The 72089-nt window shown below is 35.2% G+C and overlaps 3 protein-coding genes and 1 long non-coding RNA gene across 5 annotated transcripts; 2 read left to right on the top strand and 2 right to left on the bottom strand.

Moving 5' to 3' along the window:
* Positions 1 to 14518: 14518 nt before the first annotated feature.
* Positions 14519 to 22147, bottom strand: LOC110785842 (putative hydrolase C777.06c). The gene is made up of 12 exons (XM_021990353.2): positions 21840 to 22147; positions 20630 to 20763; positions 20426 to 20538; positions 17513 to 17554; positions 16612 to 16667; positions 16428 to 16504; positions 15563 to 15682; positions 15405 to 15481; positions 15250 to 15313; positions 15110 to 15160; positions 14970 to 15018; positions 14519 to 14798 (listed from the first exon to the last, which is right to left on the bottom strand). Exons 1-12 carry the CDS (start codon positions 22003 to 22005, stop codon positions 14680 to 14682), a joined length of 1068 nt encoding a protein of 355 aa, XP_021846045.1. The 5' UTR covers positions 22006 to 22147; the 3' UTR covers positions 14519 to 14679.
* Positions 22148 to 38382: 16235 nt separating this feature from the next.
* Positions 38383 to 41635, top strand: LOC130463879 (uncharacterized). Of its 2 annotated transcripts, XR_008924070.1 has the most exons (5): positions 38383 to 38609; positions 38678 to 38829; positions 39984 to 40145; positions 40684 to 40839; positions 41271 to 41635. It is a non-coding gene; the product is annotated as an uncharacterized lncRNA (long non-coding RNA). The 2 variants fall into 2 exon arrangements; XR_008924069.1 differs by lacking the exon at positions 41271 to 41635 and having other exon boundaries at positions 38384 to 38609; positions 40684 to 41181.
* A 13641-nt stretch (positions 41636 to 55276) lies between these two features.
* LOC130463615 (uncharacterized) lies at positions 55277 to 61003 on the top strand. The gene has a single exon (XM_056832801.1). The coding sequence runs from the start codon at positions 55277 to 55279 to the stop codon at positions 61001 to 61003; it is 5727 nt and encodes a 1908-aa protein (XP_056688779.1).
* A 1350-nt stretch (positions 61004 to 62353) lies between these two features.
* On the bottom strand, positions 62354 to 63351 carry LOC130463907 (uncharacterized). The gene is made up of 2 exons (XM_056833190.1): positions 63076 to 63351; positions 62354 to 62970 (listed from the first exon to the last, which is right to left on the bottom strand). Exons 1-2 carry the CDS (start codon positions 63286 to 63288, stop codon positions 62383 to 62385), a joined length of 801 nt encoding a protein of 266 aa, XP_056689168.1. The 5' UTR covers positions 63289 to 63351; the 3' UTR covers positions 62354 to 62382.
* Positions 63352 to 72089: the final 8738 nt, after the last annotated feature.

Below are 72089 nucleotides of genomic sequence, written 5' to 3'. Positions count from 1 at the left end.
AGCTTTAATGTGTTCGAGCTGAGCTTGATCATGATAAGGATTATTAGGGTTCGAGCTAAGTCGAGCTTGAATGAGCTATGAAATAGTATTGTTCGAGCTTAATTGGCTCATTAAGAATACATATGGGTTGTTTGAGCTTGGCTCATTAAAAATATGGGTTGTTTGAGCTTTGTTCACGAACTAGCAATTTCACCCCCTAAGTATATATTCAAAATAATTTCTCTCTCACTTCAATATTAAACATTACCTCTTTTACGTGAAGGATTCAAGGCCAATTTTTTTCCATTATTAACTTAAGCTTCTATTCCGATTCTTCTTGTCCTATAGCTTCATTTTCCTTTCTCAAAGTTTCAGTTTTATGATGCACAAATTCAGCTCCATCGTGTTTTCTTCATTCTAGAGTTGCTCTACATTAACTTCCAACTCAGCCCTTCCTTTCTTCTTGTCCTTGGACAACACCAGGTGACCTTTACCTAACCCCCGTGCATAACCTGGACGATATCCAATAAATTTTCCATAGGCCACATCTACATATATAAACAATGTCAACACCTTTCTCTCCAACGTCTTTCTTATGCAACTCTTTAAACTTGTTGTATTTAATTTCAATTTCGTCATCAAACTTTTCATTTTTGTGCCTATCGGTAATCGAAGTAAGAAGAGGAAAGTATGCAATAACGGAAAGAAAATTTCTTAATATACAAATTATTACCTCTTTGTCTTGTCCCATAGCTTTCTAATACACATGGCCGCCATTAACTTGTGTTGATGTAGTTACATTTGAACTAGATGCATTCAATTCGGTAGCCTCGTTCTCCTCTTCATGCTCATTACTACCTGTCTCTGCTCAAGTACATAGGAAATATATACCATGAACACATGATTATCTTATGAAAAGAGTAATATGACACCAATCATTGTTCATTAATCGTATGGTAAATATGTACTAGGAAGCTCACCAATTCATAAAGTATCCTAGATGTTGATTTGGCACCACATGCCCAAAACTTCTTTGAAAGAGCATTCAACCCGATGCTTTTCACTTCTTTCCTATTATTTACAGCATTGATATATTAGATTACTAAAATGTGATGATAATGCAAATAAATATTAGCATTTAATTTCAAGCATATTCATAATACTTTCCCTATGTTTAGGAAGGATCCAATAGCTATATATAAGTCACCTCCATTGAGCAAGGTTTATTGCTGTTTGTTTCAAATTTCTTCTCTTTAAAAAATAGTATGCCTTCAACCTTTCTCTCCAATGCCCGTAAAGGGTAGAAAATTGAATCCTTAATGCTTTTGCAATGTGTGCACCATCATCTTCGCAGAAGTCATACTTAGCCTACGAGAAAGTGTTTCCAGAGTCAGAGCACAACTTTAAAGACTGGGAGAAGTAACAAATCAGGTGTCTTCTCTTATTTTACAATACGATAAGCATATGTCCACACAATATCTAGGGGATGTTAAATTTCTTGTTGCAAGCTAGTCTTGTAACAAATCTGCAGAAGTTACCTAGACTACTGGGGAAATCAAAGCTACAGATGCTCGAACTACAAGCAGAAACACTGGCTATCATGAAGGCAATCATCTGGGTAAGGCGCAAACAATGGAAGGAATATATGATCCTTTTTTATTTCCAGACAAAAGTCATAGGGATTAATGTCGTACCAAGTACTCCAATAGATTAGATGAAAATCTATACACCGAATGCAAGGAGTCAAATCAGAAAACATGAGCATGCTATAAAATCAAGTAAGCAGCTGAGTCAGTGGGTGTTCACAAGTAACATTAATGAGAGATGTTACTGCAATTTGAGAGATGTCACTGATATATCGATTGGAAAGGGGTTTTTGATAATGATAGATTTTATGCCATGCCGTAATCCTACTACACAATCGATTTATTGCCTCTTCAGGCATGTCATTCCAACTTGTAACATTAAGGCACATTTTCTTTACCCAATCAGCATATTCGGCTACAAATTAAGTTGCACGATCGCCCACAACAACTCCAAACAGTGCTGGAATACGGACTTCGACCTTTCCTGGTTGCACACTTCTCAACTTTTTATATTTAAATGCTTTACTTGGACCTCGAAAGGGACCTGAAAACAAAAGAACAGAAACAAACAAGTAAGGTTGTGTGTAGTATGTATTAGTTATGCCTTGGTGTCTTGACATTTTCTCCCTTGTCTTCTTTTCTTAGGTTGTTGAGTGGTACTCTAAAAGGTGATTGCTATTGTTAGAGTCTAATTTATGATAACGACAATTGAGTCTCTAGATTCATTGTTCTTTCTCCTACAAATTCAGAAAACATTTGTTAGAATATGCCTTAGCTTAAAAATTATGTAAATTATTGTAAAAAATGGTAAACCTATAAAATTTTTGCCCATCTCTCTTGCATTTTCTTTTCACCTTAAAAAAACATAACAGTTGGTTAAGCAACAATCAAAAGAACCTGAACAAAAGAAACTAAGGTCAAACTAACAGTTGAATGTTTCAATAGTTCCCTAGCTTGCTGCGCAATTTCTCACAAGAAAAAATATCCATGTCATATATTGCTAAACAGTCAAACATAAAAATTTAAGGAAATTTAGTAGATAAAGCCCCAAAGGATATCATGTAAGCATTATACATGGACAAATCCAACATGATGGGTAATTAGGTATCACACATACATAAAAAATTACTGAATTTCTAGCATGACTAGATGGTCTCTCTTGTCCCTAGACTGACTACTTACTCTAATTAATACACTACACACAAGTAATCAAGAAACCTGCATAACTAAGAACAATATCTGATTATAATCTAATAAAAGGAGAAAAATAGTAATCAATGTAATTTTTCTTTACATTTCCCTCGAACTTCATCTCCAGACAGCTTATCTCACACTTAAAACATTGAAACAAAGATGCAATAAGATAGAAGAGTAAAATGCTATTTTCAACTTATATCAGTTTCAAAACCTCGGACATCAAACACACTACGAGGCTGAAGCACTAGTGTTGTCATCAATTGGACTTAATTGAAACAATAAACTGAAATATTATAAACAAAACAATCAGGATACTATCAAAGATTATAAACAGAACAACTAGAACAAGTTTGAATCAGAATAAACCCCATGGAATAACCAACAACAACACACCTAGTAGCATATCATATATGTTTGAGAATTTTGACATAAAGAAGAACAAAGAAAACATTAGCTAGCAACAAGTTTGAATCAGGTCATTCGCTGCTTGAGTCCAAGTCTATATAAACCCCCTGTAATACCACTTCTTCATCATCATCTAGCTCAATTTCTTCATCTTGCTAACTGCCTTCTTCTTCCTCATTCCAAATGTTGTCCTCCCTCGCCTCAAATTCAGCTGCATTCACTAACTCCGGAGGAAAATCTCTTCTTTGTTAAGAGCACATCATCATCTCCATCACCTGCCACTGAGTTTGGTATTCCAAAGTCCACATCATAATGCTCATCATCAGAGCCATCTACCCTAACCATTGAAAAGAAATTACGAGGGACTGTCTAAGTAGGAGTTCTCAATCCGACTCATTATGTATCCTAACATAATAAAATTGCGCTACTTGAGATTCCATAGCAAATGGTTCATTGGTCCCTAATTTATTTTGAAACTTAGACTTATGTCACCAAACTTGTCACTTTTTATCCATTGCCCGTCCCTATAAACATCAAACCAAACATATCTAAATAACACCACAATAGGTTCTTTGTCCCCATTGTTTGGAGCATCATATTCAAGTTCTATGACTTCTTTCAAAACCCCAAAGAAGTCTTTCAAAACCCCACTCTCTTCATCTCCTTTGACAACTACTACACTATTTCGTGTCTTTCACCTTATTTGGCGCTTCTCAGTGTGAAAGTGATACCTGTTTACATAGTATCCTTAATAGCTTGTCACACTCTTACTCAGGCCTCGTGACAATGATAATAACTCAGTTGTTACTCTTGGATCCCCTCCATGTGAAGTTTCAATATCTATAAAAATGAATTATTAAAAAAAATAGTAGCTAAAATAAGAAAATATATACATATATATATTTTCAAAATAAACTACAATCGGTTCACTTACATGAGATCGAAACCAATAAAGTAAACTTGGTTTTGGCCCATGTGTAGCCGCGTCCTCTTTAACTTGGAAGGAATTTCACATATTAACAATATTTGTTATATTACAGGTTCTCGAGGGAAGGTACTAATTCATATTGCACACTTGTAAAACTAGATGTTATATATATATATATATTTCAACGGAGAAAATAAAATGTTATCATGTCAAAATAATTATGGTGTAAGTTCAATATTGAAAATGTTTGGCCTTGATTTAAAATTTGTAATGATTAAAAAACAATGGTAGGAATTTTTAAAAATGTCCCAATTTATATATAATTGAAGGGTGATAATCATACAAATTAAATAATTTTAATAATATAATTTTTCATATAATTGGTTGCACCACGTAAATGTTTTGATGAAACTTATTTAGTTTTCCATTTCGTAAATAGTTTCATGTAAATGTCTTAATTCATAAATAAAATTTCACTACATTTTATTTGTAACTCTTTGACACTTATGACCTTAAAAAAATAATTTTATAAAGGTGATTTTGGTATTTACTAAATACACCAGTTTTGTATTTACTACCTTATGAAAATTTCATTTTAAATTACTACCATAAATTTCAATTTTTTTTTTTACTACCAATTTACAGTTTTCTCATTTTAAAATTAAGATATCTATTTCGTAACTTAATCGTTTAAAGTGATTCAAAGTTCATTATTTTACTTTTTCTATAGGATTCCATTGAGAACGACATTTCAAAACAATTCGATTGATAATTCATAAATATTTTACAAATTTTACAAATAATTTTAATTTATTTTACCATTTACAAAACGTTAAAAGCAAGATCCATATGGAAACCTTATACATAAATGAGAAGAATGGGTTTTGAATCACTTAAAATGATTAAAATACGACAGAGATATCTCAATTTCAAAATGAGAAAACCGTAAAGTGGTAATAACTACAAAAAAAATGGAACTTCAAGGTAGTAATTTAAAATAAAATTTTCATAAGGTAGTAAATACAAAAGTGATATATATTTAAGGTAGTAAATACCAAAAAATCATTTAAAAAATTATCACCTTAATTTTTCTTAAACATGAAAAGTTATCATTTGTTAACAATTTAGGTAAACCTTTCAAATTTTTCATTAAACAATAAAATAATATTCATGTTAACAAATTAAGAAGATTGTGAAATTCGCGGCCATGTTTAGAATATTTTCACTAAATAAGATTGTCTGGCGGACTGACAGATCATGTCGTTTATGAGTAACCAACAACACGAAAAAATAGTTATTTATTTGTTGAAACTTTTGTCCCACATTGAAAAATAGGTAATGAATCCAAAGGAGTTGCAAACGGGATAAGTTGAAGAAACAATAGCCGGTCCAGTATGTAGCTGCTATAGTGCTTTTAGAGATGGATATTATTTCCCCTCCCCCAGATGTTGTTTGGATTGAAGATGTTGACGCTATGACAAATCCTAATTGAAAATGAAGCGAAACAATTCGAACAACTTTAAATCCGCCTCAAACAAAAGAGAAAGTTCGATTGAAGATTAATTGCCACTTATAGTTTTTAGCTTAATGGAATAAGGTAGAGCATGCAAGAATAGAACTCGGTTGAAACATACGGAAAAATGATCCACCTCATGAAGGTAGTGGATTACTCTACCTATTCTCTATGTAGGTTTGAGATTAGTAATTTCAAATTGGCCATAAATAAGACAATTATGTCTTCTGCATCTTTTAATTTCTTTTTTATTAAAGCGTATAAGTAAATCTATATCTTTATTTTTTAAGATTTTTTTATCTTTAACTAAAAATAGTTAATTCAGAAATAAAAATGTGCGATGTTCAGTTTCTTTAAAATAAGATCATAGTCAGCATGTTTTAATTAAGCTTTATTAGAGAGGGGAAAGAGGCATAAAGGCTTTGATTTGTGTTTTATTAGTATTATTACTATTTACTTGTATACTCCGCATATTTTCTTTTGTCAATTACTAAAAGTCTTACTTGTATATTAGTATATAGATTCGATGCACGTATTCCCTCAAGGAATGCAAATCGGTTTTCGTCTCAAACAACTCAAAATCAATCTACTAAAAACCACCTAATTAGGACTTAGGAGTTAGATTTATTCATTAAATTAACTTTGACATAGAATATGGAATTACAAAAGTCAACTTAGGCAAGATTAAGTCAATTTAATTAAGAGAAATAATATTCTTGACTAAAAGCTTGTGTTTTTGGAGCAACCGACAATACACTTTTGCACATTGGTTGGTATATTAGTCGTGACAACAGTACTCTATGTCTCTATGTTATAGGCTATAGCTATATTATACTTTGTTTTGTTTTTTGAGGGAAGCTATATTATACTTCGAACGTAGTACGTTGACAAGGCTTGTGGGATTATTGTGCAAAAAATTGACATTGCAAGAATTTAAAACGTAGTACTTCGTACGGAGTATTTCTTTACTAACCTACTACGGAGTATATTGATATGTTATTACGTACTACGGATTACTTGGGAGTGGCTCAAGCGATTACCTGCGAAGTTGGGCTAGTTGACCTGTGCTAGATACTGGTTCAGTTAGGGTCCCTTCTTCTTATCTATTTTTTTTTTTAAAAAAAAAAAAAAAGAAGAATTACGTACTACGGACTTACGGAGTATCTATCTATCTATATATTATACTAAAAGAGAGGAAATCAATGTGGTGATGACAAATGTCACTCATTGATTGGCCTCTCTTATAGATTCAAAAAAATTAAACAATTTTTTTTTTTTTGTTAATTTTCACCTTATAAATTATTTGGTTCTATTTTCCTAAAAAAGGATGTCATTCTATACATGGAGAATATTTTGTAAAATCTTTTCTATATTTTGTTAACAAATATAAGCAATATGATTATCTTTTTATAAAAAAACTAGTCCATTATACGGTGCACGTATTAGGATATTTTTTTGACTTAGCTATGTAAAATATATGGACATATATTTATGCACGTAATCAGAAGCTTAATTAATTATTGCACGAATGTTTCGATTATCTACGCTATTATATATATCACGTAATAAATTATGGAAATTAACTTGCAAAGAAGAAAATGCTAATATGTTACTTGGTTACTTAAGCTGTGAAATTAGAAATTACAATATTGGCGAATAATTTTTTTTTTATTAATGTCGTTTATCATATATAATAAGAAAATATAATGGTCTCCAATATAATTAATATAAGTGATACGAGTGCAGTAATCGAATTATGTCATAGTCATATATACATAATAGATTTTTGGTGTAGTATTCGTATATGGTGAATTATGATCAATGTTAATCATCTACTATTAACCATCTCAACATGCATATTTAATTAGGGCATTTATATGCGTAAATTTGCAATCATGAAATACATTGCCAATAGTATGTGTAATTAAGATATTTTTTTCACATAAGCTAAGTTTATAACTAATATCAAACTATATAAAAAGTAAAATATTTCCTAAAATGATATTTTATATTGCCGTGAATAATCATGATCATCTTAAAGTATTCGCACGACTATTTTCTAAAATTTTCTTAGCTTACCCATATGACTATCTAAAGATATTTGAATTACCAAGTACTACTTAGCTTTGTATGACTATCTACACCATTTACCAATATCACCAAATATTGACCTCTATTCTATAAGGGAAGATGAGATGATTTGGTGTCCATGTAAAAAGATTAAAAAGCTTAATTAATTATTGCACGAATGTTTCGATTATCTACGCTATTATATATATCACGTAATAAATTATGGAAATTAACTTGCAAAGAAGAAAATGCTAATATGTTACTTGGTTACTTAAGCTGTGAAATTAGAAATTACAATATTGGCGAATAATTTTTTTTTATTAATGTCGTTTATCATATATAATAAGAAAATATAATGGTCTCCAATATAATTAATATAAGTGATACGAGTGTAGTAATCGAATTATGTCATAGTCATATATACATAATAGATTTTTGGTGTAGTATTCGTATATGGTGAATTATGATCAATGTTAATCATCTACTATTAACCATCTCAACATGCATATTTAATTAGGGCATTTATATGCGTAAATTTGCAATCATGAAATACATTGCCAATAGTATGTGTAATTAAGATATTTTTTTCACAAAAGCTAAGTTTATAACTAATATCAAACTATATAAAAAGTAAAATATTTCCTAAAATGATAATTTATATTGCCGTGAATAATCATGATCATCTTAAAGTATTCGCACGACTATTTTCTAAAATTTTCTTAGCTTACCCATATGACTATCTAAAGATATTTGAATTACCAAGTACTACTTAGCTTTGTATGACTATCTACACCATTTACCAATATCACCAAATATTGACCTCTATTCTATAAGGGAAGATGAGATGATTTGGTGTCCATGTAAAAAGATTAAAATGCACCCATTAAGTTACTAATTAAACTACATTACCTCTGTTATAAATAAGAAAATGACTTAATCCAAGAAAACAAATAAGCATGTCGACAATATAAAGAGGGAAATAATCGATAAAACTTACAAAAACCCCTTATAACAAAATTAGAGTAATATCAAATGTTGAAATTAAATGATTTGATTGATTTTGTCATTTTGTATATCATACATTAAAGCATAGAAGATGCCATTAAAATCTTAGCTCAAAAAGCAATATACAGTAAAAAATCAACACAAATTCATGAAAATAAGGGCATAAAAATAATTTTTATTTTTTTATTCCTTTCCAATTCTACTTAATTTTTTTATGGATTTAATTTAATTCAAACTTCTTTTATTTCATCTCAATTTGCACTTATTAATTTGTTGACAAAAGTTAATAAAACTAATACATATTACATTTTTTTAATTCAAAAACATGGTAAAACTAAATATTTAAGAGTCAAAATTACAGTGTAAATAATTAAGGGAATAAAGTACTTATTTTATCCCTTAAATTCTGCAATTTAGAACCAACAATAAATTTCAAAGGACATGCAATCTGTCACAAAACCAAAAATGCAAGAACCTAACATGTATGGACTCAAGTAAATTTTGAATTGACTATTAATTGTAATTGAATGTGAATGAAGTTAATTAAGAAAATAGTTGATTATAAATTTTATTCAATAAAATTTTAATTTCAAACAAAATCATATTGTTAAGAAGTAATTATTTATTTAAAGAATAGACTTAAATTAAGCAAAGTAAATAAGTTTAATTGAAAATTTAGAAAAATGATAAATTAAGGAAATGATCAATAAAACAACTTATAATAAAATTTTCTTGAAAAAAATAGATTAAAATTAATGTTGAGATTCCTCTCAAACCAAAACAATTAGTCAAAATTGTGAGGCTCGCAAAAAATGGTGGTAGTATTATAATAAAATTATTATATTATTATTAAGTATGCACAACATAAATATTTTGAATATGTTATGTAAAGGATTGCAATATGTTATGCATGCATCACACTTTATGATCGGGCGAGTTTGGTTTTAGGTTGGGTCGACGACAAAGATAGACATAGATGATTGACTAATATTGACTAATAAATAGAGATTTTGTGTTGATGAGCGGGTTTGAGGATATCATCTACCCACCTTGGAGATGGAGCGAGTTTAAATTTATTGGATTTGAATACACTCACTAAATCCTAACAATGTATGTCACTTTTTAATATCAACACAATCAATTTTAATACCCCGTAATAACCTTATGTCAATATATTCAAAAGTTAGCTGAAAAATAAAGTAAATTATCTACTGCCTCTAAAAAAAAGTAAATTATCTACCGAATATAGGGATGTTAGATTGTTTGCGGGGCGGGTTCTTTTGGAGACCCTCCCGCGGATTCATCTCATGGCCGAGCAGGGATGGAGGAAAGTTTGGTGGATGATGTGGTTAAAAAATGTATGATCCAACGCGGTGATGAAGCGGTGATGGATTTTAGATTGGACCTGCATTCCTTGATTATCCTTCATCTAATTCATTATAAATATATCAACATTTTTTTACACTCCTTTTATTCCAATTTAATCGTCACACTTTCTTTTTTCGACCATCAATTTATTTTTCATACTTCTTTTATTGCATGAACTCACTAATATATTACATCTCTCTTCTCACTATCAAAATTTAAGGTCTCACTTATTCTGTCATTCACTTCAACTACTTTTGTGTTAAAATATAATAGATAAGCCAAAATCTACTTATCATATAAAACTCCGTGAAAACTTAATGTGACGATTAAATTGGGAGGGATAAAATACTATCCTACATATGTAGTATAACGTTTTGTTTATTTACTCAACTACTCTAATTAATCAGATAACCAAATTGTCGAATATAATTCTCTAGAAAAAAAATTTAAAATTCAAAACTCTTACCGAAAAAAACAGGTGAGAGGGGAGGGTTTGAGGTGGATGTGGATACATGGGTGAGTGGTGGAGCAGAGAGGGATTTTTTTTTTTACCCCCTCGAGACGAGGATGGGGAGGGGTGGCTATCGTTCCTATCACTGGTGGTGGCGGGGATGGGGATGTAAATGTTTTGACGGGTACGATGTAAAGGTCGCGCCCCGTTTCAACATCATCTCTAGATAAATAAAGTAAATGGTGGGGTTATGTGTTAAGTGGTCGGATAATGAGGCAGATGAGACGAGTATTAAGGTAGATATAACTATCAAAGGGAATGGTAGATTAAAATAAATTTAATTTTGATAGAGGTGATGAATGATGATGAATATAATTTTGTCTATGTACCATTTTGTTTTATTTTTTTAATAAATAAGACGACAGATATGTTAACAACAAAATTATCCATCATTAATTTTAATTAGCAGAATATCTATAACCTCTATTATGATGATTATTATCTACCACTATAGTTTAAATTTCATATAAATTTATATTTAGATTACAAACCGTGCATCGCACGGGTACTATACTAATGATTATCTCTAAGCTAGAATATCTCATTCCTCCTTAATAGGTGGAGGACTGAGTGTCGGGAATTAGGTATATAAAATTTTACTTATCTCAAGATTTCCACTTACGGTGAATGACTTATATGAGAAATTTCGATCATTAATTGATTAATTTAATATATTTTCTCCGTTCTTATTTACATGACACAATTGAGTTTTTGACACTATATACAAAAACTCATTTGACTTCCTTTTGTGATTTATACTTAAGAAAAAACATACTCGTGTGGTGTCTATTAGATTCGCCTCAATAAATATTTTTTAAATATTATCTTTTTATAATTTTTTATTATCCATAATTGAAGATATCAATGTTTGAAATCGTGATTGGCAAACGTGCCTAAATAATTACTCCGTATGTCATTTAAAAAAGAACAGATGAAGTATGTTTTAACCATGCAATTTTTCTTTCAAAAAGATTGAAAAAATGATAATTTAGATATCATGTTTCATGTTTGTTACGTAAAAAATAATACTTCGTGTAAAACATTGTATACTTATTAATTTTTGGTATGCATTCTTCATATTCATTACCCCTTTGATAACCAACACAAGTTATTGGAGTTTGTGGAGAATCCACCTTGTAATTTGGAGGTCACAAAGTCGAACCTATCAAATACGAATACTTGAGAGTAATTCAAGTGATGACCTATCGTAATAAAATACTAATAAATAAATAAAAATTACTCCGATGAGCTATACAGGTATACGAAGTATCTTAGAATAGGTCTAGATGATAATTGGACCGCAATTATATTAGCTAGAATCAATTAAAAATTCCCATGCATTATTGTGATGAACAATATACATAATTTGGTATTATTATTACATAAAAAATTCCATTTTCTGATTTCTTAATCATCCGAAAGTAAGTGGCAAAAGAAAAGTGCGAGACCAACTTTTTGGTTTGGATAAAAAAAAAAAATCAGAAAAAGGTAGGTGGGATTACCATAGAGATTCATTTTCATGCAAAAATGTGGCTTTATTGTCCCTTAAAACCAGGTGATGTGTATGTGAATATCAGATCAAATTTTGAAATTGATTAAAAAGCAAACATCTCCTTTACATCAGAGAATCATTTGATCGGTTTACCCCCTTTTGCTCCATCATTGATTATTGGTTGGAAGGTCAAAACCTAGTAGGATTTCATGTCTCAACCCTTCCCCACTTCAATTACTACTTTATTTAGTCTATAATAATTTAAAGTACGGTAATTAGTTGTTAACTGTTAGATGATTTAACTAGTTGTTAGATATATAGTATTATTTTGTTAGTCATTTATATTAATTGGTTTGACTAACGGGTTAAATTAATAGTGTAAAGTGTTTGGTAATTTATTTGTTAGATGTTTATTGTAAAATGAATATTAAAGACATTGACATCAAGTGATTAGAATAATATTGGTTGTATATGATTTTAGATAATATTATGAGAAAGTTGTCAATTTATACCCACTTTTTCAAATATTATGATCAGCCTCGTCTTAAAACTTGAATTGTGCTGACATGCATATGACTCACCAGTCTAAAGATCAGACACTTAGAATTGTAGCATTGAAGCATGTGAGTCTTAACAAAGTCTTAAATTGAGTTTTAAAAAACTAAGACTCAACTTAAAACTTGTTTGTGAGTTAAATTAAATAATATTGTACATAAATATACAGGTCTTAAATGAATTTGATCGGTGAAGAACTAAATTTGATTGAATCTGAAGAAAACTTAACAATAATTTAATTATTAAATATTAATGAAATGCTGACATGGCAATTGAATAAAGTTTTATGACAAGACCCCTTTGATCTTGTTTCAATTGTCATGTCAGCATTTCATTAATATTTAATAATTAAACTATTGTTAAGACTCCTTAAGATTCAATCGAATCTAGCTCTTCAACCATCAAATTTATTTAAGACTTGTAAATTTATGTACAATATTATTTTATTATTTAATTCAACTCACACACCAAATCTTAGGTCGAGTCTTATTTTTTCAAGACTCATTTGTTAAGACTCATCTACTTGAATGCTACAATTCTATGTACATGATCTTAAGACTAATGAGACATGTGCCATATCAACACAACTAAACTCTTAAGACTTGGGGCCAATCATGCTCTAATGTAATTATCTTGTGAGCTTATTCCAAAATTAGTTTTTTTCGTCTCAAAAGTATATTCCAAACCTCCCCTAACCAAATACACCCATTAACTTTTTGAAATTATCAAACCTCTATGGTTATAATTCACCTCAAGAAACTCTTTTTCCCCTCAAACTTGTCATAACCAACATCCCAATGGACTTTTAGCATCACGTAGTCATCAAGTTTGTATGTCATAGTGAGTTGGTAATATGATAAATCTTCAATATGCCAAGCATAAGCTAGCCCAAAACGAAGAAGAGTCTTACTTTGGAGTAATATATAAGACACAGTGCCACACAAATATTTTTTTCATACACAAAGTTTTATCATAAACCAGCTGGTGATAGGTGGGAATAATGTGGGATATATGAGAGATAGCGAAAGAAGGTGGGAGGGATAACAATGAAAGTGGGATATGGTGGTAGTGAACAAATAAGAGAGGGTACGTAGGACAGAAATACAAACCAGAAAGGGACAATGCAAAGAGATGTCAATTTTAGCAAACCAATATTGGGACACACAAGGCTATGAGAATAACCCATGAATGAGAAAGCACTCTACTGCCAAAAAAAAATATGAGAAAGCACTCAGAGTTCACGAGTGTGTCATACTTACTTCTTCTCACTTCTTGTGAACTTGTGAGTCCCACTTCCTTACCTTACTACTCCTCTAGCTTCAATCATTCAGATACAACCCAGACCCACTTATATCATTCTTTTCATGACCCTTCATATATTGGAGAACAACAACAGTATCCACTACTTAATACGGAATATAATTATAAGCAACTGCGATTAACAAATAGTACATCCTACAATTCCATACGTGATTAGGCCCTGTTCTTCTGAACTTTATTTGGCTGAACTGAACTGAACTGAACTGAACTGAACTTAATGGAGCTAAACTGAACTGAACTAAATTGGCAAGGGACTTCAAGGTCTATGATTTATGATTTAATTGACTAAAATATTTATATATTTGTAGATATGTTTACAATGGAAGATTGATTTGGCTAGTTTGGGAAATAGTGGGTATCTATCCATAACCATCAATGTCATTTAAAAGGTACTACGTATGTTATGTTTAATTACAATCAAAGTTTCACCAAACAAGACTGACATTATCTTAAGCTTGAAGGTATACGACTAATACCAATTTGTTCCCCCTATTTATAGCTCAAGATGAGACATGTACGTCAAATTTGTCAAAAGATGAGAACTAATTATGGACCAATGGAATATTTCTATCGAAAATGTGTTCTGCGATAACACGGCAAAATTTTAATACTTTTGATAGAACCCGTATGGCCACATGCAATTTGCATATAGGTATTGTGTTCGAATTTAAGGTATGAACCTTGTTGAAAAAAAAAAGAATACAGTATAAATCTGTAGAGATGGAAACCTGATAGGAAAAAAAAGGGTTACTAGAGATTTACAGGTACGCGTAGTCCATCGTAGCTCAATTGCACATCAAGTCCTTCTGTGTCCTTCAACTTCAATAAGTATGCGTTTATTTCTTCGTGATCCATCAGGTGCATCATGCCTTCAAATTAGTAGTCAACGATAAAGAAAAAAAGAGAGAAACCAGTGTTAGTGTTCATTACAGTCCAGTTTTCCATCTCTGGGATTTTCATTACGATGAATCAAACATCAAACAAAGCAACGGTTTCATAAAAAATAAAGCTCTGTTCATATTACAAGCTCGAAAACATACCAGTGAAAAGCGTTCTCTTGGGTTTGATTTTTCGAACCTCGTCCAATGCCTGCAAGAAAAATATGGAGAACAAAAATCAAACGATCTTGGTCAGGACAGAATTGAAAAATATACAACAAAACTACAGCGATAGAACCTACCCTTGGAAGTCCAAAATGGGTTGGAGTAGACCGTTCAGGTTTCAAAGCATCCTGATTCAGATAAGCAAATCATGTAAATAGGAAAATAACCAAGCAAACGGAGATTCAGAGAAAAAAACAAGAGGGAAAAGGGGGGTTACCATAATTAGAAGATCACAATCCTTCAAGAGTGGATATGTTTCATCCGGAATATCACTGACATCGCTGCAAACATTAACAGAAGTTCATTGGAATATAGATACATAGTATACTCGTACGCAATGTAATCCAAAAAATAATGATTTGACAGCAATACCTTATGTAACAAATGTTGCCAAAGCGAAAACCGAGAGAACGATAGCCTTGCCCATGCCACACAGGCAGCGGAGTAATCTAAAACCATAAACATTATATAGCCATGACATGACATGAAGAAAATGGAAAGAGGAAGCATACAGTTGTTATTTTACAGACCTTCAGATCATGCAAAGTGAAAGGCTCCTCGTCAATGATATGGAACTGCAACTCCGACACAGCAGCACCTGGTATAATCACACTTGTATCCACCAGATAGTAATGGGTCTTCTTCATCACCTGATATTATTCTACTAGCTATAATTAACTCAATACATACATGATAACACATTCCAGTGCAAAAAAAAGGAGCCACATATTTTATAATCAGAGGAACAAAATTATAAATTTGCCACTCTAATTGGTATATGGCACCACCTAAGTAATGCCCCATGATCTTGTCACTCAATGTGAGTGACATAATATAGACAAAGGGGAGAAACGAGTGGCAAGGACAAAAGATGCATCTGGATTCAGGACCTAAGAAACCAGCCAACCAAGATTTTAGGTGAATTCAGATATATGGATTCCTCAGCATCATTATACAAGTTTGTGAGAGAAGCCTATAAGTTTAAGCCAAAAAGTGGTGTCCTTCGTAATACAAGTTTTGATATAGGATAACAGCGTCCTGTCAGCATAGAGGAAGTATTCTTTTGAAAGATTGAAACCTAATTTATATTTCTCTTTTCTTTTTTCCCTGATCAATGAAGCTGTAGGTACAGCAGATTATCAGTTTATCACACTAGTACACCAATTCATCACCAGATAGATTATAAAAAAAAAGCATCATATGAATAAGAAGTAGTTACATAACAATTCGAAAAACATTTAGCATTTGGCTCATCATCTTACAATCCACAACATGCACTAAAGGAAAGTCGACTTTATCAGTTTAAGTTCGACTTGAGTGCAAGTTTTCATAGTTTAACTATATTTAATTAAATAGCAGAAACATCAAAGTTAAAAAACAAATGTGAACATTAACCTCAAAATCACGATTAGCGACATATATTGGAATAGAGGGCTGCACATTGTTTGTCCAGTCACGAAGATCATCAAGACCTAAATGGAAAAATAAAATAATGAAGGGTCAGGTGGTGATCTGATATGTAGTAACTATCAGGGGAGTCGAGTGAAAATCAAATTTTAGGAGTGTTCATGTCCGAGACCTCCAATAGCATCAGCATGAGAATGAGTAATAATAACCGCATCAAGTGTTCTTATCCTGGCAGAAATGCAACTAGTCATGAAAGGGGAAAAAAGACACTGGCAGATACATGTCTATTAAAAAAATCCATCACCAAATATTAATTACTTTGCAGCCATTAGTTCTAGTCAAGGTTGATGACCAACTTGGAGTCGAGATTTTAAGCAAAGAACATACAACATAACTGCTGTGGAAATAATAATTCTAGGGAATATCTCACCAGCACAAAGATGGTTTTAGATTCCCCTTCCACCCCACAAAAATAAGACAAACTTTAGATTTAAAAACCCCACTGCAGCATGTAGTAGTAAGTGCATGCAATTGCATCATATCCAATAAACCAGTTGCATCTAAAAGAGTGCATACATTTATTTTTTTGTATACGAAGTTTCTCCATGCTACACTTCACTCTTGATAAAACCTCTCTTTGGAAACTATAGTCACATACACCATCATAAGATGATCAGGAAGTATGTCACCATTCATAACATAGTATTGGATTATAACTGGATTTTTAGAGTGACCAAACATAAAATGAGTGATAAGGAAAGTGCGGTAATGCCATAGCCTTCAATTTTGAGGGGTTGGTATAATGTAACAGTGTTTTACAGATAGAGCCGTAGAGGAGTAGATTGTAAGTTGCGTGCCAACACTAATGGGGTAGTACATTTTGATAAAAATAACTTCATACCTGACACTGTTAACTAGCATGCCTAGTAAAAGGAAAAGTAAAAATAAAAAGTTCAACGTTCTTCCATGAATATCTCATGTATGAGCTTTCACAAACAATTGGGAACGGGGTGATTTTTAGATGTTAAGAAGAATTGGTCAATAGGAGATGGTGCTACTGCAGTATTGCTTACCCATAAGTAGGAAACCAGCGGAGAGCACTATGGTAGAAAAACCTGCATAAATTACAAGAAGCTCTTCAATGAATACAGTTGAAAGGAATTGGTGAATGATACAGTAGAGTTCATCAAGTAAAATCTAATCAAAATGACCACGACATCCAAATCAAAAGAAGTAAAATGTAGACTGCCAACACTCAGTTGCAAACTCATCAAATGAACTGTTTAAGTCACAGCGGTTTCTTCATTACCAAGTCTATGCATGGGCATTTCACTACCTATTAAAAAGAAAAAAGAAAAATTGTGCATGAAAATTCCAATCTGAATTATATGTAAGAAAAATACTCTAAATTACTTTAATATCACTACATCAGGTTATCAGCAAGTCAGCATAAATCACCTGAATGTACTGTAATCATAATACTCCAAGTATTTCTTTACAAATTATCTCTAACAATAGCTGAGAACTGACATAAACCCAATTTCAGTTTGATTATCATTTTTTGTTCTTTCAGGTGCAGTAGTTGAATGATTGTTATGTGTTCGACCACAAAATTACAAAAAGGAAGAGAACAATAACTTCGTAATTTAGATAACACATCAGTTTCTAATTCTTAGGATTTTGATAAACAAAATGTCCACAAAGGGAGTTCTAGAGATAACAAAACAACAATAATTGACTACCTAGTTTCAGAAACCAGATAATTTGTGGATATAACTGATTGTTCTACAAAAACATAACTTCGAACCACCAAAGAAACAAATCAGATATTGTTTGTCCCTCACTGACAAGGCGCCTCAAATAACAACTCATAGGCACATCAAGCAACAAGGTCAAAAGAACCTGTGTGCAGATACTTAGGTAGGTGTACATCAAGAGTACAACAACAACAAAGTCTTAGTCCCAAAATGATTTGGGGTCGGCTAACATGAATCGTCATAAGAGATCGTCATTGTGACCAATCAAACCAGAAAGGAGCGGGAAGTTAAAAAAATAAACAAAGAAGAGGGAGAAAGTGGAATTAATGAAAGTAAAATGAGAGGAAAATATACAGAAAAAATATGATAAGGGATAATAAAAATAAGTAAAGTTTAAAATAGATAAAATAAGTAAAATAATTACATTTCAAAATAGCATAAAAAAATTTAAAAAAAAAAAAGGTTTGCAAAACGCAAGAATTAAAAGTAAGAGTCAAAATGGAAGATGTATAAGTCAAATAAAGTCATCAACGTATATTCTCTCCCTCCACTCTTTCCTATCCAACGCCATATTTTCCTCAATCTCCAATAGGCTAATATCGTGCTCAATCACCTTCCTCCAAGTTTTCTTAGGTGTTCCCCTACCCCTTGCAATTCTATCACTTTTCCACCTTTCTAGCCTCCCAACCGGGGCATCACTTGATCTTCTGCTTACATGCCCAAACCATCTTAAACGATTTCCATCATCTTAAACTCAATCGGTGTAACCCCTACTTTCTTCCTAATAATCTCATTCCTCAAATGATCCTTTCTTGTATGCCCACACATCCAACGTAACATGCGCATCTCCGCCACATTCATCTTGTGCAAGTGACAATGTTTCACTGCCCAACATTCCATGTCGTATAACAACGTCGGTCGAATTATCGTGCGGTAGAATTTTTCCTTCAATCTTTGAGGCATGCCTGGATCACATAGGAACCCCGTGACACTTTTCCACTTCAACCAGCCTGCTTTGATTCTATGAGCCACATCGCCATCCAATTCTCCATCCTTTTGGATAATAGATCATAAATAACGGAACATTTCATAACCTTGAATTTCCCCATCTAAGTTAATTGTCCCTTTCTCTCTGTCTTGGACTCCACTAAACTAAAGTGCGGAACCTTGATGCACTCCAATCGTAATGGCGAATTCTTCGGTTTACCAACACTAGTTCGCACACTCGTGCTAACTCCTTCATACATGTCCTTGATGATATCAATAAACTTCATCGAAATTCCTTTTCTACTTAATGCCCACCAAAGGATTTCCCTCGGTAACTTATCATATGCCTTCTCCAAATCAATGAAAACCATATGTAAATTCTTCTTCTTATCTTGATAATTCTCCATTAGTTGCCTTATAAGATAAATGACCTCCATAGTCGATCTCCCAGGCATAAATCTAAACTAGTTCTCCGAAATCTTCGCAGTTCTCCTTATCTTTGCTCAATAATCCGCTCCAAAAGTTTCATAGTATGACTCATTATTTTGATTCCTTGATAGTTGGCACAATCCTGGACATCACCCTTATTCTTTGTACAAGAAGATGATAGTACTTTTCCTCCACTTTAATGGCATCCTATTACTTTTAGCAAGAGTAAAACAGAAAACTAATTGGAGGATAGAATCAAAGAGAAGCAGCTACACAGTAGTCAGTAATTTAGGTAAAGGAAAACGGAAAATTAAATACTTCGATATTATTTACCCAAGACAATGATCCTGAAAATGCAGAACCAAAATGCTATAAAATACAAAGCATCTAGAGCTAAATCACTTAAATGACAATTTCAAGGTCAGAAGAAAGATGCAACTCCTTAACTATAGGCGCAGCATACTGTAGCAACAAACTGGTTCATCAAAAGAAAATGAGAAGGAAAAAAAACTACCTAGGCACAAGCCGCCTTTAACAGTTTGGTGTTAGTTTACTTTGACCTTCTGTTTGTTGTAGTGCTAGGGAACAACTAACTGATATACCTAGTCAGCAGTCTACGAAATTAAAAAATTACTGCAATATCGTCACCTTTCCTCTTCCCAAGTATCCCACTATATGTGTCACTCAGCTACACTCCTTCTAACCACCTAGCCCAAATCTCTGGGAGCTTCAACTGCTGTAATTTTCTCCTACGATTTACACTTCTATCAACAGTGAACTGGAAATATGATATCAGTTAAGAAGCAAACTTACTTTCCAGCATCGATGAGAACATTGCGTAGCCCAGAAGATCCATTGTAACGGATCAGAATGCTTGTGTTGAGTCTCCTATTTTTGCTATTTGGATCCGCTGCTTTCTTGCATACCTGGAAATTTAAAATGGAGGACATAATTGGTAACTCCATTCTTGTTAGAGAGACGATATAATTGATGGATTTAATGTTATCATGGTCTTACCGGACAATTCTTGACAGGATCAGTCAAGCAGCTTACGCGTGGAATGCCCTCGCTTGTTCCTGTTCCTACAAATATAATTTCAGACTGTTCTCCTGAAGGTGTCACCAGATTGCTGCTCGTAGATTCTACAGGTGCTGAAAATATAACTCATATTAGCATTCACCAAACAACCTTCAGTATGTTCCATTAGGAAGCAATATCTAACTAATGTTCTCTTCTAATATTCAAGTTTCAAAAACCTGATTATGGTCCATTCAAACAAGCACGGAGACACAAAATAGTTGTCCGTAGTATGAAATTTCATAATTCAACAGTATGTAAGTAAGAGCAGTCATTAGATAAACATACCAATATCACAAGTCATAAATATTAGTAACACAAGGAAGAGTAGAAGACTTTCATATTATGATTACTAGACACCACAAAATTTAGAATCCTGAATCTTAAAAGCTTCTTCACAGGGAACTTTTCGAAATTATTACCACCGGATACTCTTTTGCTTTTTTTTGTTTGCTTCCAATTTCTTGTTTGAACTAATAAACCAATCAGCATCTCTCGCTACTTGCAAAAAGTTTAACTGGGAATCTCATACACACCACAAAAACACCTCTCTAGTCTGTAATCATCAAATACCTTATTACTCATCATGAGAACCTTAAACCCTTAAACCAAAATCTGGTCCAAAATCTCTAAATATACGAATTTCCTAATCATCTACTCCAGGCAAAGAATCTGAAAGATATAGTCTCCTCGTTCTGCCACCTCTTAGTGTGTACCCATGATTTATTTGATTCATCATAGATCAAATGTCAACCAATTTTTATGATCACCAATTCACCATCCTCTTTTACATCAAATTTATTGCACTAGCATCAATCCAGCCTCTCTAAACCCTTCACAGGTCGATCAAACATAGTTCCAAACCCTATACAAGTCGATCAAACATAGTTCCAAACCCTATACAAGTCGATAAACACAGTATTTTAATCCCTCCGCACACACAAGTGAGTGCTGGGTAATTGAGGCAATGCTTTATTGAACAATCACAAACATATCCGTGGAATCATTTTCTATTCAATCTGTTGCTCGACTCACCTCGATAAAACTTACATATCATTACAAACTACTACATATATGAACATAAACTAAAATACCAGAAAGAAAATAATTGGACATTGACATAAAGGAAAAATCAATTATTAACTCTTACCAGAATGTAGAGACGATTGAAAAGTTCGTTTAAGGAGATGATGGAAAGATAACCCATTTCTGGGAACTGAAACTGGGAATATGGAGGGAGAAAGTTTGAGTCTTTGATTTGCAAAATTAGTTAGAGAACATTGAACTGGACGAACTGCACCCAGAAATGCAGCCATTTTCGTAATTGTAAGTCCAAGTAATTAGCAGAAAGAAGATTACAAATTAATTTGTTGAGGGAAACCCACAAACAAAAAACTGGGTTCTTTGATCTCCCTCTCCCGCTTCTGCGTTCTCTATGCCATTCATTGTCAATTTGCCTTTTCACTTTTTCTCATTTGTTCCTAAACGTGCGGAGCTGAACGACGTCGTATGACTCAATTTGGCCACCCGGGAGATGGAGATTTTTTATTTTTAATTTTTTTTTAAGGAAAATTTGGTATCTATCTATCTATCTCTATTATATAAAGGAACAGCTGAGGGCATAAGAGTAAAACTACTTTTTCGTGTCCCCCTGTGAATTGACGAAATTACCCCCCTAATTAAACTCCCCAGCCTTTCACTCTCACATAATCACACATAGTTCGGCGTCCCCGACTCCCCCCTTCCTGCTCCCTCCCATTTTCTCTCTCCTTCCTCTTCATCTCTTCGATCTTCTTCCTCTAATCCTCTTCCACCAAACCCATCCTCCATTCCAAACCCTAAATAATTCGTGTCTCTTTCACCGCACACGCAGACTCTCTCTCTTCCGCCTCTCGCCTTCGCCATCGCCATCACCATCACCATCAGCGTCTGATCTTCTGGAGATGCGGGTGAGATTTCAACAATTTGTTCTATTTTTTATTTATTTTTTCCAATTGATTCTGGAGATTTTGTTGATTTGATGTTTTTTTCATTCTCAGTTCTTTCGATTTCAATTAATGAGAATTGGCAACTGCACTCCGTCGCTGTCTCCGCCCTGAGCAGTTCCGCTCTTTTCCTGCCTTTAAACCGATACTATTTCTCTCTATATTACATGAACTAGGGTTTTGATTTGTTTGTTTCGTTGATGTATAATAATTTCTTGATCTATTTATAGTCATGAATGATCAATTGTTTCTTCATTTTACTATCTTCAAGTTTGGTTTTGATTTTGGTTTTAGATGACAATCATTTTCAATACTGGTAAATTAAGTTCCAAATCACGCTCTTTTTCTCTCTTAGGTAAATCACTCAATTTCTTTCATTTCTTAAATCTTTCGATTTCAAATATGTAAGATTTTGGGGTTTCAATCTTTTTTTTTTTTTTTTTAATTTTGCAGATTTTATGATTTAAATTTCTTTCAAAATCAAGGATTCATTGAAAATTTACCAGTATTTTCTGCAATTTTAAGTTAGATTTTTTTTATCTGTTTTTATTTTCTTTTGGGATTCTGCAATTTTGTTTTTTTGTGTGCTAATTTTAGTTTTTTTGTGTGTGCTAATTTCCTGATTTTGGAATTCACTAATTGATGTTTAATTGTGCATTTGGGGTTCGTGGAAAATTGTGATTAATTTTAACCATTAGCTCATTTTTAGAACGTATGTAATGTTTAACTTGGTATTCGTTTCATTTCGCTGCCCCCTTCAATTCGTCTCATTTCGCTGCCCCCTTATATATGCATCCGAATCTTCTTCGTCTTATTTCTCTGCCCCCTTCAATTCGCTGGAATTCGGCTGCACCAACTGAAACTGTTGTTGATGAATCACATTTTATCATCAAACCCTCAATCTCTATTATATCAGGTAATTAAGGTTTTTGAATTGGGGATTTTTAAAATTAATAAATTGATTGAATGTTGAAATTTGAGAATGTCATTATAAATAAATTGACATAAATGTCATTATAAATAAACCCCTGATATTGGCATTAGATACATCAAAACGACCATAGCAGATTCGCATCTTTATCCCTGTTAGCTGCCACTTCCACCCTACTGTATGCAACTGCTATGCATATTAACTAAGTGGGCTGCATAGAAGTCTCAGTTTTCGTTCACGCCTCTCTTTGTTAAGTAACTGCCTTTCTAGACCTTTATAATGACAATTTTGTTGTTCAAATTGGTAGGAAGTGGTACAAATGTTCGAGAATGGAACAAAATGAGTTCCAAAGAACTTGGATACATCAATGATTCCTGAGCCTACCAAGGTGGCCCTTGAGAAGCTGAAGAAAAATGGTACTGTATTTTGTGATAATTTTGCATGTTCTGTGTTATGCTGCTTACATATCAGAAAATTGGTATTTTAACAATTGTGATGTTCCTTGGATTTGCTTGGTTGTATTTTAACAATATATCTTCTCTCTCTCCTGTCTTATTGATTAAGGGCTTAAGTCGTATTGATTGTTCGCTTAAGTCTTATATCCTAGAAATTTAAGATAGTCATGCATGTTAGTTCGTCACTAAGTAGTCATTTTATTCATGTCTCATGATTATCTTTTCTAATTAGTCATGTCTTTACTATGCAGAAATTTAAGATAGTCCAGAAAAGTACATTTTGAGATAGTCTAGAAATTTAAGATAATCATGAGAAAAGATAATCCAGAAATTTAAGATAGTCATGCATGTACTTTACTATGCAGCTGTAACAAGTTGTATTCCTATTATTCGATATCTGAACTCAAAAAGCAGAAAATCATGCACACATGTATTAGACACCTAGGAACATAAGAAATTTGCTTCCAAATAAGACCACAATGAATAACCTGTAAGATTGAAGTTGATCTCTTTGAAAACATTGCCAACACTTTGATCTTCTACAGACGTCATGCCTGACATTGATGCTGGACTGGGATGGTCTATTGGCTTCCGAAATTTTTCATGATGCAGGATTTGCAGGTGAAACAAAATTTGAATCATTGATCTTTCTAAGTGAGCCACTAAAAAAGAATAGCTACATAAACTTGGAATATAATGTTGACTTACATTCCTGTCACTGAAGCTTGACATAATTGTGGGTCCATTCATTATATATTTTGTTGAATCAAATTAATTGCTCTCTGTAGAAATCCATCGACTCAAGCTTTCTGCTAAACAACATCCTTCGGAAAGAGAGGCTATGCTTGAGACTGATCTTCTCTCGCAAATTAAACCTTTCTTTCCTTTGGTCTTTACAATCAATTGGAAAATTTTCAAATGCCTCATGCTTCCTTTTAATGTACGTGAGTCCCAGGTGATCAAACAAATCCGTCCTCTAGAAGAAGCTTCCCAAATGACATTCCTGATAATAGAGTTGACAAAGATCGAACCAAATTCCTAGGAGATGGTTGGCTGTAGAGAACATTGTTGATGTATTATATGATGGTCAGTTAGCAATGTCTCTTCACATTCAAAATGACTTTGGATATCAGCTGGTAAGATATCAGCTCATTCTTTTAAATCTTTTGCACTATTTTCCCCTTTATATCTTGAAATTCTTAGAAGCAGGGTTTGGGATTGATAACTGCTGACTTGATTGAATAACCTTCAGAGAGAGTTAAAATACTATTCTTTGGGTATGCATTTTAATATGTAGTTTTTTGGGTTAATAGATGTGAGTTGGTGGGTTTTTTTGTTGAAAGAGTGTTTAATTTGTAAGTGTTTTATTTTAATTGTTGCAGGAGTTCGTGTTTCATCTACTGAGTTCATATAGTTTGAAGAGAAATCGTTGTTGCAATACGGTTATACGGAGTATATAAATTTCTTTATCTATGGCAAGACGACACGTGTAAAATTTATAACACGGGTTCAGAATTTAGATTAATACGAAGTATATGTTTTTGTTTCATTTTGTTGGATTTGACCCAAGTTGGATCTGTATTTAATTTTTGACACCAAGGAAAATCGGTGATTGCTTATCTATATTGTTTTATTTTTTTTCTTTCCTTTCTTTTTACAGTGTCGTTTGCCTTCAAAATTAAGGAATTGATGCGTAAGAAAGTTTATATGTAATGGAGATAAAACTAATGTAAAATGTTTATTATTTTGTATTATTATGTAAATTCTTACATACATATTCTTGATTGATGCAACTGTTGTGATTAGTTAAATATGAACTTAGATTGCAAAATTGTCCTATAGTATGACTTTAATATTTTTAAATATGAACTTTACGAATATTTTCTTGCCTAATATTTGTTGTAATTAGTTGTAATAATAAAATATTAAGTTTTTTTAAAATTTCGCACGCATCGCGTGCATATAAGACTAGTTACCTTATACTAAAACAAACACCATGAGTGACACGTGTCACTTTCTTGTGCAAACTTTCCCACCAACTTTTGACAAATTTGTCTATAAAACGTTCGTAATATATAATTAGAAAATGGTTATTAAATTAATAAATCAAGAGTGTATACTTTTGTAAGATAAAAAGTTCAAGATTTTTTAATGGTGCTAGAAATTAAAACATTAGTAGATACATAGTACATGCCTAAGTAAAATGTCAATATACATATTAAAAAATTAAGTTTAAGACTTAGCTATATATGTCATTTCAATTTTGTTTTACCGTATTTAGCTAGCTTGATATATTAATGATCAAGTATGTGTTGGTTTATTTTGATAAAATAAATACATCTTTTGTACTAATTGGTTGATCATATTTTTATGTGTCATTTAATTGTGTTAAAATAAGAATTTCCTAATCGATACTGAATATATTATAAATAAATTAGTCCATATTTTAAGGAATGAGTTTCCGTATTTCTTTATTTATATGATGTACTATCTAAATCGAAATTTTATATGGTTGGCTAAATGTCTAAACATAGCAATGTTTCCTTTTATAAAAAGATAATCTTAAATTGGTTATATTTGTTATGAAAGTATAGAAAATATAATTTACACAACATTTCCCATGTATAGAGTGATTTGTTTAAGGAAAATAGAATCAAATATTCTTATGAGGTGAAAGTTAACAAAATAATTATAAAATGTTTTATTTTTTATAATTTTTTTAATCTAAAAGAGAGGCCAATCAATGAGTGACATTTGTCATCACCACATTGATTTCCTCTCTTTTAGTATAATATACTAGTCTTATATGCACGCGATGCGTGCGAAATTTTATAAAAACTTAATATTTTATTATTACAACTAATTACAACAAATATTAGGCAAGAAAATATTCGTAAAGTTCATATTTAAAAATATTAAAGTCATACTATAGGACAATTTTGCAATCTAAGTTCATATTTAACTAATCACAACAGTTGCATCAATCAAGAATATGTATGTAAGAATTTACATAATAATACAAAATAATAAACATTTTACATTAGTTTTATCTCCATTACATATAAACTTTCTTACGCATCAATTCCTTAATTTTGAAGGCAAACGACACTGTAAAAAGAAAGGAAAGAAAAAAAATAAAACAATATAGATAAGCAATCACCGATTTTCCTTGGTGTCAAAAATTAAATACAGATCCAACTTGGGTCAAATCCAACAAAATGAAACAAAAACATATACTTCGTATTAATCTAAATTCTGAACCCGTGTTATAAATTTTACACGTGTCGTCTTGCCATAGATAAAGAAATTTATATACTCCGTATAACCGTATTGCAACAACGATTTCTCTTCAAACTATATGAACTCAGTAGATGAAACACGAACTCCTGCAACAATTAAAATAAAACACTTACAAATTAAACACTCTTTCAACAAAAAAACCCACCAACTCACATCTATTAACCCAAAAAACTACATATTAAAATGCATACCCAAAGAATAGTATTTTAACTCTCTCTGAAGGTTATTCAATCAAGTCAGCAGTTATCAATCCCAAACCCTGCTTCTAAGAATTTCAAGATATAAAGGGGAAAATAGTGCAAAAGATTTAAAAGAATGAGCTGATATCTTACCAGCTGATATCCAAAGTCATTTTGAATGTGAAGAGACATTGCTAACTGACCATCATATAATACATCAACAATGTTCTCTACAGCCAACCATCTCCTAGGAATTTGGTTCGATCTTTGTCAACTCTATTATCAGGAATGTCATTTGGGAAGCTTCTTCTAGAGGACGGATTTGTTTGATCACCTGGGACTCACGTACATTAAAAGGAAGCATGAGGCATTTGAAAATTTTCCAATTGATTGTAAAGACCAAAGGAAAGAAAGGTTTAATTTGCGAGAGAAGATCAGTCTCAAGCATAGCCTCTCTTTCCGAAGGATGTTGTTTAGCAGAAAGCTTGAGTCGATGGATTTCTACAGAGAGCAATTAATTTGATTCAACAAAATATATAATGAATGGACCCACAATTATGTCAAGCTTCAGTGACAGGAATGTAAGTCAACATTATATTCCAAGTTTATGTAGCTATTCTTTTTTAGTGGCTCACTTAGAAAGATCAATGATTCAAATTTTGTTTCACCTGCAAATCCTGCATCATGAAAAATTTCGGAAGCCAATAGACCATCCCAGTCCAGCATCAATGTCAGGCATGACGTCTGTAGAAGATCAAAGTGTTGGCAATGTTTTCAAAGAGATCAACTTCAATCTTACAGGTTATTCATTGTGGTCTTATTTGGAAGCAAATTTCTTATGTTCCTAGGTGTCTAATACATGTGTGCATGATTTTCTGCTTTTTGAGTTCAGATATCGAATAATAGGAATACAACTTGTTACAGCTGCATAGTAAAGTACATGCATGACTATCTTAAATTTCTGGATTATCTTTTCTCATGATTATCTTAAATTTCTAGACTATCTCAAAATGTACTTTTCTGGACTATCTTAAATTTCTGCATAGTAAAGACATGACTAATTAGAAAAGATAATCATGAGACATGAATAAAATGACTAATTAGTGACGAACTAACATGCATGACTATCTTAAATTTCTAGGATATAAGACTTAAGCGAACAATCAATACGACTTAAGCCCTTAATCAATAAGACAGGAGAGAGAGAAGATATATTGTTAAAATACAACCAAGCAAATCCAAGGAACATCACAATTGTTAAAATACCAATTTTCTGATATGTAAGCAGCATAACACAGAACATGCAAAATTATCACAAAATACAGTACCATTTTTCTTCAGCTTCTCAAGGGCCACCTTGGTAGGCTCAGGAATCATTGATGTATCCAAGTTCTTTGGAACTCATTTTGTTCCATTCTCGAACATTTGTACCACTTCCTACCAATTTGAACAACAAAATTGTCATTATAAAGGTCTAGAAAGGCAGTTACTTAACAAAGAGAGGCGTGAACGAAAACTGAGACTTCTATGCAGCCCACTTAGTTAATATGCATAGCAGTTGCATACAGTAGGGTGGAAGTGGCAGCTAACAGGGATAAAGATGCGAATCTGCTATGGTCGTTTTGATGTATCTAATGCCAATATCAGGGGTTTATTTATAATGACATTTATGTCAATTTATTTATAATGACATTCTCAAATTTCAACATTCAATCAATTTATTAATTTTAAAAATCCCCAATTCAAAAACCTTAATTACCTGATATAATAGAGATTGAGGGTTTGATGATAAAATGTGATTCATCAACAACAGTTTCAGTTGGTGCAGCCGAATTCCAGCGAATTGAAGGGGGCAGAGAAATAAGACGAAGAAGATTCGGATGCATATATAAGGGGGCAGCGAAATGAGACGAATTGAAGGGGGCAGCGAAATGAAACGAATACCAAGTTAAAACATTACATACGTTCTAAAAATGAGCTAATGGTTAAAATTAATCACAATTTTCCACGAACCCCAAATGCACAATTAAACATCAATTAGTGAATTCCAAAATCAGGAAATTAGCACACACAAAAAAACTAAAATTAGCACACAAAAAAACAAAATTGCAGAATCCCAAAAGAAAATAAAAACAGATAAAAAAAATCTAACTTAAAATTGCAGAAAATACTGGTAAATTTTCAATGAATCCTTGATTTTGAAAGAAATTTAAATCATAAAATCTGCAAAATTAAAAAAAAAAAAAGAAGATTGAAACCCCAAAATCTTACATATTTGAAATCGAAAGATTTAAGAAATGAAAGAAATTGAGTGATTTACCTAAGAGAGAAAAAGAGCGTGATTTGGAACTTAATTTACCAGTATTGAAAATGATTGTCATCTAAAACCAAAATCAAAACCAAACTTGAAGATAGTAAAATGAAGAAACAATTGATCATTCATGACTATAAATAGATCAAGAAATTATTATACATCAACGAAACAAACAAATCAAAACCCTAGTTCATGTAATATAGAGAGAAATAGTATCGGTTTAAAGGCAGGAAAAGAGCGGAACTGCTCAGGGCGGAGACAGCGACGGAGTGCAGTTGCCAATTCTCATTAATTGAAATCGAAAGAACTGAGAATGAAAAAAACATCAAATCAACAAAATCTCCAGAATCAATTGGAAAAAATAAATAAAAAATAGAACAAATTGTTGAAATCTCACCCGCATCTCCAGAAGATCAGACGCTGATGGTGATGGTGATGGCGATGGCGAAGGCGAGAGGCGGAAGAGAGAGAGTCTGCGTGTGCGGTGAAAGAGACACGAATTATTTAGGGTTTGGAATGGAGGATGGGTTTGGTGGAAGAGGATTAGAGGAAGAAGATCGAAGAGATGAAGAGGAAGGAGAGAGAAAATGGGAGGGAGCAGGAAGGGGGGAGTCGGGGACGCCGAACTATGTGTGATTATGTGAGAGTGAAAGGCTGGGGAGTTTAATTAGGGGGGTAATTTCGTCAATTCACAGGGGGACACGAAAAAGTAGTTTTACTCTTATGCCCTCAGCTGTTCCTTTATATAATAGAGATAAACATTATACTACGAATAATTAATCCATTATGTGGAGTACGTAGTAGTATTTTTATAAAAAAATTTAAGAGTAGTCTACTAATTTGTACTTACATAATTAAAATACAAATAAATAAGAGAATCAATCAAGTGTGAATAAGATTATAAGAGTGTATAAAAAAATTACTATAGTACTCTATAAGATTTAAACAACTAAATTCGATAAATATAACCGCCAATTATTCTACTGTTTTATATGTAGTATATTTAGCAACTAATTTCAACAATTATCATCGTCGTTGATAGTAATTATGTAAATTTCTTAAACATGAGTAAAACTTGTGTAATCTAATCTATCTACTACTCTATTTCTTAATAATTAATATATTTCGTATATATTTTTCCTAAAATCTTCTAATTACTTGTGGTAATAATTGATCATACTACGAAGTACTTATTTACTTATGTCAATAAATTTCTTAATTTAAATATATATCTATATACTCCCTCTGATTTTAAATATTAGTCATCTTTTGACTTTTTTACCCGTTTCAACTCAATAATTAAACGTAAATATCTCCAAATACGTATGTTAAAAAAGTATAACATTTGGATATTGTTAAACCAAATATTGAGAATAACAAAATAAAATCTCACATAAATATGCTTTGAAATACGTATGGAAATTAATTAGAAGATTTTCTTCAATTGTGAATAGTGACAAGATTCCAGATAGGACTAATATTCGAGAGTGGAAGGAGTACTCCATATATTATAATAAAAGAGAGGTAAATCAACGTGGTGATAAAAATGTCACCCTCTGATTTTCCTCTCTTATAAGTTATAACGTAAATAGTCGAGTATCATGTTTTGTTTAGAAATTGTGTCATACTACATATAATGGATGTGAATAATGTATCATGAACGTTTACCTTTGATCGTTTATTATTTGTAATCCAAAGAAAAATCTTTGCATGAAATTTCTGATAGCCGAACGACATAGAAAATCTTATAATAGTTGAACATGTACTATCAATAAAATTATTATAATACTATCAACTTTTTAAGAATTTGTGTCATATAATAAATCAAGATATGCATAACAATGATAACTCTTGATTTAATATATTTAACAAGGTTGTTTCAAACATTTTATAGACCCGATGTTAACTAACAAAATGAGACCCCTAGCCATGTACTTTTTATGATGGGCCCTAGCCTATACTTAATCTTAAATATCAAAAATAAATTTTGCCACATTCTCATTATCGTAATACTTTTACATGAAGCACGAATAACAATTTATCCGTTCATATTATTGAAGTTTTAAGGGCATATTGATTGAAATTTCGACTAATCGTAATCAATTATTTCCAAAATCATAAGATTTAGATGATTAACTTTTCTTATAAATAATATGTTTGCAATTTTTTTATATCTTAATGTAAATGATTGCAATGTCACATTAAAATTTTGTGCAAAATTAAATTTGTATATGTAAATGGTGCATCATAATTGATGATGGCGCGAGTTTCGATATTAGATTGGGCTTACGACAAAGATAATCGTAGATGATTGCCTAATGTTGACCAATGCTGACTAACAAATAGAGATTTGTTGTTGGTAGACTACTAGACGGGTATAAGGATAACATGCATGTACCCACTTCGGTGATGGGGAGATTTTGAATTGAATTGATTGGATTTGTGAACACTCACCCAATCTTAATTATCTATGTCACTTTTAAATATAGTTTTTTTTATCAATATTATAGCTAATACAATCAATTAAAATACTTCAATAAACTTATGTCAATATATTTAAAAGTTAGTTGGAAAAAAGTGGATGGTTTATCGAATATAGGGATGTCAGATTGTTAGTGGGACGGATTTTTTGGAAAGATCCCCCCGTGGATCCTCTACAAGTGGGCAGGGATGGAGGAAAGTTTGGTGGGCGGTGGGGGTTAAAAATGTATACGGTGTGGTTGACGGGGCATTAATGAATTTTAAATTGGACCCGCCTGCGTCTCTAATCCTTAATTGATTATGAATATATTAAATAAAATTTACTACTAACTTATATATTATAATGTTTTGTTTAACTATTATAAAATATAATTACTTTAATTAGACAAACAAATTGTCAAAGACTCTAGAATAGAGTTGTAAAATTCAAAACTCCTTTACCAAAGTTGAGTCTAGGTGTGGGTTTGAGGCGGGTGTAGATACATGCGAGGGGAGTGATGAAGAGGTGATGAATTTTATTTCGTACCTCTCGAGACGGGATTGAGAGGGGTGGGTATCGATCCATCGTGGATGGAGGGGATGGGTATTAGGACTGTAGGCGGGCACGGGTGTGCAGGCCCCGCTTCTCCTAAAAGTCATCTTTAACTTAGTAAAGTAAATGGTGTAGGTAGGTGTTAAGAGATCGGGTAATAAAGTTGATTGAGAGATTTTGCGAGTATTAAGTGGGTATAAGTATAGAAGTAAAGAGTGATGAGATAAATTTATGATTGACACAAGTGGTGAATGAGAATGAAAATAATTTTATCTATGTACTCTTATTTGTTTTAATTGGTTTGATAAATGAGCAATGATAAACTTATCAGTAACTAATTTTAATTTGGAGAATATATAAAATCTCTATTTGGTTATAATTTCCTAACAGATTTCATACAAATTTATGTATAGATTATAAAAACCGTGCATCGCACGGGTACTATACTAGTTACTATATACTAAAAGAGACACTAGGAATGACAAGTGTTAATTTCTGGTGCAATTTTTTCCCGCCAAAAATCATTTCCTAAAAAAAAAATATCTATTTTATTCTATTTTTATTTTCTTTCCTTTTGTATAAATGTTTATAAATAGAAAAAATTATTGGATTATTAAATATGACATTATTAGACAATTTTGGTAATATTTAGTCAGATCGTCATATCAATAATAGAAAACATTCTTACTCAATATTTTGTTCATATTAAGCATATCAAATATTTAATTTGGTCAAATCATCATATTAAACATATAAAATATATAATACGTAATAGAAAGGAAATTGCATATTGTTATATAATAAAATGAATACGTTCGAGATTTATTAATTACCAATAGATTTAAGGGATAAATTTTTCAGTTAAAAAAGATGATTAATTAATAAATTTTAAATAACCGTGCGTGCACGGGACCTAATCTAGTTACCTTAAAAACACACCACTTTTGTATTTACTCCTTTATGAAATTTTTATTTAAAATTATTACCCTAATTTTACCATTTTTTATTTACCACCACTTTACAGTTTTCTCATTTGACAATTAAAATATCACTTTCGTTTCTTAATCGTTTAAAGTGATTCAAAGTTCATTATTTTCCTTTTCTAAGTAAAAATACTAGGTATTACATAGACATAGATAATTTTGATCGGTCAGTTAACATTTCAAAAAAATTCGTTTGATAATTCATAAATATTTTAAAATTTTAAAATAACATTTAATTTGTTTTACGTTTTACAAAATGTTAAAAGCGATCCCTATGGAATCCTTCCACATAAATGAGAAGAATGATTTTTGAATCATTTGAAATGATTAAGAAACGAAAGAGATATCTCAATTATAAATTGAGAAAGTTGTAAAGTGGTAGTAAATAAAAAAAATTGAACTTTAAGGTAGTAATTTAAAATAAAATTTCCATAAGGTAGTAAATACAAAAGTTGTGTATTATAAAGGTAGTAAATATCAAAAAAATCCATTATTTTAAGAATCATCAATCAATAATTAATATAAAAAACGTCGTTTTCCGGTTCTCCCTATCCCCGCCCTCTCTCAAATCTTAGCCTCCATTAGTGAACTTCGAAGGGGCTTCTATCGATTTTTATCGGTGAAAAGCCCCAATCTTTTTTTTTTTGTTGTTTTTTTCTTTTACTTTGTTTGTTTTTTAGGGTTTTAATAATACTTCCTACTTGTACGAGGAACTGTTCTCCCTCGAAATACAGGGTTTTTTTTTCTCCTTTTAGGGAGAATTTTTCTTAGGTAAAGATCCTAAATTTCTGGTGTACGAGTGAAGAATATTATTTAATTTCGCAGGAGAAATTGATTCAGCGATGAAGATTTGTGCGGTGTCCCATCAGATGTCAGTGCTACGTCTACAATCAATTGAATCTGATTTAATTCAATATCAAAACTACAACAGATCAAAAGACCCCTTCGTTGAAGGTTGTATCAAACAACGATGTGTTAGAGGGCATACAATATGTTCCACGTGCAGTGATCGTAGTTTTGCAGAAAATGAGTTTTATTTTCATTCGATTTGTTATGTATTTGATAGATTTAGATCTCTTTAGTAGATGTCGTATGACTTTTTATTAATGAACTATTTTTAGTTTCAAACAAAAAAATCAATAATTAATCAATCAATGAATAACTATATACTAAAACACGCCAGGAGTGACACATGTTTCTTCTGGTGCATCCGTAGTTTAATAAAAAATTATCTTGTATATAAGTTTATATTTTCGTTATACTCACAAACACAAAACATGGCACATATGATTTTAAGGTATCCTATTTTTCCAATCTCATATCTGATTGGATTTCGGGTTTTCAAGTAGTTATGCTGAACCTACTTTTTGGCACTTGCTTGACATAAATTATAATAAATATTATACACAATCTCCCAAGTTTCCTTGTACAATAAAAACTATAAGAGAAAGAAAATAAGAAATACATGTTCGGTTATGGATGTATCATATTACCTTACCAATTCAAGTATCCTATTACCATACCAATTCAAGTATCCTATTGTATATTGGATTTCTGTTTCGTTTCGAATTTTCATGTAACTTTATTGAACTCTATTTTTTAATACTTGCTTGACATAAAATGTAATGAAATGGTATACACAATCTCCCAAAAAAATTGGTACATACAGAGCAATGAGAGGAAAAAGATAAAGAGATTCATGTTCGAGTATATTTACAATAACACGCAATTTATTTGTTTTACCATCGCACTAATTATTTAAAGTCATTAAGTAAAGATTTTGATAATCATCATATCTTTATTCTTGCACTACAAGAAAAAAACGGTTTTCGTGGTAATTTTTTTTCTATTGTAGAGAATGTATTTGTTACGAAAGCATTCCCCAACAATTAGTTATTCAAGGCGATAGCCACCATGACTAATACTATTGCCTTTAGTAACGCTTATTACATTCAATGGGGTAGACCAAAACAATTGATACAAAATAATATGTATAATTGTATCGCTTACTGTAGCAATTATAATTGTTGTAATTCCCTAAGTTCACATACCAAATAAATTAGTTTTAACAGCAAAAGAATCGTTGTTGTTGGTAGTTATAGTAGCGAATGCAATAGACGCTATTGGATACCTATTATATTGATCATAATCACTACTATAGGTTATTTATTGTAGCAAATTTAAATGATATATTACTTTTGGAATTGACACATTTGCTAAGATAACAATCCACACGGACACACGGTCTATAGTGGCTATTATAGTCGCCACAAAATAGATTATACATTATCTTATGCTATAATTAAGTAAATTATATATGGCTTGTCAAAAGTTGTCGCTTTCAAGCATACTGACAATTACAATTATAACTTTTAAATCCTAGATAAGAAGAAATTAATATTATAACTAAATAACTCATACGGTGTAAGTCACAAGTCATTACATAGGTGATAGGTAGTTGTCTAATAATCTAAATAACTTTAAAAATGATGTCTAATAATCTGCAGATGACAAGATAAATAACTAATTAACTACTACAATGTCACAATGTCACAATGTCACAATGTCACAACGAAATAACTAATATATTATAGGTCGATAACATCATGTGCTTCCCCAAATAAGTGCGACTTCACCGTTTGCCAAATAATGAGTTTTCTGCAAGTCAAAAGAGTGTAAGATAATTAATATCACTAGTATGAAACTATATGTGACATTGAAGTAGGTAAAGGTTCATATAAGAATCAAAGGACTTAAAAGAACCGAACTATATTTTCATAAGGTGAATTCTCCTGAAATGAAGGTTTTTCATTTTATGACTTGTTTGTTGGCTAGTCTCCAACTGTTCTCTTCTAATGCAATTAACTTTTCTGTGGAATTTCCTGTAGATTACAGGCAGTTGATGAACCTGTTATGATGGAAGGAAAGTCTTTTCTAGAAAAGAAGAATGGGATTTCAATTCAACTACTAGTAAACTATGACAACAGGGCAAGTTAATACATTAAAAAATCATAGAACTATTAAGGAAAATAGGTTTTAGAAGTAAACAATAACAAAGAAAAATCAATGCATAATTAATGGGGAGACTATCAACATAGCAGAATGAGGCTCCCAAGTGCTAACAAACATTATCCTTGATTAAAGCACATAAAAGGTAAGAAGATTAGTGATAAGGTTATTCACACACATTCAAGTACGATAAGGAAAACTAATCCAAAGATGGGATAATGTGTTACATAAGGCTTTCTCTTGTTGACATAGGAACATGAAAAAGTTTACGAAGAATTCTGACCAGATACAAAGAATATGGTGTCATGAAAACACTTCATGCACTGCATTTAACTTTTCGCGTATTTCATTGATGGGCAATTGATCTGATGGTTGTCCTGCAATTGCAGTTGACTGTTTTCAGTCAAGTACAATTACAGGACAATCAGTAGATAAATTGCTCATGAATGAAATATGCACATTTCAACGAGTCCTAAAGCCTATGGGTACTCTTGACTCTTTCTTTCACCTAAAATACCCCTTTTAAGTTTTAATACTAAACACTCAAACATTAGTTTGACACCTAGACACTTATATTGGACTAAAATCATGTAAAATCTATATGCAGAAGTCGCATCTGACACTCCTAACATAGGGCAAACATGTACGGCCATGTCCGACACTTTTAACCGAGTTTAAATCACATAACCTACAACCCCTCCCATCCACAATCTTTATCCAGGCATGTAGGAGACTATTTCCAGTGAAAAGGTTTAATGAAAAACAAAAAGGATGCGCTGAATATACCAAAACCGGCCTATAAAGAAATAATTAAATTTCAAACAGTGATCATTGAACTTAGTAGTAACTTATACAAGCCTAATGGTGTTGCTTGAAATATTACCGCAAGAGAAGTGTTACCCTAAATTCGAACTTGCGCAAACAAGAATTCAACCTTCCATATCAATTCAATCTATGAAAAGAACTTTAGAGTTTTAGACAACATGCTAACAACTCAACTACCCTTATTTTAATTAGCTTGCTTCTGCACATATAACTCTGATCATCTTGAAATGTTAAGATTCAATCTATCACAAGATATAAAACATATTTAAAACCTTAAAACCTAAGCAGTAGCAACAACAACAACAACAACAACAACAACAGTAAATATAAACATTAGGAGTTCACTCAAAAAAGAAGCAACAATACTAATTTCAGATTCAATCCACCATTGCTTATTTTACACCTTAAAATAGAAACAGCAACATGAATGTTCAGATATAATGCACCAGACTTATTTTACACCTTAAACATAAGCAACATCAATAGGATACAATAAATATAAACACAATTTAGGTGTTGTTTATCTAGTTTGTAGCCAAATCATAACCCGTTTAAAAGTAAATGGCTCTTTGGAACAGTAAAAAGACTGTCATGCCCTTAAAATCCTTCTTCTAAAAAATAAGAGTTTTCTTAAGAATAGTGTTTTGACTAATTTACCCTTATAGATCTGCACTTACGTTTCTTCCCTCTCACCCGCTCTCCCTTGCACATACCTTCTCTGATTTGTCTATGTCCTCTTCCCTCAATCTCTACGACAACCGCCTTACCAACTAAACTCCACCACATTCTCTGTTGCTTCACCCATCTTCTGATTACCTATTACGGAGTATCATCTTTAACCTCAAAAACTTCTCTCCCCTCCTCACCAACTCCATCTTCTCTAAACTATCCCTGCTCGTCGAGCTTCTCGATGACGTTCCTCTCAGGTTTCCCTTTCTCTCTTAAAATCATTTTGTTCTAGAATTACCATTTTTTTAATGTTTTGAATCGGCAGAGTGATGAATTGATAAACGGTCTCCGCAAATGGAGTATTTCGATGGATACGGAGACGACGAAAATGAAGAATATGAAGAAGACGAGGAAGAAGATCGAAGCTTGGTTTTGTTAATTAGGTTTGTGGAAATATCTTCAGATTTTTTTATAAAGGTATAGTCTGAATCAAACTAAATCAATCAAGATTATACCTTTAGTTCAAGTGCAATAGGGAGATCAAGAATGTTGTCATGTTGATGTATCTTAAGGCCCATCTAAATGGATTATGAGTGTTTCCAACTAAGTGACAGTGCATTATGTAACTCTGAAAGTATTGTCAAATATATGTTCTACTAGCTAGAAAAATTACTTTTACTTCCATATAAACATATTCTTGGAAATAGGTTTATCTTCCGTTAAAGAAGGAGTACGTGCTTTTTTTTGTAAGATCCACTAAACCGAAACCTCAAACATTGACTCATAGGGTACCTATACTGGGTCCTTTTTTTATATTCCTCTTTGGAAATTAGAACTGAACCAACCTTTCCATGAAAGAAGTAGAGGCGTTGATCTCCGTCTGGGTTCTCAGAGGTTTTCCATTTTTGTGCAAGGTTGATTATTCTTTTTTGATTCAATGTTTTTACTGAAGATGAAAATAAATCGTGAAGATGTTTGTCTGAGACACTATTCTCTCTAGAATTTAGTCCTTGGTGCTCACCTACTAAGGTTAAATAGTTTGAAGACTTTGGACTTCCAGAGGTCTAATCTATGTTTTGAGGGGAAGAAGTTGCTTATGAAGATCATAGTCAGCTTCCGAAGGTATTTCTAATAAGAATACAAAACAAAAATAACCTATATGTTGTGTGGGTCAATCCGTTGCTTAGATTTTTAAGATTTCACATGTTCACTTCTTCCTCTTTTACTGAATTGACTTGATTGATTTAATTTGGGTTTTACTGTTTTGAAATTTATATTTCGTGTTTCTCTAATGATATTGTATTTCTTCCACAAAACCACCATGATTGATTGATTCAAATATCCACCAATCACTCAAACAAATAACTGACAAGTACATACGAAGTACATTAGTTCATCCTCTGGTGAATACAGTCCTATGTATGCGAGTGGTGCTCAAACCGACCATTGCTTAATAATCGATAAATAAAAGCTTGATTATGCTTCTTTTTGTTTTTCTTTCATTTTACAGCATTTTCCTGTATATTTATGAATGGACTTCTTGCTATAATTTTGATTGACGACTAACTCTTATTACTTTTTTCAGTTGATTGTTTTGAATTTCGTAGTTAATGTTGAAAATTATATTGCAGGCTTGACTCCTTTGCGTTTGGAGCTCCTGAGTCCTGACAATAAGAAGTACCCGTTTGTGGATTTGGCAATCTGGCTTAATGTTGTAGGACGTGATGGAGGCACTATGACAGGGGTTCTTAGAAAACTATTGAGAAAGTTGACGAGACCTTAATAGAGGAGAAGTATGTTGATTTCACCTTCACTTATAATTAACACTTTAAATCCAATAATTGTGGACTTATAATGCAAGTTTTTTGAAATGCTTACTAGCCAAACTTAGCCGGTTTGCCTGCACCACAAAGAAGAAAAAGCCTATATCTTGTAATCATTCATGATTTCAATAGCCCTTTTTCATGTCGCTCTTGCATTTCTTTAAAGTAAGAATAATTGAATGAATCGTGAATTCTTTCTTTTGAAATAATATTATCATTGCCTTGCTAGTATTATTCTTGTGCATTGTAACAATGTGCGACCATGTAAGCGACTTGTTAGTTCTTAGGTGTTAGGCCCCGTACAGTTTCACTTCCTCAAACCTGTTACTGGATTTTTATCAGTCTTCGTTATGTGATTTTAAGACAATGTTTGAAAACTTGTTGCCGTTTGAATGATGCATAGTTGCGTGTTAATGTTATGCTTCTCAAGTATTTTATGGTAGCATCTCAACTTGCTGAGGAATCCTTTTGTGAAGCAAACTGCTAATGTTCATAATTCTGGTTGCAGGATAAGCTACTTAGATATCTTTAAAATTGTGAAGCTAACATTCGAGAAGCATAGGAACGAGTTGGTGGTGTCACCTTCATCGGAGGAAATTGTGCATTACGACCTCTAGGCGCGAATTATGCTACCAGTTTGCTTTTTGTGTAGGCTTGAGTCCAGGTCTAAAACTACCAACAACTACATCAAATACTTTGCATCTAATAGTTGTGTAGTTTCTTTTGTTTTTTTGCCTTTCCTTCTCGCTTGAGTTTTCATAAACAAACTTCTCTATTGTTTAGATAAACATTGATCTGCCTGAAATTTGTAGAGTAAATTTTAGCTTAGAAACACCAATTTATGTATTACACGAGCTGTAAAGTGGTGATTTCCATGTAGGAGGATTGGGGATAACCTTGAATGTATTATGCAGCATTTCTGGTGATTATACATTCCAGTAAAGTGCGCCTTAAATACCTATTATTATTGCAGCATTGCTGGTGATTTCAGGGGTACTTTTGGTCATTTTATGGGTGTTTATTTTACAGTACTTTGGTATTATGTGTAGAAGTTTATTTAATTTACAGTATTTGGTATTTTTTTTGTTATTGCAGGACGTGTTGAAGGCACTACTAACGACAACCTTGTCCTTATTGAGGGAACTTCTCTTCCATATGCCACCGGTGCATGAAATTAGGCTCCAGTGCTTGGAAGACCCCTTTTTCTAGCCATTCCCTATCCAACTTCTAATGTGTATAAACTAAACGGTTTTCAAACATTTCCTGGTCATGTTGTATAATGCCCGTGCTTCTTTTGCCGTCAAACATTTCTTCATTTTGCATATGGAATAGGATACAACTTTTTCTATGTAGTAAGACCTCATGTGCTAAGAGTTTTTATTGGAACACGAGGACTCTTCAACACTTCATGTTCCTAAAGAATACCTTTCTACATCTTTTGTAAACATTAAGCGCTACAATTTTTCATAGGGGATGTTCATTTATTTTCCTATTACTGTTTGTTCCTTCTTTTGGTTATATGCTCTACATGATGTTTTTTCAACTTTACATAATGGCCACGCACAAGTCCCATATTAATTTCATTGGTCGGCTAGAACTAAGGCTCCGTTCTATTTGACTTATTTTGTCTGAACTTATATTGTAATACCTCGTATTTTTATAATATTTATAAATATATTTTATTATATTTATAAAGTATTTTACGATTTATTATCGTTTAAATAATATTTAAACGCATTGCATTTAATGTATTTTAATTAATTAGAATATTTATTATTTTAATTAATTACGAAACGATTTAATTCTTGAGTCGGGAAATTAAATGAGTTGCAAATGATTTTTAAAGCTTCGGTTTTAAATAAAAAGTCCAATTCGTTTTATTAATCAAGCCCAATCCAAACAGTTTAATTTAAATCCTAAGCTAGCCCAATTCATTTAATTCCTAAGCCCAACTCAAATATCCTAAGCCTAGGCCATCAAGGAATTAGGGAGCCTATAAATAGACTCCCCCATCATTAAATGAACCCCTAAAATTTCATAAAGCCCCTTTTTGATTTCTTGCACCTCACTCCTCTCCTCTCTTTGCTCGGCACCCGCACGGCCTCGGCCTCGAGCCTTCGTGCTCGCCCGTGCTCGCCCGCCCTCGCCCACACACTGCCCTCGCCTCTCCTCTCTTGCCCGCAGCCGCAGCGAGCCTCGTGCGCTGCTGCTGTCCCTTTCTCGTGCACTCGTGCACACCTGCTGCCCCTTGCTCGTGTGCTCGTGCACACCCCTGCTGCCCCTCTCTCTCGCTCGTGCCCTCGCGCACAGCGCTGCCCGCTCTCCCTCTCGCTCTCCTTCGCGCCCAGCGCGCGCGCGCCCCCTCTCCCCGCTCGCGCCCTGCTGCTCGTCGCTCTTGTTGCGCACACACACGGTCGTGTGTGTGTGTTATTCGTTCGTATTCGATTTCTTTTTCGCCCAATCACATTAATTCGTGGTTGTTCCGTGCTATAGGCCGGATTGGTATAATTCTCTTCTTCCTTACCTATTCTATTTAAATTCCGTATTTTAAATTATTATATTAATATTGTTTTGAGTAATTAAAATGCTGGGAACCGGTTATGAATACCGTGGTTTGAGGATTTGTGTGTTGTGATTCATTAGGTTTGTTTTAATTATCAAAGGATGAATTTTCAGATTTGTTTATTTAATAAAGCATTGATTTTTATGATATTAAACTAGTGTTATTGGGATTTTCAAGTTAGGGTTTTAACCTAGACCTAATGAGTCAATTGATTAGCATAATTAGGTGATGATTTTAATTATGATAATCAATTATATTTTTATATTTGAATAAAGGTTTAAAGTGTCGATTCTTATTGATTTTAAAGGCGGAAAAAGTATGTTTTCGTACTAGGGATTGATTTTGAAATTGAGACGATTTTATTATTGAAAAACGATTGAATTCTAAAGTCTAAAGGAGGTTTTAATTTTTATAAAGTTGCTGGAAATTTAATGAACATGGAAATAATTTAAGTTTCATTATTTTGATGATAGGAGGTGATTTCTAGTTGAGTGCTCGTTATTGCAAAGTGGCCCCTACGCTTAGGTATTCAAGGTACGTACAAGTCTAGGGCTACCACACCTTTTTGTCAATGACATTACATGATTGTTGATGATGTGAATTACATTATGTGGAATCATGTTTATTTTGGTGAACGAGCATGTGATTTGTGATGTTGGATTTATTGGATCGGATTTTTCATGAAATGCCCCCGAGGTTTGTCTTAATGCACCAAATATCCCTAAACTTTCCAGAATGCACCAAATACCCCTGAGGTTTAAAACAATAACACAAAATGCCCTTAATGAGCATTTTCCGTCCATTCCGTTAAGTCACCGTTATCATGAATTTACTTTTTTGCCCTTACTCAACCATTTTCTTTACTAATTCTAATATTAACACTTAATTAATTAATTAAACCCCTAAAAATTAATTAACTAGTATCTAAAAGAAAATTAAGCCCCTAAAAAATCTAATTCACTATTAAAAAAAAAAAAAGACCAAAAACTGCTTGCTTCTTCATCGCCGATCAAACGAATTTGCAGGCGTAATCGATTCAACAATGTATGAGAAGAATTAAGGATGTAATTCGAGAGGAGAGAGATAAACAGTTGGTGATTGAATTCTAGGGTTTCCTAAAAAATAGGGGTTTGAAAAATAAAAATTGAAAGAGGGAAATTGTTGATCAGGATAGAGAGAAGAGGAGAGAGAGAGCTTCCATGTTAGCACTGTATGTATGGTATCGCCGCCACCACCAAAAACTGTGACCAAAAACAAATTGAACAAAGCTGCCACGAACTTCAATGCAGCCACCACCAAAACCCACCCCCCGGCGTTTCCCTCCCCCGCACTGACCTTCAATGCCGCCACCACCAAACCCCTCCCCCCGGGTTTCCTCCCCCGCACTTCCTCACTGCTCCTCACTGCCGCCACCACCAAACCCCATTCCCCCTTCCTCGTCGGCGACATTTCCTTCCCCTGCACTTCCCCCTCCGTTCCGATTATTACGACGAGCAGCAATGCTAGATTGAAATCCCCGATTTGGGGATTAATTTTTTTGTTAGGGCTTGTGTTGTAGATCTGAATTTTGAGAAGAGAGGAAAATCGAATGTGTTTGTTTGAGTTTGAGTTGAATCTTTGAAAGGGGAGTAGTAGAAAGCTTCTCCTTGAGTTCAGGTGAAATAATGGGGTTTGGTGGTGGCTTGGTGGTGGTTGTGAGTGAAGTTCATGAAGATTGAAAAAGGAAAGAGAAAGAGACAGAGAATTAAAAAAAAAAAAAGAGGAAAAAAAAAAATTAATGTTAACGGTGACTTAACGGAATGGACGGAAAATGCCCACTAAGGGCATTTTGTGTTATTGTTTTAAATCTCAGGGGTATTTGGTGCATTCTGAAAAGTTTAGGGGTATTTGGTGCATTAAGACAAACCTCGGGGGCATTTCATGAAAAATCCGTTATTGGATTAATTGTTGAACAAGCATGTTGAACTTATTATGAGTATGGATTTCATTGTCAATCATGTTGTTCAATATTTATGAATGTATGGTTTACTTCACATGCAAGGGATGGATTATTTATTTGTATGCTATTGTACGGGATGTCTAGCATACTTTGAGCTATTTATTTGTACCTCGTTGTACTATTTATTTTACCACATGTGAAGGGTTAGCTCACGTAAGCCACCGCACATGTAGGGTTCAGTTGGGAATATTATGTATGAAATGAATTAGGATTTGTCGTGCAAGGGCACAACCCTCATGTTAATGTGCATGATGTGGAGTCTCACTTTGGTGAGGAGGAACATGGTAGTAATATCACAAGTGTCTTGCTTGGTTGATCACAAGTCTTAAAGCATTAAAATAAGATTGTTTTGGTTGTTGTTTATTAATGGTATGTATGCATGTTGTCGAGTCTTGAGTTCGCCTTTATTAAAATATTAATAAACGTAAAGTGCAACCGGAACAAGCTTCAAAACTCTTGGAATGTATATACCTTGAGTATGAACAATGGGGGGAGTCTTGCCGGAAAGCTCGTACTCCTACTAATGATACAAGACGTTGTTTCATTTATATTATGTGCAGGAATTCCGTCGGTATGGCCCGATTTTATTATTATTATATTTGGCGTATGGTTGGCTCCCATCACCTTTTCCCTTTGTGGATTATTCTTTTGGCCCGTTCGAAGCTTATTCTAATTAAATTGTGAGTCAAGAGTCGAGTCAAGAGTCGAGTCAAGAGTCGAGTCTTGTGTCTCATGATTGTTTGTTAAGTATTATATGGCTTTTGCATGTTGATTAGTACTTAGTGAGTGATGCATGTTTTAGTTTCATTTACTCTATGCTTGTAAGTACTCAGCTTTTTCTGACTACGTGCTTTGTGTGTTTCTGGTCATGGCCTTTGCCTTAATGACCCTATGATGATCCATCATTTGCACTTGCATTGTTGGGGAGTAGAATAATATAGCAGGTTGGTAGATCAAGTACGATCGAAATCATGTGGCTTGGGATGATTGAGAGAGTTGCATGCTTTCGTTCTTTGAAACTATTTTATTTAATATTTTAATTATGTTTGAAATGTTTGAATTATTTATATTTTGGGTTTTGGGCCATTATGGTTCTAAATTGTAGGAGGCCCCAATATTTCATTAATTATGGTTTTTAAAAGTTAGTTGACATTTAATTCCGCTGCGTAATTCTGGTAATAGCCTTAACCGTTATCACGGTGGCGGTAATACTTTAGTAATTCCTTTATTTTAAGTTGGAAAATGGTTTTATAAAAGCAAGGAATTATTAGGGTGTTACATATATTATCTGAATTTATCTGAACTTAACTGAACTTATCTGAACTTAACTGGACTTATCTGAGCTTATTTTATGTGTAAATAAACTTATTTTGACTGAAATAAACTTATCTGTGTGTTAAAATGTTTGAAAAAACTTATTTTTTCTGAACTTATATTATCTGAACTTATCTGAACTTATTTTTTCTGAAATAAGTCAAAAAAAGTCGAAATGAATAGAATCTAAGTAGTTTCGAGTGTTATGGATTTTCAAAACGTATGAGATTCCTCAACAAATTCTCTTGGTTAACGACTTATATGTTATTTGGAATTTGGGATGGAAGACAACCACAAAAATCCTTCACTTGTACAATAAGGTATAACACTGCAACTTTAATATTCAAATTAATACCAACAAAGATGTGTAGGCATTAGTTTTTCCTTCAATTTATTAATACAATGACGTTTCAATCATTAACTATATACTTAAACTATAATAATATTTCTTATACTTTTAAATTATTTTTTTGCCGAGTTAAGTATAAAGTTGGGGTCTCACCTTTTACATTTTTCACTATTTAGGACATATACCTTTTTTTTCACCGTTTGGGACCTACTATTAACTTTCCGGACAAAACTAACCCAAGAAAACAAAAGGTTAGTCCCCTTGGTTAAAAGTTCAATCCCCTCCATGTGTTAGCTACCGATTGGTTTTTATGCAAATCATGTCAACCATTAACCAATGAGAATTAAGCATAGAAAGTATGCCCAATTAATAATGATAATTATAGGAGATTAAAACATTATTTAGGGAAGGAAATTAAATCAATATTTTTTAAGGAGAATATCTAATTCCAAATTATTTTCTTTTTTAAAATTAGATGTCAATTAATCTTTAGTTATAATTAATTACACATCCAATTCCATTTTTCATCACCCAAGATCCTCAAATTTGTCTTTCAAAAACTCCCACTCTCATATCAATCACCAATAAAATAAAATAAACTCAAACCAAACCATTAATGTCAAATTCATCACTAATGGAATAATATTTCCAACGGCCATTAGAGATAACCAAAGGAATCCCCCATTCCTTAAATCTTCAACGCCCGTTTCATCTTTCTTCTCAAAATCAATGGAAAATTCGTTGATGATTAAAAGAAAGCAACCAACAAAATCAACGGCTCCCCTCAAACTCCCCTACATGCACTAAATTTACGGTTTCGATGTTTATTGAGTTGATAGCAATTTCTTGATGAATTTTATTGTTCTCCGGTCGAAAATTTGACCCATTATATATTTTATTTTTTCGATTTTCACCCAAATTGAATTATCTTCATCTACCATCTTCAATCCGATATAACCAACAAAGTGTTGATTATCTAGATGAAATTACGATTGCACCATTTCTAGGTTTGATGAGTTCGTGTTCTTCGGTAGAAAGTTAGTGAAAATTAATCTGGTTTTGGTGATGTTGTTAGGTACTCGATATGTGTCTACATTTTCTTGTTATTTTTCGGCATGCTCTATAAATTGGTGCTAGTTTTGGTGTTCGACGAATGAGATGCATCATATTTCAACATTACTTCTCAAATTCTTGTAAAATAGACATAGATAATAGGGTGTTAATATAAAATGCAAGAGTTGGAACTTATTTTACTTTTTTTTAGTATTTTATGCATCTAATTGATTTTATTGTTTATAATATGCTCATTGGTTGATAATGGGTTGGGCTATGGTTAACTCACAATAATTTGTGTTTGAGGTCCTAAAGGGTGAAAAAAACGGTATGTCCTAAAAGGTGAAAAATATAAAAGGTTGGAACCCAAACATTAGTTAAACTCTTTTATATGTGAATACATATGGTTGATGTGGTTAACGGTGAGTTAACCTTGAGTTAACTTGACGGAAAATGAGTTTGAGGTCCTAAAGGGTGAAAAAAAATTATAGGTCCTAAAAGGTTAAAAATGTGAAAGGTGAGTCCCCATTGTTTAGCTTAACTCTTTTTTCGCCTATGAAAACCACGTGCATAGTGCGCGGTCAAGGCATATAGTAGAAAAAATATGTTGGAAGATCAATGTTGATTTAACTGTTTACAGTATTGCTTGAAATCTTAAGCTAATACAACTAGAGAAAGTGCTACCTAAGAACCAATGTTGCTCAACCTAAAAAAATCAGCAAATTAGAAAAAGAGTAGGATGACAATAAGTTAATACTCCCTCCTTCCCGGAATACTTGAACCGCTTTCCTTATAAAGCCGTCCCGGATTACTTGCACCGTTTCTATAAATGGTAAAATTTTATTAATATTATATCAACACCCCTTTCACATTTCACTTTGTGGTCTCATGCACCATCCCCCTACTCCGTTACCCCTTTTAAAAAGTTGACACATATCCCTATCTATATTAAAAAAATACCCCACTATCAACTAACATCTAATTAAATAATAAGTCAATTACTTTGTATTAAACTTTGTGTCGGTCAAACCGGTTCAAGTATTCCGGGACGGAAGGAGAAGGAGATAGAAATAGATAAAGTAAAATTTTATATCCAATTTTTTTTTCTTCTTTAAGTATTAAAAAATAATTGATAGCGCAAAATTTATAATTTTTTTAATGCTTACTATATATTCTTCAAATTTGTATTAGCATATTATTTAAGAGAATCTTTCCATAACACATAAAATCGTAATATTTTTTTTAATTATTGTTGTAGGTAAAATTTTGACATTTTGTAAAGATAGGAAATAATAATGAAACTAAAACTTATTTAGAAGAATATTCTAGTTTAATTTATGAGAAATTATATGGTATTAAAATTGGAAGAAAAAAATTATAGTATATAGAAAATTGTTTTAAAAAAATTTAAAAAAAAAGTAAAAAACTGCAAGACTTTACCAGGAAATGGCACGTGATATTTATGTTGTGTCTTTTAGTATTTATAGTTATACAATTATTCCTAACTTAGGACTCGTGCAACGCATGAATGAAATTAAATTTGTTTACGAAGATTATTAGTTACTCGTAAATAATATTTTATAGAAAATATTTTAAATGAACTAGTTTATATTTGTTATGCGTTATTGAGAAATTATGAAGTACAAATTAAAAATAATGAAAATTTTGAATTTGTATAAAACATAATTAATTTAAATTAACCAATTAACCATGATGTTGTACTACATACGTAAAAGACAAATTTAAACCTTGTTATTTTCAATTTTTTCCACTTTTCTCGGGGAAAAATGAAAAGAAATTATGTTTAAAAGTTTGAGAAATATAAGAGCTAACTGATTTTTTCTAAATTTCCATGGGTTAAAATAAAACAAATTTTTAGGGGTTATAACATTTTTTTTGTGAAAATTTTTTATTTTTAGGTATTTAATTTAGAGCCCGAATTAGATAAGTTGATATAGGTTTAGAATCTATGATGTACTAAAATATAATTTGAATCTAGGTAATAATACCGGTTGTATATTAAATTTCATATAATTGCATCATTGTTTTATTTAACACATATTTATAAGCTTAGATTAGAACTCGTATAAAATATATGTGGCATATTATATTATATATTATATCACAAATAATATTATGATTTTCTATATTTTGGAAAGAATTCTAGAATAATATGACGATTCTATATTATAATCTCACTAGTAGAGTAATCGTCATTTGCAACTCATCAATTGCAACTCACGCTAGTTATGAGCGTTGTGACAATGGTTTGGTCAACGCGGGTCAAACTTTAAATGAGCTTGTCGTAGCGTTTAAAGCAATTGAGCGGTGCGAAAATAAACTTTTTTTAAAAAAAACTACTCGCAACGCGCGCGTGTGTTGTAAGTTGCAATTTGTTTGATTAATTACAACTTCTAACTGAATTTGTTCGCTGCAAGAATACATTCTTTCCTAATTTACAACTACCTCCCTTATTCGATTGCTGCAACAAGTTAGGTCATCCTAATTTCCATCACTTCCAGTTTGCTATCGTCTTCGATCTCCATCAGATCTACACACTTTCAGGAAACAAGCGCTAACCCTAAATCTCAATCGCAAATTTCTGCTCGGTCTTTCACAAATCTCACCGCTTGTAATCTCTCTCTTCATCTTTGATTTGCTCCTTTGTCGGCCACCACAAAGGTATTCATGAGGAGTTCCTTCGCAACCCTCACTCACCGGTAATTAACTATTTCCCCTTCCTCTCTGCTCCTTGAATTCGCCAGCCACCGCTCGAGTTTTTCTTGTTCCTTCTCAACATCCTCCGCCGGCAACATCGCACGCCTCCAATTCAATCCCTCAAATTGCAGGAGGGATTTGCGGTACCCTGTGAATCCCTCTAATAGAAGGTTCAATCTTTGTGAATTCAGCATTGATTCGAAATTGAAGCAGAAAGAGGAAGCATTTGAACTTGCTTAGGTTTGTTTACTCAATTTTCCCCTTTCTAAATTTAATTTGGGTTATTTTTTGTTTTATTTTCTGAATTTTATTTAATTTTTTTCACTGTAAACTAGCTAGTAAGTAACTGCTGCGAAATTGTGCGTGTAATTGCTTTCCCAAACTAGGAAGTTACTGATGATGATGATGATTTGTGCGTGTAATTGCTGTGAAATTGGGCAAGCAACATCCCAGTTTGGTTAAATGCTAAATTGGAGAAAAAAATTGTGTGTAATGGCTGCGAAATTAGAGAAAAAAGTTGTGGGTAATTCCTGTGAAATTGGGGAAGTAACGTCCTGCAATTAACCAAATCTTAGCACATCTTTTTTCTCCTATCATTTGTGGAGACATGTGTATTCCTTCACAATTTTATCCATTTATAAGGAGGAATGCTAATGTCAACAGTAAAGTATAATGAGCCGGGGGGGTGGAGAGGAGGGGGTTGTTTTGGGTTTGAGAGAGTTAATCTTTCTCTAAGGTTGGTTAAGATGATAATTTTTTGTTTGCCAGACAATTGTATGTCAGTGATTTTTTTTTGAGACCGTTTGTTTTGTAGAATATGCTAGTGTTCATTTAGAATGACCAGTTACCGGTTATTCTTCAAGGCAGCAATATTTCTGTTGGGGTTGTTTCAATTCAGCTCATATTGGGGTTGTATAAGCTGGATTTTGTGGTTAATCTGTGATTTTGCTTAGCTAGGTGGGGTATGGATCGATTTACTGGTTGTTTAGGATTACTTAACCCAGCTAGTTCAATTTTACTTGACATGTTTTTTAAGTAGGTTTATTGCTTCTTGTGTTGATACCTAGTTTTTTTCTTCTTAAATTTATATCCTGAAGGTCATGGTAAGCAGGGTGGATGGCACATATACCCTGAAGATTACAAGTATTCAACACCTCGTTCAGGTGATCGCTTTATGGGTGATAGTAATATGTTTAGACAGTCGTGGATGTGTGGAGACGGGAGGTATGGTAGATTTTACAGGGAAGGTCGTCCCTTTGGCCAGAGAGATTGGAGATGAAATTCTTGGGAAGCCAAGCACCATCATAGTGGTCCGGCAAATGGAGTAGGCATGCCTCATAGTGTTAATGACCAAAGGTCAGTTGGTGATTCACCTGTGCGTGCATCTCATCCACATTCTGATCTCATGATCAGTTTCACACATAGGATCATATTGATAAATGAGTGACGCCAATGGGTCTAGCATGGGCCAGAGAGTTGATAAGGATAACTTGGTGAGATCTCTTGATTGGAAGCCTTTGAAGTGGTCTGTTCAGGAAGCTGGTTTTCAGCAATTAAGAGGGTCTTTACACATATCTCTAAGGGGAAAGTAGCTAATGTAAGTGGACTTTATTACTTTTTAAGATTTCATTGTTCACTCATCCTTTTCAGATTCATAACTTTGAGTTTAGACAATTGCTACATTCTACCTCAGAAGTTTGGGATTTCATGTAGTTATTCATAGTTAATTCGGGAGTTGGAGTCTGATGTTTACATTAAAACTTATCTGGCTCAGTACTTGTTATTTGGCTATCATGTCGAACCTGATATAGGAAAATTAGAACAAAACCTCTAAAGAGAAGAAAAAGAAAGGGGATGGGAAGCTAAAACATGGAGATGGTAATCTGTTCTTGCCTTTTGTCAGAGAGCCAAGCAGCATTGAGAAAATACTTGGAGAGGCTGAAAGGAGAAAATATCATCATTTTTTAAGAGTGAGTGAAAACATCGTCGCATATGAAGTATCTTAAAGCTAATCTTGTATGTTATTAGTTAGTGGCTCAGTTGTTGTAATCTGTATTTACTAATATCTTATCTGCTTATGTACTTACAGGTACATACAGAGCACATTTTCCACCTCTGGAGTAGGGCTTTACGAGGGACTGGAGTGGCTTTCAAACAACATCGCTAGCAAGGTGTGTTTCAGCTTTCACTATACATGTCTCTACATAAATATGTGTGTTTGTAACTTAGTGGATAATCTCTAGTATACTTGATTGGATTATTGTCATAGATTTTTTCTGAAAATAGTTGTGAATAGCTCTCGTCTGATTGAATATGGATCTAGTGGGATTCCGATATTTGAGGTCAAGCCCATCTTGCTTTTATATGGGCAATGAGTAGTAGTAATATGTCTCTGTCTATGTTAATATGTTCTAATTATTCGGCGCGTCCTAGAATGAAATTACCGATTGCTGATTGTTCGGTGTTTTGCTTTGAAAGTTAGTTGCCAAAAGATGATTGTTTTTTTAAACAAGATTTGAGGATAGCCATGGAATTTGTTTGGTTGAATTTAAATATTAGTGAAAGCAAAAAATATGGCTCTCTTTGCTTCGTTCTGTAGAAGTGTTGAAGTTTCTGTTGTTTTTTTATCGAAGAAAACTTATTCAGGAATGTGAATATGTGATTCTTTGTTACTTCTCAAGATTTAAGATGCTATTAGCTGATATCAAAACCTCAAATATGTCAATTAGATTTCTTCATATCCAAGATAATCTCCTCCAAGCTCCGTTAAACTCCAAAGTCACCCATCCAAAACTTATTATTTTAACATAACGGTTATATCGTGGCAACTTTTTTACTCCAATTTGTCCATGAAATATGTCAAGGGCCTCAAGGCCACAAATGCTACTGGATATGGTGATGTGATGTTCATAAATAGATATGGTGATGTGTGATGTTCACAAATGCTACTGAAAGGTGCTCTATTTTAATTATCTACGATGATGTCAAGTTCTATTATTTATTTATAGACTAAGAGATGATTGTACTCACTTGGTTAGGGCCAAACTTCAGAAGACCAAACTCATAGTTCAAAATGTCATATTCTACTCTTGGGGTTGCGTCCATTCAAGAAAAATCACATTAGAGACATTTAAATGGGTGGTTTTTTCTTAAAAAATTAATTTCCTTAGACAACTTGAGTATTTGACCATTGGTTAAGGCCCGTGTAACATATTTGGTGATATGTACATGCAGATTTCCTTTTATTGCAGTCTCTCCTTGATTTATTTCCTTTTACTTCAGAAGAATTTGAGGCAAGAAATGCATTATGGAGTATTTTGGCCAGACTTCTGGTTCGTGCCCAAGAATCAGAGATGAGCTCTTCAAGGTTCAGCCAATTTGTATTGATGCTTGTAGACAGATCAGATATGTTAGAAGATGCCCTCCTTGAGAGCGATTGGGAAAAATCTCCTAAACGTGATAACCTTACCACATCAGAAGCCAAGTTTGACTCTAGAACTGCAGCTGTATCCTATGTTTTATATCTGAATTTCATAGCATAATAAATTGCTATGCCCTAAACCAAACTGTTGCATGAGCGCATTGTTGTTGTCTTATTTTCCTGAATGGAGAAGATTAAATGCATTGTTAAAATTCTGAATCAGTGGAATCTGGTGAAGGACGAGGTATCTATAACGTGCACTGATGTGGACATTGTAAGGAAAAGTTATCCTGATGATAGAGATGTTCAGAAATTACTTGACTGCTGTCTCAAACACGCAAGCTAGGTAAGTACCATTTTATTTTTGCTGTTGTTAATTTTCTAGTCTCTTCTCTGGAAAAGTTTTTTTTTCCTCTTCATGTGAGTTTATTTTTCCTCTTCATGTGAGGTTAACTTTTGAGCTGATATCAAAACAGTGCCTTGATGTACTACTACATAAAAGGGATTAGAGAACTGTTAAAATACGCTTTATAGGACGCTTTAGGACCGTTCTCCTGCTAAGCGATGTCTAAAGTATATAAAACAGTTAGGAGAGGCGTTCTATATTCCTAGACATAGAGGATGGTTATTTGACATAAACTTTCTCTATTCCTTTACCAAAATAAATACATGAAGAAGGGATAAATAACGGTTATCAAACTTGACCGTCCTCTAAGCATCAGAATAGAAAATTATTGTGTTACACAACTGTGCTCTATTCCTCCTTTCGTATATTAGTATACGGGACGGTTAATTTATACAACCGTTCTTTATTCTGTTTTTTTTAGAAAAAAAAAAGAAAAATTCTTGATGGCCATTATTTCCATAGCAGGATTGAATATCCAATTCTTAATCTGTAGAAGTTGAATAGAAATTATACGAAAAAAATAAGCAGATCAACATTTCACTTCGTAACAGAGTTCTCATACAATTCAAAATACTCTTTAATGAATAAACAGTAGATTAAAGAAAATAATTTGTAAAAGATCTTAAGCTCCTTGGTGCTAGGCTTCTAGCTCGATGCTTAAAAAGTACTCTGTCCTCTTTTGAATTTGATCAATCTGCAAAAAGAAAACCAAGAAGCAGAAAGTTTAGGTTCAACCAATTATTAACGATGTCGAATGAAATTTGTACGGGGTGTCCTACCGGCACCACCTGGTACCGGCAGAACTCCCCGTATGTAAACTTAACCTGCAGGTAACCTGGTCATCTTAGGTAAATATCCTCTACCGGCATTTCTACAAGACAGCCTACCGGCATTATCATGAAGACAACCAACCAAGGGTCACTATCAACAGGTCGCTATCTAACCACAAGGGACCTACCAGATCATACCCTTGGATTGGTCTATATAAGGAGCACCTCATTTATTGCTATGAGGTACACAAACACTTAAACACACTTCTTTCTTACTCTCTAATCATTTCTTAATCATCTATTAATCTCTCAGTAATCTTACTTAAGCATCGGAGGGGGGATCCTCGAACCACCCCCGAGGCTAGTTAATCCATTCTGTTGTGCAGATATCAACCGGCAATCTCGACAGGAATCCAGTATCCCACAGTCAGCTGTTCTCATTCCACACCCGGAACAATTGGCGCTAGAAGGAGGGGACCTTATCCCTTGAAACGGTAGAACAGTCAGCATGGATTTCTCACAGAAAGACGGTAAAAAATCAAAGAAAAGTCAAGAAAAAGCAACAACCCCACAACCGGCGACAACCTCCAAGTTCCAACCCTCACTTCTAAACCCCGTCCATCCGTCACAAGCACAATCAGTTATCAGCCCAATAACAAAAAACACCTCGATACCGGCACAAAGGGAATTTACAGTGGAGGACGATGAGGAGTTAGAAATAGAAAGCCCTGCCAGAGAGCAACCGAAAACTCCGCTGGAACAGACGCTGCAGGAACGCCTGTCTCCCCTGTCGGAAGTATTCACGGGAGAGCAACTGAAAACACTGTCAGCGGTGATGGCCGCTTTGTCAGAACTACCAGCCTCGCAGCAGCCAGGGTCAGTCAGCAGTCTAAGAAAGACCAGGCCGACGGTTCCCCAGTTACCTGTTAGGGATCTCCTAACCGCCCTGAATCAAGAAAACACCCCAGAAAAAAGAAAGCGCTCGGATCCGGCGGAAACAGAATGGCCGGAAACAGAGCAAGTCCCCATTGCGGAATACGAACGAAGAGCGCCGGTTCTACAGATAGCTAGACGGCAGACAATCCAGCCAAAGGATTCTCCCCTGTGCCGAGAAATTCTAGAAGAAAGGATGGAAAGGATAAAAATCCCGACAGGGAGATACGATGGGACGACAGATCCGGAGGATCACTGCACCACATTCGAACAGCACATGATGCTGTACACTGATTCTGATGTCATGTGGTGCAAAGTGTTCCCATCCACACTCCTAGGAGTTGCAGCGAGCTGGTATAAGGGCATAGAGGCACACTCCATATACAGCTTCCGACAGCTGCAGGCGTCGTTTTTGTCACGATTTGTGAGCAAACAGAAGAGAAAGAAATCATCGGGAGAGTTGATGTCGTTCGCTCAAAGAGATAGAGAGCCGTTAAGGGATTATCTCACCCGCTTTAACAACGAGTCAATCACTATCCCCAATTTGCAGCAGGAGGTTGCCGTTCTGGCTCTTATGAGGGGAATGCAAGAGTGCGAATTCAAGAAATATCTCAGCCGAAAGTCATACACCAATCTGGGTGACGTCCTGCACAAAGCCAACGAGTACATCAGGGGGGATGAAATGATGAAGATCTCCAATGTGGTAGTGGCAACCGGCGGAAATGTCGGGTACAATCCAGGCTATAACCCACAGACGGGAAAAGGAGGAAACAATTTTAATCAGAGCAATAATCAGCAAGGGGCAGGGCAGAGAAACCAGAATAACAGAAATGCCAATCCACAAAGGCAGAGAAGCCGGCAAGACAGAAGGGAGTCCAGAGGACTCTTTGATAACTACACTCCGCTGAACACACCGCGGACGGCAATTTATAACATAAACAACAAGATGGATGGCTGGAGAAGGCCGCCACCAATGCAGAGTAGGGAAAGGAATGTCAAGAAATTCTGTGACTTCCATAATGAGCACGGCCACCTAACAGAGGACTGCAGAGACCTCAAAGACAACATTGAGGATATGGTCAGAAAGGGGTATTTCTCACAGTATAGGGCAAGGCAGGGAAATGGTAACAACAACTCGGTGGGAGGAAACCCTACCAATTCATACCGACCACAACAGCAAAATCAACAACAATACCCTAGAATCGAGCAACCATATCAGCCGCCTAGAATCGAGCAAAAACAGCCGGAAACCAGTGCCAGAGCAGAACAGAGGGATGGCGGGAAAAAACCACCCGTGTATGTAATTTCTGGCGGCCCAGTCCACGGAGGGACAATAAGCGGCGCCAGTAGAAGCTTGGAGGAACACAGGCACATGGTAAACTTTCATAACACAAGAGTGTGGCCTAACCCACCCAGCATACCAGTGATGACATTCTCGGAATCGGATTGCAGAGGCATCATTTTCCCGCATGATGACCCACTAGTTCTTACAATTGATATAGCAAATGCCGATGTGAACAGAGTACTGGTAGACGGCGGCAGCTCAGCAAACATCATCTTCTGGGAAGCTTTCAAACAATTGCACATACCAGAGGACGAACTTCAAAGGGTAAACTACCCAGTAATCGGTTTCTCGGGATCTACAGTGTACCCAGAGGGTAGTATAAGGCTGCCGGTGAAAATCGGAGAAGGATCCGAAATGCGAGATCTCATGGTGGATTTCCTAATCATTAAAGTGCCAGCGGCCTACAATGTGATCATCGGTCGCCCATTCATACATGACGTGCAGGCGGTAGTCTCCACCTATCACTTGACAATGATATATATGTCGAACCTGGAAAGGCCGGCAAAGATAAGGGGAAGTCAGTTGGCGGCAAGGTCCTGTTACTTGACTGCTTTGAGAACACCGGGAAGAATGGTCCCAGAAGTGAACTTGACCACTGAGCCGGCAAGGCAAGAGATACACTTGACTACTAAGCCGGCAAGGCAAGAACAACTGTCAAAAAGAAAGAACTGCACAAAAAGGGGTCGAACCGACCTAAACATGGAACACTTTGATGAAAGGCCGGTATCAGCACCAAGACCAATGCCAGATGGTCTGACAGAAAATATCGAGCTGGAGGCTGGAAACATGGATAGAACAGTCGTGATCGGTACGGAAATGGGGAGTGACATGAAGGTCAACCTCATAAGCTTGCTGAGAGAGCACGCTGACATCTTCGCATTCTCGGCGGATGAGATGCCTGGTATCGATCCAGAGATAATGGTTCACCGATTAAACGCCGACAGAAATGTTAGGCCTGTACGGCAGAAAAAACGTAATTTCTCCACGGAAAAAATGACAGCAATACAAGAAGAGGTGGATAAACTTCTGGCGGCAGGTTTCATTGAGCCATGTGACTACCCCGAATGGTTGGCAAACGTGGTAATGGTAAAAAAGTCAAGTGGGTCATGGAGAATGTGCGTAGATTTCACCAACCTTAACAGAGCATGTCCGAAAGATTTCTACCCCCTGCCACGGATTGATAGGCTGGTAGACTCCACTAGCGGTCACGCAATGCTCAGTTTCCTAGATGCTTTCTCAGGGTATCATCAGGTCAGCCTGCATAAATCAGATAGGAAGAAGGCGGCCTTTATCACAGATGCAGGAGTTTTCTGTTATAAGGCGATGTCGTTCGGGTTGAAAAATGCAGGGGCAACATATCAAAGGCTGGTTGACAAGGTGTTTGCCGACCAAAAAGGCAGAAACGTGGAGGTCTATGTAGATGACTCTATCGTAAAAAGCCGGAAGGAGGAGGATCATGTTAGCGACCTCCGAGAAACTTTTGAAACTTTGAGAAAATACAGGATGAAATTAAACCCAAAAAAATGCGTCTTCGGAGTAAGGTCGGGAAAATTCCTGGGTTTCTTGGTCAGCGAGCGTGGCATAGACGCCAACCCTGAAAAAGTAGAAGCAATCATCAATCTGCCGCAACCCAAGAGCGTAAAAGACATACAGCGGCTGACAGGAAAAATGGCCGCCTTAAACAGATTTGTGAGCAAGTCGGCAGATAAGCAAATGCCCTTCTTCACAACCCTGAGGCAAAACAAGAAGTTCAAATGGGGGCCGGCAGAGCAAGAGGCCTTTGAAGCTCTAAAAAGTCACTTAAAAAACCTGCCAACAATAGCAAGGGCAAAAGAGGGCGGCAAATTACAACTGTACATATCGGCGTCGCCAAAGACAGTTGCAGCAGTACTGGTAGCCGAAACAGAAAACAAAGGGCAGCAGCCGGTATATTTTGTGAGCCATGTGCTAAACGGCCCAGAAACAAGGTACACGTTGGTGGAAAAAATGGCATATGCAGTCCTCATCGCGGCTAGAAAGTTAAGACCATACTTTGATGCGCATACAATCGAAGTGCTAACAAACTTTCCTCTCGAAAAAGCCATCAGCAAGCTAGATACATCAGGCCGGTTGCTAAAATGGGCAATAGAGTTGTCCGAGTTTGACTTGGAATTCCGGCCAAGAACTGCAATCAAAGCCCAGGCATTGGCGGACTTCATAGTTGAAGCGTCATACCAAGAGGATGAAGTACAAGCTGAAGTATGGGATGTGTCAGTGGATGGCTCAGCTGCACAGACAGGCAGTGGGGCTGGAATAATCATGAAATCGCCAGCAGGAGACATTTTTGAGTATGCTATAAAGTTTACGTTTAACGCGTCAAATAACGAGGCAGAATACGAGGCAGCAATTGCCGGCATCCAAATGTGCCTCGCAGCAGATGCCAAAAGAGTAATACTGACAACAGACTCCCAGCTGGTAGCAAGTCAATTCAGCGGAGAATATGAGGCCAAAGAACCTTCGATGGTCAAATACCTGGAGAAGTTGAGGTCGGTGTCGGCTCAGCTAGAGAAATTCAGCATTAATCTGGTACCCCGAGCAGAGAACACACTGGCAGACGCCCTATCAAAGTTAGCAAGTTCAAATGTCGCTGACTTGAAAAGAACAGTCATGATGGAAGTCATGAATAAGCGAAGTACGGAGTCGGAGATAATACAGGTCATGGCCATCACAACCACCTCAGAATGGTACGATAATATCCAAACATACATACAGACTGGAGCCCTACCAGCAGATTTTGCAGAGGCCAAAAAGACAAGAAGGGACTCGGTTTGGTACATCATCCTGTGGGGACGGTTGTACAAAAAGTCATTTAGCCTGCCATTCTTAAGGTGCCTGACAGCATTCGAGTCAGCAACGCTGATCGAAGAGATGCACGAAGGAACATGTGGAAACCATGCCGGTGGAAAACCCCTTGCCATCATCTGTCAAAGGCAAGGCTATTACTGGCCAACAATGTTAGAAGATTGTCGAGCTTATGTAAAAAAGTGCGAGAAATGTCAAAAGTTTTCAGCTGTAATAAACTTGCCGGCCAATGATTTGATGCCCATTCTGAACCCAATCCCATTCGCACAATGGGGAATGGATATTGTTGGACCATTCCCAATGGCGGCTGGAGGGCGCAAGTTCTTGATAGTAGCAGTGGACTACTTCACCAAGTGGATAGAAGCAGAGCCGGTAGCAAAAATAACGGCAAACCAGGTGAAAAAATTCATATGGAAAAATATAATAACGAGATTCGGGCTGCCGCAGGCAATAGTTTTTGATCATGGATCACAGTTTGATTGTGCACCCATACAATGCTTCCTGGGATTATACAGAGTAAAGTTAGCTCACTCATCAGTATGTCACCCACAGAGCAATGGGCAAGCAGAGGCGGCGAATAAGCAAATCCTGGCTGCTCTGAAAAAGAAACTAGAAGACTGTAAAGGCAAATGGGCAGATCTTATGCCAGAAATTCTGTGGTGCAACAGAACTGCTATCAAGGAGGCTACCGGCGAGAGTCCGTTCAAATTGAGCTTCGGGTCTGAGGCTGTCATACCGGCAGAAATGGCTCTGCCAACCATGCGAATCCAGCACTACGATGAGGAGAGAAACGATCAGCTGCTGCGACACCAGTTGGATTTCATGCCAGAAATCCGCATGAAAGCAGAAGTAAGTTCGGCAGCATACAAAAGCAGAATGAGCAGAGCATACAACAAGAAAGTGAAGCATCGGCCTCTAGGAGTGGGAGACCTGGTACTGCGGAGAACGGCGGCAACAGGAAAAGGAAATGCTCAAGGAAAGCTGACAGCCAATTGGGAAGGACCATACCAGATATGGGAGGAAATAGTTCCTGGATCATACCGGTTAATGCAAATGGATGGTACCGCGCTCAAAAACTCCTGGAACGCCAGTACTCTGAGAAAGTACTATGTTTGAAAAACTATAATGATTATGTATGAGCAGACTGATTGCAATAGCAGTCTGCATTTTGCTGTTATGTATGGTTAGGGCGGTCCTCAAATACGGCCAGTCCATAAATGAAGGAAAAAAAAAAAAAAGCAAAAAACAAACGCGGCACAAATCAGCACACAAGGTAATGTATGGATGTGATCAGTAGCAGTAAAGAAAATAAATGCCGTCTGGGCACTTTACTGTGAAGCGTAGCAGTCCATAATAAAGTTGTTGTGATCAGTAGCTTTGGAGAAAATAAATGCCGTTAAGGGGCACTCCATTGTGAAGCGTAGCATTCAACGAAGTGTATGGATGTGATCAGTAGCAGTAAAGAAAATAAATGCCGTCTGGGCACTTTACTGTGAAGCGTAGCAGTCCATAATAAAGTTGTTGTGATCAGTAGCTTTGGAGAAAATAAATGCCGTTAAGGGGCACTCCATTGTGAAGCGTAGCATTCAACGAAGTGTATGGATGTGATCAGTAGCAGTAAAGAAAATAAATGCCGTCTGGGCACTTTACTGTGAAGCGTAGCAGTCCATAATAAAGTTGTTGTGATCAGTAACTTTGGAGAAAATAAATGCCGTTAAGGGGCACTCCATTGTGAAGCGTAGCATTCAACGAAGTGTATGGATGTGATCAGTAGCAGTAAAGAAAATAAATGCCGTCTGGGCACTTTACTGTGAAGCGTAGCAGTCCATAATAAAGTTGTTGTGATCAGTAACTTTGGAGAAAATAAATGCCGTTAAGGGGCACTCCATTGTGAAGCGTAGCATTCAACGAAGTGTATGGATGTGATCAGTAGCAGTAAAGAAAATAAATGCCGTCTGGGCACTTTACTGTGAAGCGTAGCAGTCCATAATAAAGTTGTTGTGATTAGTAACTTTGGAGAAAGTAAATGCCGTTAAGGGGCACTCCACTGTGAAGCGTAGCATTCAACAAAGTGATATCAGTAGAAGGAACATTCATTTCAAAATATAACATTCAAACAAACGCGCAAGATAGTAATACCGGCATAATCGGAAGTATCATACGCAAAAAGAAGGAAATATGAAATCGAAAAATTACTTGTCATAAATACATGGCCACAAAAGGGAGTACACGAAAAACCGACAGCCATCACCCAAAAAACTTGCGAAGTGATTAGCTGATAACAAGGCACAAAGGGATGCCGAATAAAACCAACACCGCCACAATAATACGATGTTATAAATTAAAATTACATCAAAGTTGAAGTGCCCTAACAGCATTTGCCAAAAAATCTAAAGCCAACCGCCAAAATAAAAATAAAAATCCTAACAAGTATGAGGCCGGCTGGGAAAAGAAGAAGATCCGCAAGAGGAGGAAGGTGATGACTGCCGAAACCGTCAAACGGCAGGCTCATCATCAGACCAATAAGCTGCTTCCGGAACATCCAAAGGAGGCAGGGTCCTCTGATTAGCATTGCAAATCACCGCCTCGGGTAGCTCCTGAGGCTCAAAGCCGGTTGCAACCTTATACAACTCTTTCTCCTCATAACCATCTTCAAACTCTTGCCAGCCATCCTCGTCCAGCTTCTTCACATGGCAAACGACCCGATGTGCAGCACACCAACCGCCGTTATGGCGCAAAGTCAGAATGTCGTTAAACCAGTCAGACTGGAGAAGTTTATCAACGGCTTTCTTGGCGGCAGATTTCTTTACGCCCGGCAAGCTTGCATTAATACTTGCCAGCTGTTGATCCAAACCGTCTGCTCTCTCAGCCTCAGCCTGCAGCTTTGGCTCAATATCACTGAGCCGTTTATTAGCCGCCTCCAAATCAGAAGCCGCAGCATCCAACTTCTTCTTGCTGTCTTCCAGCAAAGACTCAGCATCCTCAGCCCGCTTCCTCAAATCGGCCATATCAATGTTATTCTGAGTCAGCTGCAGCTGGTTCCAGCGGTAAACGTAGTACAGGTCCATGCTGGACTGAACGGCCTGAAAATAAAACAAGGAAGGGAATCAAAATAGCCCTCAACCGGAAAAACATATTGCAAATAAAAAATATATGCGTATAATAAATGTATACACAAGATATCATACCTTGTAGAGGTCATTAAAGTGTTGAGCAGCAGGGGCATCAATCTGACCTTGTGGCCTGTCAGCAGGCGTAATCAAATCTTTAAAGGCACGGTAGCCTAAGTCGCCACCGTCCTTAGCCGAATCAGTAGCCACCGACTCCCCACACAACAGGTCAATGGTGGGATAAAACTGGTCGGTAGGTTCGCCGCCAGGAGTCTCGAACCATGGCTTCATTTGCGGTGGAATCTTGAAAGGAGTATCCTCGATCCAACCACCGGTGCGGAGGGGTAGGTGATAATTCAGATGAGAATCCCCAGACTTGTTCTCGCTGCGACTGGCGGGAGGCATACTAGAATTACCACCGGTAACAGCAGCAGAAGTAGCTTGCCGGTGGAAGTCCTCAATAAAACCGCCGACAGGACCCTCGTCCAAAATCTCAATAGACGCTGGTGGAGACGGCTGCGCCTGAAGGGCGGTTTCAGTAGTTTTCTTGGCAGCAGACTCCAAGACCGGCTCATTTGCCTCGTGATCGGCGTAAGCATCATCCTCACCAGTGCCCCTTGCCCTCTTAGTCGGATTAGACCGACTGGAATTAAGAGACGACCTTTTCCGGCGGGTTCCACCTCGGCCTGTTGGATTGGACTGCATTGTGGATGAAGGCGGAGCTTGAGAAGCAACGACAGAGGAGGATTTGGATTTGCAGGCGGCACTCACACGATTCTTTGCAACAGTGGTAGTAGAGCGACGAGAGGAAGCTCGGGTCGAATACGTTGCTATTGTGTCGTATTTAGCTTTAGGTTGAGGAGGCTGCGTGCACACAGGTCTCCAATTCTCGTCAAAACCAAGAAGGTCCCTATCCAAGGTTTTCGTACCTGAAAAAGACGACAAAGGAATTAATACCGGAAAGACACTTGTACAAAATAAAAAAATTGATTATTTTCAGGCGGGCAAATCAACTAATGATGTGTTTACCAAAGCAATGAGTATTGCATAAACCGACAGAAGACAACGGTTGGCTACCCAAAATATAATAGGCATTAGGAAGCCAATTTCTATTTACAGCCTGCTTCTTGCTGAGGCCGACATCAAGAATGTCGCACTCTAAATAATCAAATGCTTTTCTCTCCCGGCGGCCCAAACCACGCTGGTTATACTGCTCCATTCGAGGCCTAGGTTTGGTAAAAGTCCGCCGAAGAAGAAAAGTGTCGGGGACTTGAACAAAATAAAAACGATCCTGCCAGTCTTTACAACTCGACAGCGGCGGATGCACAGTCTTCCTTTTTGTTGCACTATAGGCCGACATCCACCCCGTCTCACCGTCCTTCTTTAGCCACAGCAATCGCTTGAATAAATTTAATGTCAGCGGCCATTGCTTAAACAGACACAGCCAGACGAAAGAAATAACGGTTCTGATAGTAGTAGGTGTAACCTGGGCCAAACAAACATTCCAGGCGCGAAATATCTTCTCAACAAAAGGATGCAAAGGAAAGCGAAGCCCAAAATCAAAATGCTTCGCATAAACAGCAATATGGCCGGGAGGGCAATCAAAAATTGTAGCACCTTCAGCCGGCACTACCAATTTATATTCAGCAGGTAAGCCAAGAAAAACCCCCCCATGTACTACATGATTCTTCTTAATAATCAAATCGCGCCATGTCTTCAAAATCTTTGTCGTGCGAGGAAGAGTCTCTAAAGGGGGAAGCTCTTCTTTCCTGTGAACGTCCGTGGAGTCGTCGGTAAAATAAGGCTGCTCCTTACCCTCATCCGCGAGAACTTCGGCCACTATAATATCGGCAGGGTCATCATCATCTGAGCCAATACCCTCATCGTTGGCTTCCACACCCTCATCGTTGATTTCCATACCGTCTCCACCAGACACGCCGGCTTCATCGCCACCACCACTTCTGTGTTCGTCAACACCCTTACCGGCGGAATCCTCAAAAATGGAATCACCATCAGAATATTCCCCAATAGCAAGACCAACGTCGTCAGTAGCAGGCTCTTTACCAGGGCGGCGACCGCTAGTGCTAGCTGGTTGTTCTGGTGCCATCCTATCAGCCTGACCAAAAGAAACACCGAGGTTGCCAGTATTAGTTCCATACTGTCCATGGCCACTACCGGCGGAATCCAAAAATTCGCGATAAGAGCGAATGTGATACCGCACTGAAATAGGGGAGACATCTAAAGCGGCCTCGGTAGCCGGAGTAGGGCGTTCTTTAGATCGCGTTTCCCTTATCATTCGAGACCGCAGTTGATGTAGGGCAAAGCAACGCTCTCTCTCAGCCTGACTCAAACCCTCGTCATACACCTCACGAATGGCGGTTCGTCTTAAATTAGATTGAAAGTACGGCTCCTCCCGGGCCCAACTACAATTACTCTCTCGAGGAACACTCCAACCAGAAAACCCAGAAGGTTGAGAAGAAGGATTGTCCCCGCCCAAAGTTTTGGTCATTTTCGAGGCGGCGGGTAGTAAAAAGTAAAACACAACAAAGAAAAGCAAAAGCTAAGTAATCAAAGAGGAGCAGAAAAGAGGGGGGGATACCTACGAATTTTCTGAAGTTTGAAATACAATGAACCACGTCAAAGAGAAACACAGAAAAAACCTACAAAAAACACAGAAACAAAGAAAAATCAACCACAAGGATAAGAGAGGGGAAGGAAAACCCAGAATTCAGCAACGAAAGGAAAAGAGGCTAAGAACCTTAGCAAGTACAAATCACCACAACAGCAAAGACTCGGTAAAACAGCAACAGAGTTCAACACAAAACCGCAAGGGAAGAAAGAGAAATCGAAAATTCAAACGAAGTAAAAGTGGTTAAAAAAGTAAAGTCTCGAAGAAGTTTTGGGGTCTTATAGGTCAAAGAGGGGGGATGTGAAAGGTCATGCCCCTTAAGTCGAGCAGTTGAAGAGACAGTTACGATCGAAATCAACGGCCCAAAATAAGCACAACAAATAAGGCACAGGATGAAGGCCACGTGGAGGAACGTGGCTAGCAATCTCCCGCCACTTGTAGGGGAAAAATTCGAAAAGCGGTAGTCATCTGAAGTATCCCCAAGGGGGCTAGTCGTCAGAATCTTTTACAAGGGGGCTAGTCGTCAGAACCTTTTACAAGGGGGCTAGTCGTCCAAACGGCAATTTCAAGGGGGCTAGTCGTCCAAACGGCAATTTCAAGGGGGCTAGTCGTCAGAACCTTTTACAAGGAGGCTAGTCGTCAGAACGGCAATTTCAAGGGGGCTAGTCGTCCAAATCTTTTTCAAGGGGGCTAGTCGTCCAAACGGCAATTTCAAGGGGGCTAGTCGTCCAAATCTTTTTCAAGGGGGCTAGTCGTCAGAACCTTTTACAAGGGAGCTAGTCGTCCAAACGGCAATTTCAAGGGGGCTAGTCGTCAAAATCTTTTTCCAAGGGGGCTAGTCGTCCAACCCTTTTTCAAGGGGGCTAGTCGTCAAAATCTTTTTCCAAAGGGGCCAGTCGTCCAAATATTTTTTCCAAAAGGACCTAGCAACAAATTTATTCATTCAGAGCGAAGGCAGTCGTCAAACTGTTCGCGGTCTTTTCTCATAAATACTCGCAACACAGTCAGCACCTGCGCTTCACTCTGAGGGGGCTAGTTGTACCACCAGGTATCAAAATAATACTTATTTTTTCCCATTACACTCAGAGCAAGCGCAACAATGGTCATATATGCGCTTACTCTGAGGGGGCTAGTTGTACGGGGTGTCCTACCGGCACCACCTGGTACCGGCAGAACTCCCCGTATGTAAACTTAACCTGCAGGTAACCTGGTCATCTTAGGTAAATATCCTCTACCGGCATTTCTACAAGACAGCCTACCGGCATTATCATGAAGACAACCAACCAAGGGTCACTATCAACAGGTCGCTATCTAACCACAAGGGACCTACCAGATCATACCCTTGGATTGGTCTATATAAGGAGCACCTCATTTATTGCTATGAGGTACACAAACACTTAAACACACTTCTTTCTTACTCTCTAATCATTTCTTAATCATCTATTAATCTCTCAGTAATCTTACTTAAGCATCGGAGGGGGGATCCTCGAACCACCCCCGAGGCTAGTTAATCCATTCTGTTGTGCAGATATCAACCGGCAATCTCGACAGGAATCCAGTATCCCACAGTCAGCTGTTCTCATTCCACACCCGGAACAAAATTATCAAATTATGTACTTCATATGAAAATTACAGCAATCAAATAATTCGTATAAAATTTAGAAATCCATGGAATAATATATGAGCACAATTAAGTCAATTGAGAAATTAAAGTTAAAAAAGGTTCACAATTATAAATGACCATAATTATGAGAAATATTTTTATTTTCCCTCTCTAACAAAGAACAAAGATATGCAGGAACCAAAAAATTCCTTGAGTTCCGGCTAATCTTCTTGTCTCCTTTGATTAAATCTCTGAAGAAAAAAAAAACAAGAATTGAGAGACTTTGGTTAGTTTTTCAAGAACAAAAAACCTTCCTATAAACTTAATTAAAATCTGAATCCTTTTTTTGCAAACCATTTAAAACAAAGAAAATAACCACACATTATACTCAAATATAAAAACATACAAATATTCATATTAGAGAAACTCAAGAGCAATTTTCAAAGGAGAAACCCTGAAACTAGAAGGGGAAAACCTGAAAATATAATCAATTCAAATACAAAAATTCCCAAAAATCATAATAGCCAATTGTAGATTTTAAAAAAGAAAATACATAAGACCCACAAGTAACATAATTAAGAATAAATGCATATCCAAGTGAAATATTACAACCAGACTATAGATTAAACTAACAACCACGAAGAACAAGATCGGAAATGTTTGTGTGGTTGACTGCGGTTGATCCTTAAACTTATCATGATGCGAGCGGTGATTTGTGGCATGAGAGATTCAACAGTGGAGATTGATTTAGAGGGGTAGATTTGAAGGAGTAACAAGAAATGAAGGGAAGAAAATACAAGGTAAACTTGTTATGGAGTCTCCGTATGTGAGGTAAAATGAAGGGAAGAAAATACAAGGTAAACTTGAATTCATGATGACCTGTCTTTTTCAACTCTTTTCTCCCTGTTTGTTAGATTATGTCCCTAATTGTTCATGAAATAAACTTATGTTTGACAGTGACCTACATCTTATAACTTCATTTTGTAGTCTGTATAGTTGTTCTGTTTGTGCTTGAAATTTTTTTAGATTCATGTTCAACTGTGATTTGAATTCATGATGACCTGTATTTTTCAACTCTTTTTATTTTATTATTTGTTTGATCCTACATTCCTACTTGAGCAGACAAAAGAGGAGGTATACCAGGAAAAACCTTTGTCATTGACCCATTGGTGTTGGTCATGGTCTCATGGGATATTCCCCCTTTCATATTATTGCAGATTACTACATAGGCATTTGCTAGGAACTACAGAGCTTTAAGGACAATGGGGAATTAGAAGAAACTCGAGAACAATGGGCAAAGTATTTTAAGGACAACTATTTGATGGATGCCGGCGAATGAGTTTGTTGTCTAGTAATATTATGTTTTATGTTTTTGTTATGTGTTGGATATGACGTTGGATGCTACTTGGAGCATATATATGGTTGTTGGAACATATATGTATGTTATGTCTTATATACAGGTCTTTATAAATTCCCGTTTTGCCGGGTTTCGCAAATTACAAGGGAAACTATGGCAAATTTTTTGCAACCTATTAAACTATTTATAATGTTTTTATTATAATTTTTTGTCAAAATAATAGGATTGTCCAGGGATAAATATATAAATATGCATCTGATCGTAGCTATTATATTTATTTTTAAAAAAATATATATATTAATTTTAGCGCGTGTGCTAGCACCAAGCTGCAAAATGACAACTAATAGCAGCGCGTATTTCACAACAAGGCGCTGCAACTACTTTTTATTTGCAACTTATATGGGTCGACCCGCGCTGTAACTAATACACTATTTACAACTTATACAGGTCTACCCGCGCTGCAATTAACCTATTATTGCAGCGCCTATGTTCGCTGCAAAAAATCTTATGGTATTTGCAGCCATCACAATTGCAGCGCGCGAAAACGCTGCAAAAAGCCTGTTTTACCCGCGCTGCAAATGTGATTTTTTCTACTAGTGTCTGATAATACAAAAATCTGATTTTAAGGTTTTCCGAAACTTATATGCTAACTACTCCCTCCGTCCCGGAATACTCGACCCGGTTTGACCGGCACAGAGTTTAAGAGACTTGAATTGACTTATTTAATTTAATATGTAGTAGTTGATAGTGGGGTATTATTTTAATGTAGTTAGTGGGAGGTGGGTTAAGAGGTGGGGTTGGGGGAGAGTAGGGGTTGAATTTTTAATTATTTTTTGTATGGAGTAGGGGGTAGGTGGGTTAATAGGGGTGGAGTGAGAAATAATATAATATTGGTAGAATATTTCCATTTTTAGAAACAGGTCAAGTATTAAGGGACGGCTCGATAAGGAAAACAGGTCAAGTATTCCGGGACGGAGGGAGTATAATGATTATTACTTTAAAATTATAGATGAGATAACACATCAAAAAAATCTAAAGCTAACCCGATCTCTCAACAAATAATCATTTTTTGTTTCATATATATTTTGAATGATGAAATATTCTTCATCTTGTTCCCCTCTAACACATCTCCCAAATCCAAATATAGTAGTGACATGCCTTGGTGCATCTTGTGCAATTTTTTGAGTTTTATCTCCGACTATCACCATTATTACCCTCTATCTCACCCAACACAACAATGCTCCAAATATTGATCTATTATCTACTGTATTTATATCTTTATATCTCCAACATGATCATATATATAATATGTTCCAACAGTTGGACCAAAATTCTTCATCTCTTCTTTTGCATCATTCATAACTTTTATGATCTTATAAGATTCAATAGAATACCTCCTACAACGGTCTACGTTATCGGATTAGCATACAATTAATGTTTTAATCTAATCTTAAAAAGACACACGATGACCGACACACATCATCTCCGGATGCATCATTAGAACTTTTTTTTATTACTTTTTATAAATATGTTTAATAAATAAACTTCTACGTATAATATTATAGATTATATCACAAATATATTACGATTTTATGTATTTTGGAAAGAATTCTAAAATAATATGATGATTCTGTATATGATCAGTTTCAAAAATCCGATAATCCGATTGTAATGTCCGTGCTATAAAATGATTTGTACATTATGACGATGCTTGATTGTATGATTTTTGTACTTTTATGTGTGTGATTTCGTAATTTCCCGATCATAGCTTTTCGTAAACATTTTTTCGTAATGACTTGTAATTTTTGTAGATAGCTTTCCGTAAATATTTTTTTTGGCTTTCTTATGTTAGTCTGGCTTTCTTAATTGTGTCCTTCACCCAAAAATAATTCTTAAGCACCCTCATGTGTAAAATTATAATTTCCCAATTTCCATGGTTCACGAAGCTAGAATTTGTTTTAGTTCTTTTTATATGCATTCGTCTTTATGAACATCATGTTAATTTAGGATGAATGCTATTTTTCGTAGACATGTTGTGCTTAAACACAAACATTTTCTTGATTTATCCTTTGCTTAACCATATTGAATTCTACCCAACTCTACTCTTTAATACAAGCCAATAACCTTTCTTTGATACCCCTATCTTTTGAAACTAATGTAATACCCATATTTTTAAGCGTTTTTATTAATCACTTTATGCATTTTTCAATATTAGTTGTTGTACCGTGCGCTAGCTCGCACGGTCCCCCAAGATATACAAACTATTTCGTAAAAATGTTACGTAAAAGACGAATATTACAAATTTATGGAAACGAGACATATGATATGATACGTAAATGTCAGAAAAGTTATGCTATAGTACGATTTGCATGTAATAAACAATAGGAAAATTTGTAATTATTAATCCAACCTTTGTCCGGTTTTCTTTAATTAAGCCTACCTATGCGATATTTCAAAATAATCCAACCTTTATGACCCAACTACTATTATTAAGCCTGGATGATCGGTTACCTGCTACAAAGTCAAGGAAAATTTGTAATTATTAATCCAAACTTTGCTCGATTTTCTTTAATTAAACCTACCTATGCGATATTTCTAAATAATCCAACCTTTATGACCCAACTACTATTATTAAGCCTAGATGACCGGTTACCTGCTACAAAGTCAACGTTAAAAACGTTGACAACCTAAAGTTGGTTTCCCTGCTAAAATATTGGACACATCATCATCACTTGCCACCTAAACAAGGATTTCATTTTTTTTTTCAAAAAATCCTTAACCCTTCTCTTCTCTGTACCGTGTTTCAATTCCTCTCTCCTTCATTACTGCTGCTTCAACCACAATTGTACTGGTTCATGACATCATCAACGATTTTCTTGTGGAAATAGGTGACTTCATCCACGCGCATTCAAATTTCGTCTCCCAAAACGTACAATTGAAGGTGAACTTACGAATCTTAGCGTTTTTGTTCCTTTTTTGGTAAATTTTGAATTTTGGGCTTCCTTGATGGTCAGTTCGTAAAAACCCGAGCTGTTGAAATAATATAGTTTTTTTATGTTGTGGGATGTTGGTTATTGTGGTCTTGTTGAAAATTTAGAAAGAAAAAAACCTTGAATTTGAAGAAGATCCAGATCCAACAGGTAATTGCTTTACCCCATCCATAGCAATTGCTGATTATTTTTGATGAACTTCGAATGGAGAGGTATGAGGGATCGACAATGGTGGAGAAGAGGTAGAAGAGAAATAATGGAGTTCCTGTTCAGAGATGAAGCAGAAAATTGCAGAGGAGAGAGGAACGAAAATTAAAATAGGAGTAGCAATTAAAGAAAATAAGGGGAAAAAAAATTATAATTGTTATATGCCACGTAAGGGTGAATACCGCCTATAGCAGGTTAGTAACTTGTTAGGCTTAATAATAGTAGTTGGCCATAAAGGTTGGATTATTTAGAAATATCGCATAGGTTGGCTTAATTAAAGAAAATCGGGCAAAGGTTGGATTAATA

Source organism: Spinacia oleracea, chromosome 6 (assembly GCF_020520425.1).
Source record: "Spinacia oleracea cultivar Varoflay chromosome 6, BTI_SOV_V1, whole genome shotgun sequence".
Taxonomy (NCBI): domain Eukaryota; kingdom Viridiplantae; phylum Streptophyta; class Magnoliopsida; order Caryophyllales; family Amaranthaceae; genus Spinacia; species Spinacia oleracea.
Note: the sequence above shows the minus strand (reverse complement) of the source record. Positions and strands in the feature narration are given on the sequence as shown.

Coding starts and splice junctions, on each gene's coding strand:
- LOC130463907 (XM_056833190.1), bottom strand. CDS start 63,288: ATGAAGCCATGGTTCGAGACTCCTGGCGGCGAACCTACCGACCAGTTT. Junction 62,971..63,075: donor ACTTTAATGACCTCTACAAG/GTATGATATCTT, acceptor TTTTATTTTCAG/GCCGTTCAGTCCAGCATGGA.
- LOC110785842 (XM_021990353.2), bottom strand. CDS start 22,005: ATGGCTGCATTTCTGGGTGCAGTTCGTCCAGTTCAATGTTCTCTAACT. Junction 15,683..16,427: donor TCGCTAATCGTGATTTTGAG/GTTAATGTTCAC, acceptor GAATAATATCAG/GTGATGAAGAAGACCCATTA. Junction 15,161..15,249: donor ATTGTGATCTTCTAATTATG/GTAACCCCCCTT, acceptor TATCTGAATCAG/GATGCTTTGAAACCTGAACG.
- LOC130463615 (XM_056832801.1), top strand. CDS start 55,277: ATGGATTTCTCACAGAAAGACGGTAAAAAATCAAAGAAAAGTCAAGAA.